General features: G+C 35.1%; 3 protein-coding genes across 4 annotated transcripts; 1 reads left to right on the top strand and 2 right to left on the bottom strand.

The window, feature by feature from the left end:
• Positions 1-44,605: 44,605 nt before the first annotated feature.
• LOC109793527 (disease resistance protein RML1B) lies at positions 44,606-50,588 on the bottom strand. The gene is made up of 6 exons (XM_020352989.3): positions 50,333-50,588; positions 49,572-50,250; positions 47,796-48,951; positions 47,384-47,677; positions 45,130-47,271; positions 44,606-44,847 (listed from the first exon to the last, which is right to left on the bottom strand). The coding sequence occupies exons 2-5, from the start codon at positions 50,150-50,152 to the stop codon at positions 45,166-45,168; spliced, it is 4,137 nt and encodes a 1,378-aa protein (XP_020208578.1). The 5' UTR covers positions 50,153-50,250; positions 50,333-50,588; the 3' UTR covers positions 44,606-44,847; positions 45,130-45,165.
• Positions 50,589-51,427: 839 nt separating this feature from the next.
• Positions 51,428-61,858, top strand: LOC145949381 (uncharacterized). Of its 2 annotated transcripts, none has more exons than XM_083059196.1 (2): positions 51,428-51,835; positions 57,352-61,858. In XM_083059196.1, the coding sequence occupies exon 2, from the start codon at positions 58,581-58,583 to the stop codon at positions 59,802-59,804; it is 1,224 nt and encodes a 407-aa protein (XP_082915322.1). In that variant the 5' UTR covers positions 51,428-51,835; positions 57,352-58,580; the 3' UTR covers positions 59,805-61,858. The 2 variants fall into 2 exon arrangements, with proteins under 2 accessions (XP_082915322.1, XP_082915323.1); XM_083059197.1 differs by lacking the exon at positions 51,428-51,835 and adding an exon at positions 51,843-52,852.
• A 2,472-nt stretch (positions 61,859-64,330) lies between these two features.
• On the bottom strand, positions 64,331-67,755 carry LOC145949379 (uncharacterized). The gene is made up of 8 exons (XM_083059191.1): positions 67,487-67,755; positions 67,099-67,360; positions 66,822-67,025; positions 65,443-66,737; positions 65,202-65,369; positions 65,030-65,134; positions 64,703-64,951; positions 64,331-64,616 (listed from the first exon to the last, which is right to left on the bottom strand). The coding sequence occupies exons 1-4, from the start codon at positions 67,738-67,740 to the stop codon at positions 66,447-66,449; spliced, it is 1,011 nt and encodes a 336-aa protein (XP_082915317.1). The 5' UTR covers positions 67,741-67,755; the 3' UTR covers positions 64,331-64,616; positions 64,703-64,951; positions 65,030-65,134; positions 65,202-65,369; positions 65,443-66,446.
• Positions 67,756-72,089: the final 4,334 nt, after the last annotated feature.

Here is a 72,089-nt window from a genome sequence, read left to right as displayed (position 1 = left end):
TTTCACCAATCATAAATTCTTAATACACTTTAAAATAAATCAATGTCTTACCCAAATCTAAGGCCTCAATAGTTCCCACAATATTAACAACATATTTCGTCTACCACTACTCGCACATATGCTTGCAACACAAGCGATATTACTCAACCACCACTTCTTACGTAAGTATCAAACAATTAAGCAATCATAAGAATGAAGAAGAAAGGTCATAATGGTATTAGCTGACACTATCATGACTATCATTCCTCTAATTAAAAAAATAACTTAACAATATCAAACTTTACAATATCAACACAAGGAGAACATCATCATCATCATTATCAAAGCAAAACATCATCAAAGCAAAGCATCACCAAAGTATACAACAAACAAAACAATGTCAGAGTACACAACAGAATCTCGATAAGTCACGGCCGATTAGATCGACCTGCTCTGATACCACTAAATGTGACACCCTCTACCCCAACGTTAATACACAATAAATGTAAACAATAAGATATTACTTTTCTTCTTTTTGGGTAAATAAAATCTTTCATAGTTTAATAACATCTTTCATGTATAAAACAACTGCTTCAAATCTCATAAGGTAGAAGATTCACATTCGTAATTCATCAATCATAAAAAAAAAAGTCAAAGATGAGTATTAAACTCAAGAAATCATATAAAGGAGAATATATATTAATTCCAGTAAAGGTGGCAGTGCCTCCTAGTTAGGAATTAATATATCACTTTCAAATCATGTAATAAAATAGTATGACAAAGATATACATTTTGGTCTTTTCTCAAGAATGTTCAAAATTACAAAGGAAGAGAAAATTAATGCTTTTAAAATAATAACATCCCAAAAACAAGCCTAGCTATGCCCGCTGTCACATCCTATCAGAGCATGCCCAACTGAAGCCTTAAGCCTCATCACCAACATCCTCATGATGCTGATCATCTGCAACATAATTTAAAACATATACAAAAATAACAAGGGAGTGAGAAACATCTCACTCAGTTTCAGGTGCAGAAATAAAGGTTAAATAGCCCACACACACACACCATAAATATAAGTCACATGTAAATAACATACATAAATAATCAAATATCACATATATATTCATTTATCATGCTATGATGTCATGGACTCAACTCATAAATGCATGCATGTGGCGCCATACGGAAGATTCACAATTCATCGTTGGTGACCCTAAGGTACACCTGGTTACATCACTGGTGACCCTAAGGTACACCTTGTTAGCATGTTACATCGTGGGTGACCCTAAGGTACACCTTGTTAGTCGTGGGTGACCATAAGGTACACCTTGTTAGCATGTTACATCGTGGGTGACCATAAAGTACACCTTGTTAGTCGTGGGTATGCGACCTCAGCGGCACACCTGGAGTAATATATGCATATGATGCATGTCATACATTCATAATCTCATGGACTCAACATTTAACTTATTACATAATTTCATTTAGTACATCATATCATTATTTGTCATAGTATCATAATCATAGTTTGTCTCAATAGTCCATTCTTAGGTCTCATGTCATTTGTCCATATTTCACATGGTCATGTCATCAATACTCCTCATAAGGTCCGCATAGGTAATCACAGAGATCCAGAGAGCATTCTTGTTCATATTAAACCTCATTTATTATTAACATTAATTTCATATTCATTTATTACTTTCAACAAAGAACAAAGTAGAATAAATAGAAAATCGGACAGAACAACGGCACCTTCAACAAAAACAAAGTAGAGTAAATAGAAAATCAAACAGAACAACGGCACCTTCAACAAAGAACAAAGTAAAGTAAATAGAAAATCAAACAGAACAACGGCATCTTCAACAAAGAACAAAGTAGAGTAAATAGAAATTAAACAGAATAACGACAAAGGATTGGGGGCCAATCCGACAAACAACTATCCAACAATTATCCCCACACCCCTGAGCGAGGTTCTCACTCCCCCCCTTACCTGGATAAGCGGAGTTGAAACTTGGGCAGGGCCTCCTCTGGATTCTCTCTTTCTTCCCTCTCTTTCTCTCTTTCTTTCTCTCTCTCTCTCTCTCTCTCTCTCTCTCACTCTCTCCTCTTTCTCTCTCTAAGATTATCACTTCTTGCTCGGTATAAAATTTTCACCCCCCTGCCCCTATTTATAGGCCTCCTGGCGCAACCGGAACGGCCCGTACTGATTTCGGAACGGCCCGTTCCGGATCCTTCAAACGTGGGCAAATTTCTCAACTGGAACGGCCCGTTCCAAAATCGGAACGCCCGTTCCCAAAAAGCAGAACGGCCCGTTCTGAAACCAGAACGGCCCGTTCTCAATCTCAGCAGAACGCCCCGTACTGCTTCCAGAACGGCCCGTTCTCCATACCAGAACGGCTCGTTCCAGGCCCGTTCTGGGTCTTTAAAAACAAGCATATTCCTTCTTTTGGAACGGCCCGTTCTGCATTTGGAACGGCCCGTTCCGAAACCCAGAAATACCCTTGTCCCTTTATTAAAATTACGAAAATTCCATCAATAATTACGAAAATGCCATTACTAATAAAAATATCCTTTTAAGGAAATTGGGGTGTTACACAAGTTGTTTTATTGTTTGCAGCATTTTTTTTAATTGTGAAAATTATATTATTTCAATAATTTATTATATGAAAATTATATTATTTTATAGTTGATATAATTAAATAAAATTTTGTTTAGATACGTTGATAGAAAAGAGATTTTAAAATGTTTAATTTTCTTTATATGTGGTAAAAAAAAGTTATTTAGTAAATCAGTTTAAAAGAAGGGAAAAAAAACACCGATGAAAAATATTTATAAGCTTCAAATTTTCAACTTCACAAGAATAACTTATATTTTAGGAAAAGAAATCTGTTTATAAATTTAACCTATTGTTTCAAACATATTTTTTTTTGTGAACAATTTCTTTTCTGAACAAAATAGTTGAAATTAAGAGATTTAATCTCTCCCAATCACCATCTCAGTATAACAACAAAATAAATTAGAAAAAAAGAAGAAGGGAAATTCTATCGTCATATTTACATTCTCTTACTCTTTTTTCAACACACCTTTTAATTAGTTAAAATTTTATTTAAAAATATAAATTTTGGTAACTTCACAATTTAGTTATTGAATTTCTCATGATTTTTTAGTTTTTAATGTGTTAAGACCCAAGAAATAGTTGATTTTACTTTTTTGTCTTTTATAATATACTATAAAATTCTAATAAATTGTTGGCTCTTAATTTGTAAGACACACAAGTGATTCATTTGTTTGATGGTTGATGTGCTTGGTCAAAGGGACAGTGAAATAGAACTTGTGGGGCTCTACAACGTGCAACACACCAATATGATTATGAACACATACCATTCAGATTAATAATTTAAAAACATTCAGGGTCTATATCTTTCCTTTTAAAAACCTATCATTTAACTCAACTACTAACCCCAGCTACATGATTCTTTAAAAATATTTTCATCAGATTAATAATTTAAAATATGATAATTATAATAAGCTATATTAAAATATGATCTATAAAAATTAATGAAGATATATATTTTATAATTTGTATTGATATCATAATTTTAGTAACAATCTAATAAAAGTTAAACCCTTTATAATTTATTTACTTTAATTGCATGTTTTTCTAAAGAGAAATATATATATGATGTTCTTGTACATCCATCATAGATGATGTATAAAATTTTATTTTCACTCTAAAAGATGATTTGTAAAACATATTTAAATATGTAGTCTAAGGAATTTCAACGACCACCAACTGCATGGGAGATAGTGGAGAAAACAAAAAAGTTGAAGACTGGAGATTGGGTTAATGACAAGACCCAGGACCTTGCTGTAAGTTTTACCTTTCAACTTTTCTAAATATATTTTGAAGTTTATCTTTATATATTAATTGTAAAAATATGATGTTTTAATTTATTTTGCAGGAAATATATCAAAAACGTCGAGAGGAGGTCTTGCAGTGTACTGGGGAAGGAACATCTACACAAGAGTCTCTTGCCTCTATCAATGAAAATGAAATATATTTAGGTGTTGTAGGTGAGAATAACAAAGGACATGTCTATGGACTTGGTACTTTGAGCAAAAAGTTTAGTCGGTCAACACATGCTCAATCTACTTTAAGTCAACCTCCAATGGTAGAGGCAATAGAGGAAATGCGTCAAACAATTGACAAATTGAATGCTGAGCTTCTAGCAAAGGAATATAAGGAGAGGATGCTTGAGCAAAAGATGGAACAATTAATGAAAAATCATGAGTTGCAAAATGAGCACATGAGACAGCAAAGTGAGCGTATGCATAAACAAGATCAGCAGATGCAGTTAATCTTACGACACTTTCAAATTAACTCTCTTATGCCAGGGCCTAGTTTACCAAATACCACTATGGATGACCCCAGACACCATGTTGAGGACGAGCAACATGATCATGTTGATGATACACCAAAAGATTGTTGATTGTATGTGTATTTCTCTTTTATGATATCATATACTTGTTTTAGTTTTTATTATTAGTTAAATGTTATATACTCCTTTTGGATGCTTTTATTTAGTTGTGTATTTGATGACTTATTTTGGATGTTTTATATTAATTGTGGTTTAGAAAATTTTATTTCATTTTTACTATTAGTTATTAGTTAAATGTTATTTTTTTTATTCTTTTTATTAGTTGTGATTTTGTAGATTGTATCATATATTATATATTTTAATTACTTTTATTATGATATTAGGACTATATATGCATTATCAATTTTAATGTTATTGTTTCATTGTAAAACAGGTTCAAAATGAAAATGAAAATAAAATATATAGTGTTTAAGGTATAAAATTAACGATCATGTCTAAAAATAAAGTAAGCCTAGCGACCGAATTTAGCGACCGAAAAAATTTAGTTTTTTTTTTATTTTTTTCAAAAATAAAATTATGTTTAGCAACCGATTTAGCGACCGAAATGAAAATTAACTTTTTATTATAATAAAATTTAGTGACTGATTTAGCGACCGAAATAAAAGTTATTTTTTAAATAATAAAATTTAGCGACCGAATTAGAAATTATTTAAAAAAAAAAAACTAAAAAAACACATTTAGTGACCACTTTAGCGACCGAAATTAAAATCGTTTTTAATTAAAACATTTTTAGCGACCGATTTAGCGACCGAAATTAAAAATAATTTTTTATTTTAAAAAATGTTAGCGACCGAATTAGCGACGGAAAGGAAAATCATTTTTTAAAAATTTAAAAATTAATAACACAATTAGCGACCGATTTAGCGACGTTTTTTTCGTCGCTAATTTCCATCGCTAAACAACTTTGCGACCAGGGTTTTTGCAACTACTTCAAATCGGTTGCTAATTCGGTCGCTAAAGTAAATAGCGACCAATTTGAGCAATTTAGCGACCGATTTTTGTGGTCGCTAAAATCCTTTTTTTTTTTTAGTGCTAGTGGACACTCTGTGGGGGTGGTTCCTTTAGGCTTTTGTTGTGCTGAGCTCTATGTTGTGTTGCTTTGCTGTGTTGTTTTGTTGTGCTAGTTTCTTCATTGATTGTTGTGTTATTGATGGTTGTTTGGTTTAGTTATTGTATACTGAAGATGTTGTTACTTCTGTAGACAGTGACTAGAACCAATGAGCAGATAGCCGTGCCATGGAGATGATGGCTATGGCTATGCAGCAGCAAAATGCTTATTTTGCTAGCATGGATGCTGATAGAGCTGCAACTGGTGCAGCAAGCCCCGTGGGGTCGCAAGAGAGGGGGATCTAGTTGAGTTCCAGAAATGCCATCCTCCGCAGTTCAAGGGAGATGCAGACCTAGAGGTAGCTGACCACTGGATCTGTGAGCTGGAGAAGATATTTACATTGCTGGGATGTTCGCAGGAGATGAGGCTGACATATGTTGTATACATGCTGGTTGGGGAGGCTGAGCATTGGTGGAGGGATACTCACCAAATGCTGACTACTAGAGGAGTGGTTGTTGACTTGGAGTGCTTTAGGAGGCTGTTTCTGGAGAAGTACTTCCCTGAGAGCGTGAGACACGCCAAGGAGGCTGAGTTTATGCGATTGCACCAAGGTGGGATGACAGTTTCTGAGTATACGATGAGATTCGAGCACGTGGCTCGTTTCTATTCGCAAGCTATTTCTGAGGCCTGGAAATGCAGAAAATTTGCTAAGGGTTTGAGACAAGAGCTGAAGAGGGTGGTGGTGCCTATGGCCATCACTGAGTTTCCGGCCTTGGTGGAAAAGGCGAAAGTTGTTGAGCGGTTAGAAAGTGGCAACCGTGTGATGAAGACTGCTGAGGGACCAGCTGGGTCCAAGAGAGGAGGAAATCAGAGGAAGCCATATGATAGGCCCCAACCACAGCAAGGGGGACCTGTTATTAGGCAATCTTCTGAGGCTGTCAGAGGTGGGAGACAAGGTGGAGGTGTCACTCTTAGATGTTACAGGTGTGTTGGGCCCCATTTTGTCAGGGATTGTCCGTATGCAAAGAGCCGGTGTGTGATTTGGGGTTGAGACTGCTAGTTTCGACGCCCGCTCCTACTTCGGTAGTTGCTTCTGAGTTGTGTGTTGGCTGTCCTATTGTTGTGAATGAGAAGAGGTAAAAGGTGAACTTGATTTGTTTGCCTTTGGTAGACATCGACATAATCTTAGGGATAGATTGGTTGTCTGCCAATCGCATCCTTATAGATTGTACTAATAGGAGGCTGATCTTTCCTCAGGTGGAGGAGGAGTTGTTGATTTCAGCTGGCCAAGCTGAATCATTGTTGAGAGATGAAGTAGAGTGTTGTCTTCTGCTTGCTGCTATGAGTGTGGAGACCAAGAGGGTCATAACTGAAATTGATGTGGTGAGGAATTTTGCTGAGGTGTTCCCTGATGAGGTGCCTGGGTTGCCTCCTATTAGGGAAATGGAGTTTAGCATTGACTTGGTTCCAGGTACGGGGCCAGTGTCGGTGGCTCCCTATAGGATGGCTCCTACTGAGCTGGTTGAGCTGAAAGGTCAGTTGGGGGACCTGTTGGAAAACAACTGGTGCAACCGAGTGTATCGCCGTGGGGTACTCCCGTGTTGTTGGTGAAGAAGAAGGATGGAGGTAGTCGACTGTGTGTTGATTACTGGCAGTTGAACAAGTTGACCATTAAGAACAAATATCCACTTTTTCGGATAGATGACTTAATGGATCAATTGAGGGGAGTATCGGTTTTCTCGAAGATTGACTTGAGGTCAGGTTATCATCAGATTAGGGTGAAGGAGGGTGATATACCGAAGACTGCTTTCAGGACTAGGTATGGTCACTATGAATATGTTGTGATGTCGATTGGTGTGACCAACGCCCCGGCTGTGTTCTGGATTACATGAACAGGATCTTCTGGCCGTTTTTGGATAAATTTGTGGTGGTGTTTATTGATGACATCCTGATTTATTCAAGGACCCCGGAGGAGCATGGAGAGCACTTGAGGTTGGTGCTGGAGATTTTGAAGGCGAAGCAGCTGTACGTTAAGCTTTCAAAATGTGAGCTCTGGTTGGAGGAAGTGAAGTTTTTGGGCCATGTGATTTCAGTTGAGGGGATTGCTCTTGATTTGGCTAAGGTGGAGTCGGTGTTGTAGTGGGAGCGTCCAAGAACTGTCACTGATATTCGGAATTGGTGGGTCTAGCGGGTTACTATCGAAGGTTCGTTGAGGGATTCTCCAAGATAGTAGCATCTCTAACCCAGCTGACAAGGAAGGAGCAGCCGTTCATTTGGACTGATGCGTGTGAGCGGAGTTTTGATAAGCTGAAGAGGAGGTTGACTACTTCTCCTATGCTAGTGTTGCCTGACTCTGGTGAACCTTTTGATGTGTATTGTGATGCTTCTCACCAGGGTTTGGAGTGTGTGCTGATGCAGAACAGGAAAGTGGTGGCATATGCTTCAAGGCAACTAAAGAACCATGAGAGGAATTATCCTACTCATGACTTGGAGTTAGCAGCAGTTGTGTTTGCCTTGAAGATATGGAGACATTACCTTTATGGTGCTCGGTTCAGCGTCTTCAGTGATCACAAGAGTCTAAAGTACTTGTTTGATCAGAAGGAGCTGAATATGAGGTAGAGGCGGTGGATGGAGTTTCTAAAGGATTATGATTTCTAGTTGATGTATCATCCTGGTAAGGCCAATGTTGTGGCGGATGCGCTGAGTAGGAAATCCATCCACATGTCTAGTATGGTGGTGAAAGAGTTGGAGCTGGTTGAGGAGTTCAGAGATCTGAACCTCTGTGTGGAGTTAGCTTAGGATCACATTAGTCGTGGGATGATTACCATAACTAGTGAGTTATTGAGGCAGGTTAGACAGAAGCAGTTGCAAGATGTTGAGTTGGTGAAACTTCTTGGGAAGCTAGGAGGAGGTCCTACCGCTGGTGGAGTTTACTTACAATAATAGCTTTCACCTAGTATTTGGATGGCACCGTGTAAAGCCTTGTATGGCAGGGGAGGTAGGACTCCTCTATGCTGGTATCAAGATGGTGAGTTAGTGGTTGTGGGACTGGAGTTAATCCTACAGACTACTGAGAAGGTGAAGCTGATTCAGGAGAGGATGAAGACTGCTCAGAGTAGGCAGAAATCATATGCTGATAAAAGGCATAAGCCTTTGGAGTTTGCTGAAGGGGAGCATGTGTTTCTGAAGGTGACCCCGACCTCTGGTGTGGGTAGAGCGCTGAGGGAAAGGAAGTTGACACCTAGGTTTGGTTGTCCCTATCAGATTATACAGCGTGTGGGTCCGGTTGCTTATCGGTTGGCCTAGCCACCGTCTCTTTCAAACCTACACGATGTATTTCATGTATCATAGCTGATGAAGTATGTTCATGACCCTAGTTATGTGGTGGAGCTGGGTGATGTATGGGTGAAGGAGAATCTGACGTTTGAGAAGTTGCCAGTAGCTGTGGTTGATCATAAGCTGAAGGAGTTGAGGGGCAAGTCCATTGCTCTGGTGAAGGTGTTGTGGGATGCAGCTCCTGGTGCGGCTACTTGGGAGGTTGAGCAGCAGTACAGGAGGCGGTATCCGTTTCTATTCCCAAGTAAGCCTATTTTCGGGGACGAAAATTCTAATTTGTTGGGGGGTATTGTGACGTAGCAAGTTGGTGTTTTAGTAGCCCAGAACGGGCCGTTCCCAATTTGGAACGGGCCGTTCCAAGCTATTAAAATGACCAGTAAATTGTAGCTGAGAACGGGCCGTTCTGGAGGGAGAACGGGCCGTTCCAGAGGGAGAACGAGCCATTCTGGAGGGGAGTACGGGCCGTTCTGGATGGAGAATGGGCCGTTCTGGATGAGTTCCAGAACGGGCCGTTCTGATTTCAAAACGGGTCGTTCTGCATGTAATTTTTGTACGTGTTGAGGGGGTGCAGAACGGCCCGTTCCGGATTCGGTACAGGCCGTTCTGGCCACTCTGGAATGTCTATAAATAGGGGCTGTGGGCAGTTGAGGAGATGAGGTTTTAGAGAGAAGTTCTAGAGAGAAGGGCTCTGGACTAGAAAGCTTACTTTTGAAGGATTGAAGTTCCGGGTTGAGCTTCGGAAAGGGAGTTTTTCTTAATTGTCGTTCTATGTAGGAAAAGCTGGGATTTCTGGGTCGTTTGATGAAAATGTGATGTTTTGAACTGATTGCATGCGTCTGGAAAGATTAGTTGGTGCAGGTTTTAAATAATTTTCGAAGTTTGAGGGTTGCTGCTAGGTATCACATTGGGCGCAATTCTTCGCGCCGGGCGCGTGACCATCAGAGAGCTCCATTGGGCAAGCCCGACAGGCACAGTGGTGTATGCGCTGGGCGAGCTTGAGGGTGTGAGCCTCTGGATGGCCGCCGCCGGGCGTGGTTGGACCGTGCTGGGCGCGATATCAGTAAGTGACATTGCTTGGGGATTTCTGGTGTGGCGACGGGCGTGACCTTGTCTCGCCAAGCGTGGAGACTCCTTGGAAGTCTCTGCCAGAGGTGGCGCCAGGCGCAATAGATATTGTGCCGGGCGTGAGACTGTGGGGAAGTCTCTACTTACCCTGCACCGAGCGGGGCTTCGTACGCCGGGCTTGGGAGACCTTCTGAGGTCTCTGCCTCCTAGTATGCCGGGCGCAATGGGAATTGCGCCGGTTGTGCTTAGCCCTGATGCTCTGTGGTTGTGCCACGCCGGACATTGTTAGAAAAGAATGGCACAATCCAAGAGGGGGTGAATTAGATTCTATGACCCTTTAAAAATTTCAGAGTATTTAAGATCTTTATTTCAATTAAAATTTTCTAGAAAATGAATTTTCAATGAAGTTTCCTAAAGACTTGTTATAGAAGAATAAACTATATATGCTTTCTTGATTACAACATAATGAGGTTCAAAGTTAACACCAATATGTAATGCTTTAATTCAGTTTAAACCAACATCATTCATGCACACATGTTAATCAAGAATTATCTTCTTTAATGTACAATCAAGATATTACTCAAAGTAAAGATAAGAATAGAAGAAGATTGTACAAGTCTTTTATCCTAGTTCAGCCACTCCACATGTGACCTACATCCAGTCCTCAATCAGAACCTGATCAAGATTTGTTTCATTATCTTAATGAAGAAGGTTTACAAGCATACCACACATGCATATACTCCTACAATCAAGATAACCACTTTCTTGACCCCAAGAAAGCACCCCTTGTAGAAACCCACTACAAGAATCCTTTACCACTTGAGAAACCCTCTCAAGATTTACAAGTATTCACAAAGAATTAAGGAACGAATTCACCTGGAATTCAGAAGCAAATCTTAATCTTTTCCCTTTCAAGAATGTGATGATGATGATAATCCTTTTTCAAAGTTTTTCACAAACGTTTTTCTTCTTGGATTCACAAAGAAAACTCTCCAAGATTGTCACAAAGACTTCACAAAAACGCTTTTCTAAATTTGATTCTCAGTTCTAACTCTGTTCTGAAGTTTCAAAAAGTTCAAACTATTTATAAAAGTTTCAGAACCAGATAATCGATTATTTTAAAGAATAATCGATTATTTTGTTCTTCAGGTTTTCTGGAAACCAACCAAGAATAATATAATCGATTATTTTGCTGGATAATCGATTATTCCAGAGAGTCATTTCTGGGATAATCAATTATTTCACAAATAATCGATTATTACAGCAAGGCATCCCATTTTGCCTATTGCTGGAATAATCAATTATATTTAATGATAATCGATTATTTTAAGTTAGTTTTCAAAACTTCGTTTTATGTCTCAAAATAACATTTTAGTCCCTTTAACTCATCATCATACACTCTCTAATTAGTCTAGATATAGATTTAGCTTATGCACACAACACACACAACAAAAATCTCATTCAAAACAATTTATACACTAATTCCTATTACATAACACTTTCTTCTAACTTTTCTTTGACTTTGTTTTTGTCTTCTAAGTTGTTGTTGTTCGTTGTTGTCCTTGACACTGTTAAGTCTCAATTTTACCTCTTTTTGGATGAGACTTATTGAACAAATTCCACTCATCCTTTGAACCATTGCAATATAATTGTTCTCTTTTTGGTTCATTTTGTGTGCAGATATAACTAACCCAAATTTAGCTAACAATACCTTAATACACCTCATTTTTGTGCAGGTATTGAGCTAGAGAAGTGAGGATTGAAGATTCTTAGGATTGGGAATCCAAGAGGCGAAGGAGCAGAGAAGAAATTGCGCCGGGCGCAAGATGACTCGCGCCGGGCTCGAGAAGAACAGAGTCTGGAAGCCGTGGCGCCGGGCGAGAGAATACATGCGCCGGGCGTGGTCGAGACAGAGAGTGCTTGAAACTCTCTGGAAGACATCGCGCCGGGCGTAAAAGGAAATTGCGCCGGGCTTACACTGAGGCAGAAAGTGCTCAGAAGAGTACGCGCCGGGCGCGAAGACTTACACGTCGGGCACGAAACCCTAATCTGATCTCCCTGGCTCATATTTGAAGCCATTTTCGGGGGAGAAACCCCCATTCTCACATTGGGCGCCTCCAGGAGCTGCGGAAGGGATTCCCAGGGCTTGGGATCGTCCGTGTGCGGATCTTTCCTTCGGTTTCTTCATTTCTCCCTTCATCTCTATTTTGTTTTGCCCTCATTTTTTAGTGGTTCTACCCATTTTTTGTGGGGTTAGATGTAACCAACGAATTCTAGTGTAATCCTCACGTTTTCAATGATATATATATATATGTTGTTCATTCATTGTTGTGTTGTTTCTATTCTTAATGCTTGCCTTGGATTGATTCTCCTTGCATGATATAGGTTCCATGGGTATTAGAAAATAACCTTTGAAACTAGCTCTGAAACAAATGCCTAGTGGGAAATGTATCTAGGAATGGAGCTTGGCCCATTAGTAGTCTTAAACCCTAGCCCGTAATGCGGGTGTAGATATTGGATACTCAAGGGATTGATATTCAATATCCACACCTAGGCTCTTGCTCTAAGGGATTAGGTTTGAGTAAACTATTGGGTTGACTAAGCAATGAATTTAACAAGAGATTAAGGATTCATTAGTTTAACGGGTGAAATCTGACCCCACAACCTCACAATACCACAATATCATTTCTAACATTTTCCACTCACAACCAAATATTTTTATAATTTTCATTCCAGTAGTCATGATCTTTAATTCACATTCACATGACAAACTACAAATTGGAATCATTCTTTAGTCACGAATAGTCAATAAATGCTTATTTTACCTTCTAATCCCTGTGGATACGATATTTTTACTACTTGAACGGCCGGTATACTTGCCGTGTTTGAGACTGTTGATGGAATTAAACTGATTTACAATTATAACAAAAGTACTTCAACGGAAATCTCAACAAGTTTTTGGCGCCGTTGCCGGGGATTAGAATGGCAATTTAGTATTTGTAGCTATTTGTGACTTATTCTTTGTTTTTATTGTTATTTTTATTTGTGTGCTGGCAATGAATTGTTGAAGCTAACCTGTGCGCTCTAGTCCTCTGCTTTCTCTTGTATGCAAGGTACTGTGAACTAGATGGACCAATTCCTCTGAGCAGTTGCTGAGCAATCCTCAGATTGAGCACAAAGCAAGGAGGAACAAGAGCAACAGGAGGAGAAGGAGAGTAGAGCACTTCAAGTTGGTCACCGTCAGGCTCGGGACAATAAACAAGCGCTTCCTGGGAGGCAACCCAGAGATCTGAACTCTAGTGCATATGTTTTTCAGTTGCTTTAGTGTTTTAACTTTTATTGTGATTGTGTTATAATTGTATGCTATACTTGTTTTGGGACTTGTTTTGTGAATATTTTATGTTTTGTGACATGTATGTTATATTGTGTTAGATATGTTTGGTGTTACGGGTAGATTGTATGAAACTTGCTTGAGTGGGTAGATATAGGATAAATATGTTAGGAGTGTGAAGAGTGAAAAATCCATGTGAAGCCTGCATAACCTAGATCACGCCGGGCGCGGAATACCCACGCCCAGCGCAACCAGAGGCAATTGGTCTCTGCCAACACCCATGCGGGGCGCAATTTCTAATTGCGCCCGGCCCTAACTTCATTATGGCAACTGGAACGACCAAGCCCGACACATTTATTGGCGTGCCGGGCGCATTAATAGTTAGGTGCTCCAGGGGGTTAGCAAGCCCGGCGCGCACAGCGCATTTACCACTGGAAGGTCTGAGCATTAATTACGCCGGGCGCACCATCTGCCAAGCTGGGTGCATTCAATGCTTGCACGTTTGGAACCCTATCAACGCCCGGCGTGAAATGGCAGCGCCCGGCTTCATATCAGATAAGGGTAACCTTTGGTATTCTACTGATACCGCGCCCGGCGCGGAAGAATTGCACGCCCGGCGTGACCCTTCAGATGCCCCCTAACCTCTCACGCCCACTCTCCCACTCTTCACTTTCAACTTCTCTTCCCTCTCTTCCCTCTCTTCCCTCTCAACTCCCACGCCCCTCTACCTCCAACCCCTCATTCTCTCACTCGCTCAACTCATTCTATTCCCTTTCTCATTGCCATCTTCTGCTCACGTTTTCTATCTCAAGGGCAAGCCTTCGTTTTTCTTTTTCCTTCGCCTCCAAGCACTCCGAACTCAAGTAGGTATTATACATGTTTTTATTTTCCTGTACACCTTTTTTTTTTCGTTTTTTGTTCTGGTTTTTGGGGTTTCATTGGAGTTCTGTTAACAGGGGTGAAATCGTGCCAGGTGCGGTGCATCGAAACAACCCGTTCAAATTCCAGAACGGCCCGTTTTGGACTTTGGAACAGACTGTTCCATGTCCAGAACGGCCCGTTTCGGAATTTGGAACGGACTGTTCCAACTCCAGAACGGCCCGTTTCGAACTGAAGAACGACCCGTTCTGATCTTGGAACAGCCCGTTCTGGGCTACTTTTCAAAAAAGCGTTCACTTGCACACGGCGCAATTCATTTTTACGCCCGGCGCTGTCTGTTTCAGAGAGTCCCCTCTACTCTGCGCCCGGCACAATTCTGTTTTGAGCCCAGCGCACTTGCTTCCAGAGAGTTTTCTACACTCTCTGCGCCAGGCGCATGAGTCATAAGCCTGGCGCAGTTCACCTCTGAACCCCTGTTTTCACTGTTTTTAATTTCTTTTTAGGTTCTAGTTTCAGTCTAAGGCTAGTTTCCTTTTCAGTAATTTGCACTGGTCATCATTGTATGTTTTGTGCTTATGTCTGTCTGCTTGGGATTTCTGTGTTAAAATTTTTTTTTTGCAGATGGCCTCCTCAAGCAAGCGACCCCGTGTAGGCAAATCGGGTCAGCCCCCGCGCAAACCGAGTCGGCCTTATTTGGACCTCTTCCTGACTGAGAGGAATAAGAAGCATTTCGAGTCCACCAGTGCTCGGAAATTTATACTGGAGAGGCAGGTTGAGCTGGAGCCAAATGAGGCTCCCGAGTTTCAAGTTGAACTGCGCAGGCGCCGATGGGACAAGCTCGGTTCCTATCCACTTCCGGCAAACATAGTTGTGGTCAAAGAGTTCTACACTAATGCTCTGAGATAGGAGGGCCTTGCCCCATTCACTAGCTATGTTAGGGGTGTGCATGTCCCCTATGACGCTTGGACGATCAATGAATTTCTGGGGACTACACTGAGGGACGATGAGCAGAATGAGTACGGCGACTTCAGTCACACTACTATGGATCCTGATGTGGTTGAGGCTGCCATATGTATGCCGGGACGTGGGTTCCACAGGAGTCGAGCTCAGCAACCTCTGCACGTGAAGCGCAGGGATCTTCTACCGGTGGTTAGAATTTGGTCAGCCTTGGTGCATGCTAACATTCTCCTGTGCTCCCACGTTTTTGACCTGCACTGGACCCGGTCCATGCTTATCTACTGTATCATGACTCAGAGGACCGTGGATCTGGGGGGCATTATTTGCATGGAGATTTCTGGCTGTGCCAACTCTGCGCCTGGCTCCGCCCTTGGACATCCATCTCTCATCACGCAGTTATGCCAGTTGGCAGGTGTGGATGTCCACTCGCCGCCATTTGAGGGTCCTGGCAGGGCCATTGACAGCAGATACATCTCTGCCTATTGCCAGGACCGCGCTCCACCAGAAGTCCCTGCCCCCGAGCCTATTCATGTTGCTGGGCCCCAGGAGGACGTGCCCATGGATGATGCTGCTGTCCCAGACCCTCCACTCACTATCCATCAGCATTTTGACGCCTTGGAGGGTCGCATGGCCACATTCATGCAGCGACAGGAAGACCGCCTGGATACTTTTATGCAGAGGCACGGGGGCCAGATGGAGTCTCTCCGCCGTGGACAGACCTTCACGTTTGATGCCTTCAGGAGTTTAACGCTGCACTCTGCCCCTGATTACCAGTTCCCCACCACCACTGATTATCATGCTTACACGGGGTGGCCTGGGGACCAGGCTCCTTTCTTTGAGGGGGGTGGAGCTGCCGAGGATGCTGGAGTTGCTGCTGAGGAGGGTGGAGCTGACCCCGGACATGATGATGACCAGGCTCTGTGATGGATGCAGATGGAGCTGGCCTTGGACCATTTTACTTTTATTATTTTTTGTCATTCAATTTTTCTGTTTCTCAGTTGTAGTTGTTTAACTGTTCTAGTCCCAGAACTCTATTTTATATATCTATTTCTTTTTGGTGATTACATTGTTGGTTCTTTTTGTGAATACTCTACTTTAGCACGGTTCTTAATTTTGTTGATACTTGTTTTGCTTGTGGTTGAGTCTGGATTGTGGTTTTCTTGATGTTTGTGGTGCGTGTACCTTAGACATTTTCAAGTCACGTTAGATCTTTAGTTCATGACTAGTTGCATGCGGGTTTCAATGTTGATCATAGAACTGAGCTGAGTTTGATAATTTGTGGATGCATATCCGGGTGAGGTTTAAGCCTAAATACTTATGAGTGAACTACGCTTAAGTTGCATGATAGACTTTGCTTGAGTTTCCCTGGTGGTTTGCTTATGTTGTGCACTTATATGATCAAGGCATTCACATTTCCATATTTTGTTAACCATCTAAGCCAAAAAGCCGTATCCACTTTCCACTTGACCCATACCTTCCTAAGCCTAAACACCACACCTTCCACTTGTCCCAAACAATGAAAAATTAACCATAACCTTTGCCTTGGTTAAGAGAGCAAATTGAAGACATCAAATAAGTTTGGGGGAGTTGAAGAATGGAGAATTTTGGGAAGAAGAAAGTATGTGGTCAGCCATTCAAAAAAAAAAAAGCAAAACAAGAACAAAAAGGCTAATGGCTTGGATCCGGTAAAGGGCATGTGCCAAAATGTGTAATGGGGTATAGAGAGGGACATCATTGTAAAATCTTATTTGCTCTCTTAAGCTATAGCACCTTCAATCCTTGAAAAACCATAAAACTGCTAATGACCCTGCTTGACCCAGAATTGCCCTAATAAAGACCTTGTGATAAGTGCCTGCATTTGTTTTACCACTGGTTTCATTTGGAAACGAAGAGCAAAGTTGAATTATGTGGCGTGAGTAGTAGACTAGAGAGAAACACTCACCCTGATACACTAGTGTGCATAGAGAGAAACACTTTCCTAGTGAGGATGTATACACAGATAGTCATTACTCTTCTCAGCTCTTTGATCTCTTTTGAAACCTTTGTTTGCACCTTGTCATGTTCTATTGCAATAATTGTGACTGAAGATTCATCTTAGGTTCATGCTTGTGAAAAGAAAATACAAGCGAACTAGGATGTAGAATTTGACTCACATATGCATTGCTTGTTATCTGCTAGATTAATTACCTTTTGCTTGAGGACAAGCAAGGTTCTAAGTTTGGGGGAGTTGTTAAGTCTCAATTTTACCTCTTTTTGGATGAGACTTATTGAAAAAATTCCACTCATCCTTTGAACCATTGCAATATAATTGTTCTCTTTTTGGTTCATTTTGTGTGCAGATATAACTAACCCAAATTTAGCTAACAATACCTTAATACACCTCATTTTTGTGCAGGTATTGAGCTAGAGAAGTGAGGATTGAAGATTCTTAGGATTGGGAATCCAAGAGGCGAAGGAGTAGAGAAGAAATTGCGTCGGGCGCAAGATGACTCGCGCCGGGCTCGAGAAGAACAGAGTCTGGAAGCCGTGGCGCCGGGCGAGAGAATACATGCGCCGGGCGTGGTCGAGACAGAGAGTGCTTGAAACTCTCTGGAAGACATCGTGCCGGGCGTAAAAGGAAATTGCGCCGGGCTTACACTGAGGCAGAAAGTGCTCAGAAGAGTACGCGCCGGGCGCGAAGACTTACACGTCGGGCACGAAACCCTAATCTGATCTCCCTGGCTCATATTTGAAGCCATTTTCGGGGGAGAAACCCCCATTCTCACATTGGGCGCCTCCAGGAGCTGCGGAAGGGATTCCCAGGGCTTGGAATCGTCCGTGTGCGGATCTTTCCTTCGGTTTCTTCATTTCTCCCTTCATCTCTATTTTGTTTTGCCCTCATTTTTTAGTGGTTCTACCCATTTTTTGTGGGGTTAGATGTAACCAACGAATTCTAGTGTAATCCTCACGTTTTCAATGATATATATATATATATGTTGTTCATTCATTGTTGTGTTGTTTCTATTCTTAATGCTTGCCTTGGATTGATTCTCCTTGCATGATATAGGTTCCATGGGTATTGGAAAATAACCTTTGAAACTAGCTCTGAAACAAATGCCTAGTGGGAAATGTATCTAGGAATAGAGCTTGGCCCATTAGTAGTCTTAAACCCTAGCCCGTAATGCGGGTGTAGATATTGGATACTCAAGGGATTGATATTCAATATCCACACCTAGGCTCTTGCTCTAAGGGATTAGGTTTGAGTAAACTATTGGGTTGACTAAGCAATGAATTTAACAAGAGATTAAGGATTCATTAGTTTAACGTTTGGTGAAATCTGACCCCACAACCTCACAATACCACAATATCATTTCTAACCTTTTCCACTCACAACCAAATATTTTTATAATTTTCATTCCAGTAGTCATGATCTTTAATTCACATTCACATGACAAACTACAAATTGGAATCATTCTTTAGTCACGAATAGTCAATAAATGCTTATGTTTCCTTCTAATCCCTGTGGATACGATATTTTTACTACTTGAACGGCCGGTATACTTGCCGTGTTTGAGACCGTTAATAGAATCTAACTGATTTATAGATTAAAACAAAAGTGTTTAAATGGAAATCTCAACAGACACACATTTGTGATCATCAAAACTCTTCAAGTTCAGACTTCCCTAGTCTCAACAAGCATGACCATGAGCGCGCCAGGCACAGAGATGATATTTGATGTTAAGCTGATATGTGTAGAAATTTGCTGATAAATATGCTGAGCTGAGCTGTGGATGTTAAATATTGTTGTGTTGACTAGTTGATAATAGTTGAGCTGTAGATGTTAAATATTGATGTGCTGACTAGTTGATAATAACTGAGCTTTAGATGTTAAATATTGTTGTGCTGACTAGTTGATAATATCTGAGCTTTAGATGTTAAATATTGATGTGCTAACTAGTTGATAATGCTAGATTATGATGTTGAGCTGTAATTGATGAATATTGTTGTGTTGTGAGCTGTTAAGCTGTGTTGAATATTACTAGCTAGGATGTAAGCTGTTATTGTTGTAAGTTGTTAATGCCGTATGTTGTTATTGCTGAAAAGCTGTATTGTATAATGTTGAGCTGTGCTGTTTAGCTATGCTGGATGCAGATATTGTTGTGCTGTAAGTTGTTGAGTTGAGTTGTATGTTGTTATAGCCACTAATGTGATGCTGTTATAACCGCTAAGTCGATGCTGTTATAGACACTAATGTGGTGCTGTTATAGCCGCTAAGTCGGTGCTGTTATAGCCACTAATGTGGTGTTGTTATAGCCGCAAAGTCGGTGCTGTTATAGCCACTAATGTGGTGCTGTTATAGCCGCTAAGTCGGTGTTGTTATAGCTGCTAAGTCGGTACTGTTATTGCGGAATGTGATATATTATTGGCGGATATTATTAAGCTGATTGATGTGCTGATAGCTGTAGCTGTTTACTATTCATATATTTATATATGTATGTTGTTTCTTTTCACTAGCTTACCCTTTGTGGTTTCCATGTGATTTGGACTGCGATGATCATACTATGTATGGGAGCAGAGTAGGGTTAGGTTGGTGTTTGCTGAGGAGGGTCTGCAGCTGGCAGATGGAGTCTTATTCTTTTGATGTATTTAACTACTTAGTTTAGCATTTGCTGGATGTATTTTTGTACACTCTGACCCTAAACCCTAAACCCTAAACCCTAGCCAGATTTGGACCTTGTATATATATATATATTCTAGACCCTATATGTATATACTTGTTCTTCTCTGTGTGGTGTTCTGGTGTGTTGTGCTGTGTGTAGTGATCAGTCGGGTCGTTACAGGTACCATAGCAGTTCCCTTAAAAATATACCAAGTTGATAAAGAAATTAAAAAATAAAATATAATGTTTTGCTTGGATAATTAATATATTTATTTCAAACTTTATTTGATGATTTTAAAAGGAATTAAACTAGATTTATTCATTTAAAATTTGTTAAGGGTTATTTTATTGGTTATTTATGAGTATTATTTTTTATAAGGTTATTACACAAATATACTCTACAATGATGAAATTTAAAAATATACCAAGTTGATAAAGAAATTAAAAAATAAAATATAATGTTTTGCTTGGATAATTAATATATTTATTTCAAACTTTATTAGATGATTTTAAAAGGAATTAAACTAGATTTATTCATTTAAAATTTGTTAAGGGTCATTTTATTGGTTATTTATGAGTATTATTTTTTATAAGGTTATTACACAAATATACTCTACAATGATGAAATATTGTCCGCTTTGGGCTTAAGCCCTCACGGTTTTGCTTTTTGATCATTACCCAAAAGGCCTCTTGATCATTGAAGTATTTTTGTGTTATATAAATTGTTATTTCTTATATTATTTTATCGATGTGAGACTTGTTTTAATCCTAACAAAATTTGCATGCAATTTTAAAATGAGAAAACCACAACTTAAGCTAATACATATTAACTAATAAAAAGCATGGTTGGGAGGTGATTTTTTTTAAAGGTGTCCAGTCAGGTTTTTTTTTTGGTAGTAATTAGTCACAGACAAAGTAATTGGATATTTCGTGTCAACAATTTAATTATAAAAAAAATCAAAAATCATAATATTTTTGTTTAATATGATAATATATTTATATATTTAAATATAGTAGTTATTTGTGTTTTAATTCGCTACAAGCTATTAATCTGTTGATGGGAGATTCTAATCCTTATCAAAAGTATGTAATAAAAAGACAACTATGTTTATTAACATAGACAGTAATATTCATTGTTTAATATGATAATTAATATGTTTATAAATTTAAATACAGTAGAATGTTGGGTTATTTTAATAGATAGTCAGTGAATGACGTTGCGCCATGTCTTTGATGAAACAACAAATAATAATTTTAAAAATATCCGATTTATAAAACTAAATTGAAATTAAAATATATTAGTTTACTTGGATGAGGAGTAAAATATAATTCTTTGCTATATTTATTCCAAACTTTATTAGCCAATTTCAAAAGAATGTGAACCAGATTCTCACTTTGGGGTGGTAAAGGTAAAGAAGCAATTGCTTTATCCATCACTATTGTAAATTTGTCAATGAAATTGCTTCTTAAATTGAAAGTCATACGTACATATTCGAGGTTAATGTTAATCTCATGTTGTCACTATTTTCTTTTTATACCTGCTAGCTTCTTTTTCTTTAGGTTAGGGTTTTTGATTTTTTTTTTCTTTTTAATTTTTATTTTAAAATTCTGATGCATAATGAAATTAAATGGTTAATTAATGGTTTTTTTTTTATTTCATGTATAATTGATATAAATTATGATGTAATGTAGGAGAAAAAGATTGTTGCAAGAATGTCATTAAACTCAATTCCTCTCTTCTTTTTTTTTTCTTTTTCTTTCTTTTCAATCAAACAAAAAGAAATATTTTTAATATTTTTTTAAAAAATATTACATATTTAAATAATTTAATTAATATAATAATATATTTTATTTTAATTTATATTTTCATATTTTAAAATATATTTATTATATTAAAAATATATTTTATAAATTAAAAAAATAATAATTAAAAAATTACCTGACAACTCAATGCATTAAAAATAGGGACACTTTGTCCAATATTTTGAAAACAAGGACTTTCACACTATTAAATGTTAGAATGGAGGTAATGGTAAAAAAAATTCTTTAAAAGAAAGAAAATAAATGCTTTTGTTGATTATAAGCTTCAGAAGGGAGAAGAAATATGGCCATCACTTGTTGCAGCAATTGAAGGATCATTCATTTCATTGATCATATTTTCACATCACTATGCTTCTTCGCGTTGATGTTTAGAAGTTGTGAAAATACTTGAATGCAAAGACAAATATAGACAGATTGTAATCCCTATTTTCTACAAAGTGGAACCCACACATGTAAGACATCAATCTTAGACAGTTACAAAATTGCATTTGCTCACATAACACAAAATCTAAGAGAATAATGTAAATATAGAGAGATGCTCTGCTAAAATATCAAGAATTATCAAAATCACTATAAGCTCTATTTTTCCCATAATTCTTTATATATATATATATAGAGAGAGAGGTTATAATTATATTAAATGTGAATTTTGTAAATTCAACCGTTAGATTGAAAGTTCATATCATTTTATATGTGTATATCAAATTTTGTTAAAATTGAACAAAAACTTGAAGGTAATAAAAATGTTCATATTTTAGTATATTTTGAAATGAATATATTACGTCAATTTTGTTTTATAAGAATGAAATATCAAATCATCTTGGATTAAGATAAAATTTTGTATATATGATCTAAGAATAAAGAACTTTCAATCTAAATGTTAGATTTACAAAATTCACATTTAATATAGAGTTATTGAACGGTGTAATACTTAGTAAAAGTTATACTGGTGTTATTATAACTCTCCTCATATATATATATATATATATATATATGAGAAGAGATCTGTTTACTCTAAAATTAAATCTACCTAGACTTACTCCTTCAATAACTTATGTTCTACATTAAATTTCAACGATCCAACCGTTGAATTTAAAATTCTTAATACATAGATCAAGTCTGCAAATTTTTTGAAAATTTGAAAACCATTTGATACTTCATTTCATTGATTCAAATTGACGGATAATCATAAAATTATTTTATACATTGATTTGAATTAAACAAACGAAGTATCAAATGATTTTCAAATTTTCTAAAACTCTGCAGATTTGATCTATGCATTAAAAACTTTAAATTCAACAGTTGAATCGTTGAAATTTGATGTAGAATATAAGTTATTAAATAGAGTAAGTTTAGATAGCCTTACTGCTGGAGTAAACGGATCTATATATATATATATCATAACGTGGTTGGTTTATTTGCAAAATGATGCAACATTTATTTATTCTTCTGGTTGATATTATAGCTAACGTGTTTTAATGTCTTGTTTATCATATTGAATAACATGTCAACACATGTATTTATTTTTTATATATGAAGAGAGATTATTTTACTTTAATAGTAAGTTTATATAAACTTATCTTATTTAATAACTTATGTTTTACATTAAATTTCAACGATCTAACCATTGAATTTAAAGTTCTTAATGCATAGATCAAATTTACAAATTTTAAAAAAATTGAAAACTATTTGATACTTTGTTTCATTAATTCAAATCAACATATAAAATGCTTTTATGATTATCCATCAATTTGAATTAATGAAACGAAATATCAAATAGTTTTCAAATTTTTTAAAAATTTGCAAACTTGATCTATGCATTAAGAACTTTAAATTCAATAAGTGGATCGATGAAATTTGAAATAGAACTTAAGTTATTGATTAAAGTAAGTTTAAGTAATGTGAAGAAAAGATAAACACTAAAAAGGAGTTCGAATAGTATATATCAAAAATTCGCATGTTTTCAAGTACGTGGAGTAGTATTTGTAATAGACAAAGAGTTAGTAAGAGTAATCAATGAACACAAAAGTTTTTATACTGGTTTACCTCAACCACCGAGGCTACGTTCAATTCTCAATTATCCAACCAGATTGAGTTCCATTAACTTTCAGCAAAGTTACAAATATTCTTTTACCAAGTCACTTCTGGCTCAAATAAATATTTTTTGACTGAAATCTTCACTACAAAAAATATGCAATTTAGCGACCACCAAAATCAGTCGCTAAATTGCAAAAACTGGTCGCTATTTACCTTAGCAACCGAATTTAATCAGTCACTAAAACTCTGGTCGCTAAGCTATTTAGCGACTGAAAAATTTTCGGTCGCTAAATGGTTGAAATGATTTTGGTTGCTGAAGTGTATGGGACCAAATTAATGACTGAATAAATCGGTCGCTAAATATTTATTTTTTATTTTATTAAATTTTATAGACGTCGCAAATTTGGTCGCTACGAATCACTCATATTTGGCCTCTTAAGGATTTTATTTCACAATACTTAAATTTTTAGCATGTTTTGTCCTTAATTACACAATTTTTGGAAACTTCCCAGAATGTCACCTATCCCTATATTACTCCAAGTCAAGCACGCTTAACTATGAAGTTCTTATGAGATAAGCTACCAAAAAGCAAATTCATGTTATTAGTATAAGTAGTACAAATTAATTCATTTAAGTCATCGTCAACTATCCAATCTCATACTTATATTATTTTTGAATCCTTATCATTTTGGTATATCTGGACCGTTATAAATATATAATAATATATATAATAATTATATTACTAATAATAATTATTATATTATATTTAATTAATCTTTATTTATATATATACTTACTTTTATAATTAATAATTTACTTATTTCTATTTAAAATTAATTTTATGATACAATTTAAATTATTTATTATAAATTTAAAAGTTTAAGTAATAATTTATATATTTTAAAATGAGAAGGGTTATAATAATACTGGTATAACTTTTACTAAGTATTACACCGCTCAATAAATTTATATTAAATGTGAATTTTGTAAATCCAACCGATAGATTGAAAGTTCATATCATTTTATATATTTATATCAATTTTTGTTAAAATTAAACAACAACTTAAAAGTAATCAAAGTGCTCATATTTTATTTGAAATGTATATATTACATCAATTTTGTTTTACAATAATGAAGTAATAAATCATCTTGAATTCATATAGGATTTTGTATATATGATCTAAGAGTAAAAAACTTTCAATCTAACGGTTGAATTTATAAAATTCACATTTAATATAAAGTTATTGAGCGATGTAATACTTATTAAAAGTTACACCGATGTTATTATAACTCTTCTCTTTTAAAATATTATTTTTATAAATTAAATTTTAACATTCTAAAAAAATTATTATCCTTGTTATATTTTCTAATTATCAACCATTAATAAAATACTAATTTAAAATTTAAATATAAAAATTTATTTAAAAATAAAGTTATCATAAGTTAGAAATATATATTATAAATATGGATCAAAATAAATAAAAAAATTTAGAATTCATATACTCTAATTAAAAGATGGCCTAAAAATCCAATCGTAAAAAAAAATCTCTAAATATTTTTTCACATAAATAACTATTGGTATTAATTATGTAGGAGTGCAAATAAATATTTTTTTTATTATAAATTAATGTCTTGCTCTTACGAAAAAAGGAAAATGGGATTGATACTCAACAACAATATTATCATCACTCTTAAGCAATTTATAAAATTTTTTAAGTTTTCCTTAGTGACCGAATAGAATTTTGTCACTAATTTTAACTAATATTTAGCGACCGAATAGAATTTCGTCGCTAATTTTAACTTAGCGACCGAATAGAATTCCGTTGCTAATTTTAACTAATATTTAGCGATCGAATAGAATTATATCACTAATTGTAACTAATATTTAGCGATCAAATTTAATTCTGTCGCTAAAAAAATCAAAATTTCTAATTTAGAGACCGAATTCAATTTCGTCACTAATTTTAACTAATATTTAGTGACCAAATTTAATTCCGTCGCTAAATCAAAATTTCTGATTTAGCGACCGAATTAAATTCTGTCGCTAAATATTAGTTATATTTAGCGACCGAATTAAATTCGGTCGCTAAATTTAACTAATATTTAGCGACTGAATTCGATTCCATTGTTAAATTTAACTACTATTTAGCGACCGAATTCAATTCCGTTGCTAAAAAAATCAAAATTTTTAATTTAGCGACTGAATTCAATTCTGTCGCTAATTTTAACTAATACTTAGCGACCGAATTCAATTTCGTCGCTAAAATTAACTATTATTTAGAGACCGAATTCAATTTCGTCGCTAATTTTAACTAATATTTAGCGACCGAATTAAATTCCGTTGCTAAAAAAAATCAAAATTTATAATTTAGCGACCGAAATAGCGACCGAATTCAATTCCGTCACTAAATTTTACTACTATGTAGCGACCGAATTCAATTCTGTCGCTAATTTTAACTACTTTTTAGCGACCGAATTAAAATCTTTCGCTAAAAAAAATCAAAATTTATAATTTAGCGACCGAAATAGCGACCGAATAAAATTCTGTCGCTAAATTTAACTACTATTTAGCGACCGAATTTAATTTTGTCGCTAATTTAAACTAATATTTAGCGACTAAATTAAATTTCGTCGCTAAGAAAAACAAAATTTATAATTTAGCGACGGAAATAGCAACCGAATTTAATTCCATCGCTAAAAAAATCAAAATTTATACTTTAGCGACCGAATTTAATTTCGTCGCTAAAAAATCAAAATTTCTTATGTAGCGACCGAAATAACGACCGATTTTCTAGCAACGACTTATTTTGGTCGCTAAATCGGTCGCTATTTTGATTATTCATAATCAGTCGCTAAATAGCGATTGATAAATTTCGGTCGCTATTTTGCAATTTTCTAGTAGTGCTTCAAGCCACTACCCAAGTATTCTTTTACAAAAAAACCTCTCCAAGCTTAACCTTAAGTATTCTTTTACACTCAAGCCTCTTTTAGCTTTACCCTATAACAATGGTTATGATAGTATTACAAGGTTGCAATTGTTTATACATGAATACAACTAATCATTTAAATACAAAAAAACTCTTGTGGAAGATTTTCTAAGAGATGTAAATTGTATCTCAAAATTTTTCTGTTTTTGCTTACTTTTCTTGAGTTCCAAAGCTTCTTATATAGTAGCTTTGAAAGGGATGATAGTTGTAACTTCTTGAGTCTAATTCATAGAACTACTTTCTTTTACTCCTTTGGCTGAAAATCACACAACATGTAACATGTAAAGAAAAAAAATCTTTAAATGAATTTATCCATTCTATTTATAATATATAAAAGTTTCTTTAAATCTCATTAAAATCTTTCCATATCATTCTCTCAATCATATTTCTCTCCTCCTCCACCTTCCCAAACAGGCTAGGATGGCTTATTTTATATTTTTGTTTGGATCATAGTTTTAGGGTGTGGCATGCTTTTTACACGTTAGTGTAACACCCCAAGTTTTCTAAAATTATTAAAATGATATTTTGATTAATCAAATGAGTTTTATAAAATATTTCAGAGGCTTATAATAAATTATGAATGTTTTAATAAATGTTTACAAAATTGTTTTGTGTAATATTTACTAGAGAAGTATGTATTTTAATGATATTTTATGATAGAAAGTATTTAGAGAAAATATATGTTTTAACTATTTATGTAATTAAATGTATTTCAAAAAATATGTATTTTATGTTATTATAATATATATATTTTTAATTATTAATTATTATATTTTTTTAATAATTATTTGGGTTGGTTTTAATAATTTTTTAAAATTATTATATATATATATATATATTTAAATATGTTATAATTAAGGTTTTATAATTAAATGATTTATTTAATTTAAATTATTTTGAAGGAAGGAATTTGTAACTTGGGTTAAATATTTTAATTGTTGAGTTAAGAGGGGTTAAGTTTTTAAAAAGGGAATTATTTGTTTTCATTTTACACTCTATTCCTTTCCTCTACATGTTTATGCTCTAAAGGCTTGGGAGAACCAAAGCTCATAGGAGAACAATCCAGAGATCCACGTCCATCTTCTAGCGCTCGTCAAGGTAAGGGAGAGTGAAAAATCTTGCTCTAAGAGGTAATTGATGGGCAATGAAGTTGGCTCCCAACCTTTGTTTGATGTATGCGTTGTATGAAGGGGTTTTTTCAAATGTTTTATGTTCTTCAATTTAGTCTTATGATTCTTCTACTTGTTGAAATTATGATTATTCATTTTTAATTTCATGTACTGATATTTGCTTGATGTATGCATTGTTTGAAGGGTGTTTCCCCAAATGTTTTTTGTTATTGAATTTTAGTCTTCCTTATGATTCTTCTACTCTTATAATTGATGTAATTGTCATTATTTCTAGTTAATTTTGTGTATTGATGCTTGTCTATTGTATGCGTTGCATAAGGGGGAAATCCCAATTGTTTTTTGTTCCCACTTATTGTTTTCCTTATAATTCTTCTACCCTTATAATTGATGTAATTATGATTATTTATGGCTAATTTCATGTATTACTACTAGTTGATATGATTTCAGTTGCTCGTGAGTTCCTGTAAGAACATTAAGGAAATGCATTTGGGTAATTGTATGAGAAGATGTTATGAGTATGCAATTATGTGAAATTAATATTGAATTTGAGTAATCGATGATATAATAGAGTAATATCAGGATTTAATCTATGTTTTTATTGATTGGATTAGGAAGAGAAAGTTTGGATGTGAGTTGTGCCTGGTTTTGAAAACTTTGGTATGAATATACCTTAGTATTTATAGGGTTTCTCTATGTGTGACTAATCAAATTGAGTTCCAATTATTAGGTTAGAAAGTAGACATTTGGAGCTATAATTTAGACTCAAGAATCACATGAAAATGTTAAGGAATGATCGAGTTATGTGATGCAAACATTGTAATCCTTTTGGGTAGACTTAAATATCATAAATAAGTTTTGTAATCTTTGTAAAAGTTGTAACTTTAAATCTTAGCTTTCAAATGTCATTAGAATCACCTAAAAATGAGGCCTAGAACTAAATTTATGATCAAATTAGTGAGCAAAGGTTAGGCTATCAGACTTAGGCTAAAATTAGTGAGCAAATACGTATTTTTAAAAAATAGTAAATGGAAGAGTTAACTCTTTAGGCGAACATAAAAGTTGTAGATAATTGTCTTAACCTTCTAATAAAATTAATATTAATGTGATAACATATATATAGCTCTAGATAAAGTGTTTGGACCCTACAATGTCTTAGAAGATTAAGTTATGGAAATGTAGTTTGGACTGGTGATAATGAATAGCTTTAGCCCTTAAAGGTTTGATCTTACAAATGGTTCGAGGTACCTATATCAATGTTTGCGAAGGAGAAATCATGATAAAAATAATGTTTAATAAGTTATGATGTAAGTTGATTGTTAATGACTTGAGATATTTGGGTGATAGCGATGTCTAAGGACTTGATGTGTGATATTGAGAAGGTTGCTAGACTAGTTAAGCTATTGATTTAAATACTTAGTGACATTGATCTCTTAATGACTATGATTGATATATTAACATATGATTAGATGACTTCATAATAATTCTATCTTCAGGTATATTAGATGATGTTGTATAATTGTTATGCTTGAACTTTGGACATGTGACTCTTGTACTAATCAATGCAAATAACTGAGTATGATATGTTGAGTAAATATTTATGTTAATGTGAGAGATGTTGATGTAAAGTTTGTGAATTGGTATTCGTGTTCCCAAGACATGATCACAATGCAAATGGAATGTGATTGGCAAATTGTTGTGCATGGAAAATCGTATATACGACAAATCATTAAGTATGCACATTGAATTATAAGATGACATTAAGTTTGTGTGATATGCATCATAGGCACGCAAATTGACAAATCAACAAATCGTTATATATGCACTATTCATATTTGTGATTGGTACCACATGCATGCAAATTGAAGCCTGTGTTTATTGCATCTCGTATTTGCTTGAGACTATATTTGTTTCTTAAGATTAATGATATGATGTATCATGAATAAGTTATTGTGGTTTGATAATGTTAATTATGTGTTTAATATTGACACTATTACTATGAAGGATATGTTGTGTGTGTGGTTATCCATCTTTTATTTCATGCTATGAACTAGAGTAAGATGTTTCTCACTCCTCTTATTTCTATGTTGTCGTTGTTGTGTATGTTGTTGCAGGTGAAGCTCATCAAGATATTGATGGTGCTGATGATAAGGCTTAGACCTTATTCTATAAGTGCGCTAATAGGACATGTGACATTGGGGTTTATACTAGGATTGTTTTTGTTATTCTTATGATAAAACTTGTGTTCATATATGTATTTTCTCTTTATTATGGAGTTGTTTCTTTAGAGATTGTTATGTGAAACTCTTTACCTCATTTTGAAGACTATATTTTTATTATTTATGCATGGATTTGGTACTTTTTATATCCTTTGTTCGAGATTATTATTTATATACGTATGTGAGACAGAAGGTGTCATAGTTAGGGTGTGGCTAAGTGTTAGTGTTAGGGTGTGGCTAAGTGTTAGTGTGGCATGCTTTCTATGTTGGGTAAAGCTACCCTCATAGATAGTTTTCTCATATTTACGACTTTGTCACTTCCCCACATTTTATGTTGTGTGGATTACACTTGATATAGAATCCCTGTCCTAAAAACTTGATTTTCCATTAGTGAATTTTAGGCAATTAGTGACATCTCAACCAAAAGGAATTCATGTATTTGATGGGAAAAAAATATCATGATTTCATGATAATTAAATTATGGCCTTCATTTTTACCTTCAATTTGGTATGATGGTGAATTATGCAAGTGTCTATGGTTTTAGAGAAACTTCTAGTGTTTTCATTCGTTCCTTTTAGATATTGTTCATGGTGATTTTTTTTATCTTTGATTAAATATTGTGTCTGAATTAAGGAAGGTTTTATAAAGATAGAGGGAGAACTAAGAAAAAAGATATGAATGGTTAAATTTTTGTTCACATCATAATTTGTTTGAACCTAGTCTATTCACTCCTTTTGAATGTTAATCAATTTTGATTTTTACATGAATGCTTGCTTACTGGTTGAAAATGGTATCTATGTAGGTCTTAGAGAATGTTACTCTGAATTAAGGATAAAAATTGTGTTATTTGTTGTTTATTTTGGTTGAAAAAGGTACCTATGTTTTCAATAAGTGGTTTATTTTAGTTCTTTTGAAATGTTGTTGATTGCTTGATTTATTTTAGCTTTTTTTTCTTGTCTTACTTTTGTTTATTTATTTTACAATTCAACTGTATTACAACAAAGAACCTTATATTGAGAAGATCTAGCTTTGGTTATAGAATGAAAATTATCAAATGTTATTTTTATTACAAACTATATGGTACTTAGCCTTTTGCTTGCTAATGAAATGTATGATACTATGCTAAATATCGGGTTTAAAAATAATACTTGATTGCAATTTTTTTACAAAATAGAAGAGGAATTTGGTTTTTTTAATCCTTGTTTGTTTTCATTCTCAAAGAGATAGGAATTTGGTTGTGTGAAAATACAAGCACTTGTTTCTAAGTAAAGGAATCTTTAGTTGCCATGTTTCATCATTGGAGCAACTCTTTTGAACAAGACCAAGAAATTAGTGAGTAATTCTTAAGTTGCCATGTTTTTTTTTTTTACTTGGAGATGTTATGCTTTGTTTGGAAAAGTTTGGGTGAGTTATTTCTAGACTCGCAAAGAGTGCTTACAGTTTGGTTATTTTATGATAAATTTTTAAGTAAGCATGTTAGTGCTAAATGTTTGTGCTAAAAATTCTACAAATGGATTAAAGAGCTAAAAGGTGCAATTGGACTCTTATGAGGATGCAATTTGATGTATTACATTGATGCTTTCTTAAAAATGTATTCAAAAACTCAAAATTGGAATGTAAATAAGGCCAAGAAGATCTTGGAGGATACTCAAGTGGGGATCAAATTATAAGCCATAGGAAATTTGTTGGGTAGGTTATCATTTTAGATGTTTTGGTGCATAGATATAGTCTACAATGTTATAAGCTAATGTCATTAATCATAGATTGTAATTTAAACTTACATAATCTCATGATATTCTAATTATTTTTGTACCTATGTGAATAGCCAAGGCCATTGGAGTGAAACAGATTTTGTTGGTAAGGTTTAAGGGATATAAGATCATATTTTGACCAAACAATAATTATTTCACAAATTCTATTTGATCACATAAGTTATGGGGTCACTAAATTATAGTGATCCATTTCATTAAATTTAATTTGATTGAATGTTATTCAAATTGTTTATCTTTACATCCAAATTGTGTCCTCAACTTGTCATTGTTTGAGTATCATTTGTTTATATATATGTGAATTATTTTTTTTCTACTTTAGATATAACATAATTGTTATAACATATGTGCATTAATCAAAAATTACAATTGCACTTGTAGACACCTAATTTCGTCTGGAGCATGCAAACAACAAGATAGGACATCAGAGGGCCCAAAAGCCCAAATCAACTATTTTTAGTGGCCCGGAACGTGCCATTCCCAAGTCCGGAACGGGCCGTTCTTGAATTGGAACGGGCCGTTCCGAGACTCATAAAAGGCCTAAAAATTGTAGGTTGGAACGGGCCGTTCCAGACCAGAACGGGTCGTTCCAAACCAATCAAAGGGCCTAAATTTTGTACCCTAGAACGAGCCGTTCTGATTTCAGAACGGGCCGTTCTAGGGTGCAAAAATAACACATAATGTTCGGATCCAGAACGGGCCGTTCCGAATCCAGAATGGGCCGTTCCGGCCCACATCTGATGCCTATAAATAGAAATTTTGGCCACAGTTCTCTGGACCCCCAAAAAATTTCGTCCAAGACTTTTTAGAGCTCGAAATTTCTCTCACTCTCTCCTATTGTATTTCTTGAGTATTGTGAGGCAATTGTAGTGTGAAAGGTTGCCACAAAGCACCTAAATTTTCCATATCTGAAGATCTAACAAAGCTTGCCATGAGGTATTTCATTTAATCTTCTTTTCTCTCTTTTATTTTCTTATTTTTAATATACATTGTTATAACAAACGCAATCATGTGATATTTTAGGGTTAGTCGTATAATTTAAATTTCTAATATGTAAATAAATATTAATAAAAGGGATTCAATATTTAATGTATTAATTCTTATCATATTAACTTCGTCATAGGGTACCGATTAAGGGTGCTGTAGGGGTGCTTAATACCTTCCCTACACGTAACCGACCCCCGAACCCAATTCTAGTTATCAAGGCCATTATTGGATCTTTAAAAACCTTTTCTTTTTCCAATGTTTTGAGTAAAATATTGGTGGCGGCTCCATGAACCTATTTTCAAAACCATTAATTAAGGATTAGTCTGGTGTCTGGGCATTCCTTAATTAATAAGACTTTTAAAAGGATGTCTAAACCATAAGTCGCAAGATCAGAAATTTTCATGTTGTGACAGATGGCGTCTCCACTAGAGACGTTTAAAGAGGGTCAGGCCCATTTAATTGATGAAGTTAATAAAATAAAAATAATAATTTAAATATTTTTCCCCTTTACTTTATTTGTTTTATTTGTTTGGCTTTAATATCTGTTTGTTTGTTTATTTAAATTCTGCACCTGTTTGAATAAAACTGTACACAATCCTTTGCACACAATAGTTCTCCCTACACCCGGGGGCATGAGGGTAATAAACATAGGGAGTGGTTGACGTACGACCGGCCCAAGTTTGGCCTTGGAGCTTGCGAGCCTTGTCGGAAATCACACTCAAGGTGATAACCGGTTACTCTAGCCCGAAATACTGCGACAGACCTTAAAGCTTGTCAGGTGACGGCGACAGAGATACTGGGTCCCTATAATGGGGGCACCTTGGGGGCTTTAAACCAGTGAGATTAGAACTATCTTATACAATGCACTTTTCTTGTAGGGACCACAAACCAATGATTTGAATGTGACTATTCGCAGGTGTACATTTGTTTGAGCATATGTGTGTTGCATTTGTTTGTATTTATTTATTTTAAATGGATAAGAATTACAAACAAATAGATATTAATAAAAAATATGATAAAATTTTTAACTCCCTTCTGTATACCCTAACTCTAAAGCATCATATAGGGTAGTTTATTTTAAAAAAAAACAAAAAATATAGCAAAAAAAATCATGCATCATAACCCTTAGTCAAAAACATGATAAAATTTAGGTAGAAAACAAATATCATGCATCTTTTAGTTTAGCATATATATTCACTAGAAACTGAAAGGCACATATAGTATGTAAAGATTTTTGAGAAAGGAGAACATTCTAAAGTACAAGAATCGTGTGCCCTTATACTAGGGAGGCTGTTGAGTGTCCTTTTTTGTATGTTTCGCACTCAACTTTTGGAAATATTTTTGTATAATTGTAGATATATATATGTTATTTCACCCCTTTAATCTATAGAATTAAGTTATACTATAAGAGCAGAGGAGTAGTAGCAATCTTAAGGAATTTTCTCAATTTTTGCAGGATTTTTGGCTAGGCAGAGATCCACAGCCATAGCTATGGATCTGGAGCTCGAGCTGTGGAAGTCTGGGAAGAATATAGAGGTCCAGAAAGTTGGAGCTATAGCTGTGGATCTGCAGCTATAGCTGTGGAAATCTGAAATGTACTTTGAAGCTCCAGAGAGTTGAAGCTAAAGCTGTGGACTCACAGCTAAAGCCGTGGATGTAACACCATGGAAAATACTAAGTTATTTAGTATATATGTATGTATGTATATGTTATTTATGTGGATTTGGAATGTACTTACTTCTATGCATGTTGTATGTTAATGTGATTTTGATTAGTTATTTAAGCATGATAGTGATTTTATAGTATGAGATGAGAGGTTGATGTTTTGATAGTTTGTATAGGCATGTGTGTGCATGAATTTGGTGAATGATGCATTGTACACCATTATACTGAACTTGTACTAAGAGGGAAGAAGACTGATCACCTTCCTTCTCATCTTGGTTAAGTGAAGTATTATGGCATGCAACTCATTATTCCAAGCATCTATATCTGAAAGTGATATTTGTTTGTGTGTTGACACATGTTGCATTTCATATGGTGGTGAGTTGTGAGTATTGCATGGAAAGGAATAAGATGGGTAGGAGATCGAAGGATAGGAACATAAGATAAATCTGGTCTTTCTGAGTGAATTTGAGGTTGTTTCAGAGCTTAGGGAGTTGAAATACTTCAAGGAATAGGATATTTGAGGTGAATAGGTGCTAAGGGTGAAATTTGGAAATTTTAAAAAATGGCTATATATAGGGACTTAGGACCGGAGGATTTCATTTGTCAGACAGAGACAGTTTTTAGAGAGAGAAAGTAGAGAGAGAAAGGCTCTGGTCCGGAGGGAAGCTGAGGACATATTTGGGAAGCTTATCAAGCCAGGATCAATCTTCACAACTGGAGTTTCAGGAGATTTGGCCTCTAAAGCCTTGAAAATTGAGATTGAAGTTTGAATTGGGAATTTGGGGGTTTGTCCAAATCTTGCATTTCTGAAGTTTCTGAGGTAAGGGTAGTATTTATAAGACTTAATCTAGTATGTATGGGTTTGAAATATCATATTAATTCCATGATTTAAGCTTGATTAAGGATGGATTGAGGAAAAAGGGGTTTGATAGGGTTTTCATGATTTCTTCATGATTTGCATGAATTAATGGTTAAAACTTGATTTTATTGCTTAAAATGTTGTTTCTGGATATTGTTTATGCTTTATAATGGTTCAATTTCGTGTAATTTGGATTGGATTCATGAATTGGAAGGAATTTTGATGATTTTCAAGTTTTCTGTCGTGAAAGTTACTATTCACATGAATAGTACTATTCATATGAATTCCGTCTGATTGCATAATTTACTATTCATTCAATTTACTATTCATTCAATTTGAATTTACTATTCATTCAATTTGAGTTTACTATTCAGTCACGAATTGATTTCAGAAATTACTGTTCATGTGCATAGTACTATTACTATTCACATGAATAGTACTTTTCATGAGTATTTTGATTTTGTCATGAAAGTTGTAGCCTTAGATGTTAGCTTTCTAATGGCATTGGAATCACCCAAAAAGGAGGTCTAGAACTCTAGATATGATTGTTCTAGTGAATGATTTGGCATGGTTATGGAAAAGTTGTATGTAATTATGAAATATGCTATGTGCATGTGGTTTGGAAAAGCTAATAGAACTCAGAGGAGTAAGGTTATGGTATGGAAGATCTCTTGGTGAGATCAGGATATAATCTTTGGAAAACTATAAAATTTGTGAATCCCATGGTGAGGATTCCAATAAGGAACTTTTCCAAGGATTATATAATAAACCACTTCAGATGTTAGGTGAATTCTGAAGTACTCCTCTAAGTATTCTATTTGCTACCGGTATGGGTCTGGGCCGAGTCATACCGATGGATGAGGTGGCTCCACCAGGGTTACGTGACGACGTAAATCCAACTGTATATTTTCCATGAGAGGTTAGGCGTGGGACATGGGTTGCTGACATGTTTCACCGTATCAACACTTGGTTTGGATGGTGTTGAGGCCAACATTTGGTTTGGATGTGTTGGTTACATCATGGATTATACAGTGGTGTGACTTTGTTTTTGGATGTGGAATATGTATACATATGGTATGGATTGTATACATTGGTTATGGATTTCTTTATTAAATATGTATACATTGGTATGGATGTGTATACCTTAGATTCTGGATTGGTTTATATTTGGCATGGAAATAACTATTTTAATGTTCATTTCCTTGGTATGGATATGTATTGTTGATGAATATCTAGTTTAATGATATTTCATTTTATTGTACTATGGTTGGTTTTTATACGTGCTAACCCTTATGTTTCCATGTGGTTTGGACTGTGATGATCTCACTTTGTGGGAGAGCAGATCAGGTGTGAGGCTTTGGGATAGCAAGAAGTCTTTGGTAGCTGCTTTGAGAAGTAGCTAGGTTTAGAGCTTGACCAGCACCTAGGGTGTCTTATATGATGTTATTATGGGATTACTGTATAAATTTTACTAAGACTGGCTCTGATATAATTATGTTTGATATTATGAAGACAAATTTTTACACTCTAGCGTAGCTGGCTTTTGCTCTATTTTCTATATTATATATCATTTTATTTTAGTTGGTTTTGATGTGACGGCCTAGGGTGGGTCGTTACAGTGGAAGCACCCAGGACCCAATAAAAACTCCAGAGACTCACAACCATAGTTGTGGCTTCACCGCTTGAGCGTTGGAAGTTCCTTAAGATTGAAGGAGTTGTCACAGCTATAGCTGTGAACCCACAGCTGCAGCCTTGGAGGTTTCTTCACCCTGAAGGACTCTCCACAGCTATAGCCGTGGATCTGCAGCTGCAGCCGTGGAAATAAAAGTTACTTTTTGGTCTTGTTTTGAAGCCAATATAAAAGGGAAAAACAGAGAATAGAGAGCACGAATTTAACAGAGAAAAACAGGGGAAAAGCTTGTGAAGAAGGAAGAACGAAGGAAGAACAGAGACTTGGAAGCTGGATCCTTTGGGAACGAAGATCAACTCCATTTCTTCATCCTTTGCTTTGTAATTTCTTCTTTTCACTCTTTGATTCTGTAATGGCCATGGGTGGCTAAACTTCTTAAGGATTGGTTAGATGTAACTACTAACTCCTCTTCTTCTTAAATATATGCATTTTAATCTCATTATTTGTGTAATGATTCTTCGCTTAACGCTTATATCGGCTTGATCAACCGTTGTATGATTTTTGGCTTTTGAATCCAGTTGGAAAATGCTTTCGAAAACCCGAACTGAATCTTGCACCTAATCACCTCTTGTTCTAGGAATAGACTTGATTTGGTTAGTCACATTGTTCAAGTTATTGTTCTTAATGCGAAGTGTTAGACTCAAAACATTGAGGAATCATGTTTTGAGCTTAATGACTTTAGGATTCAACCTTGAGGAATCTTGTTGGATTATTTAATGAACGTGGAAATAATGAAATTAGAATTGCATTTATGTTAAGAAGATCTATGAGTTAGCAAGTGCATCTGAGCCAATCCTTGTTTCTTAATCATTGTCTTTACTACATTTGCTTTATTGTGTTGTTTGAATCTGTTTTCACTCAATTGAATTTTTAAACTCATTCTCTTTTAAATCATTTGAGCGAGAATTACTAAACACGCAAATCCCTGAGGACGATCTTTAAATACTACTTCGAAACTTGGTTCACTTGCCAAGTGATAGGTTTGCGAAAATCTTCATCAGAGGCCTACTAGACTTTGGACTCTCGTCATCCTTTCAACAGAAGGCAAAGTCTACATCTTCTCAGACTTCTTCCAATTTAGAAAGATTTCATTCCTCAACCCAAATAGGAGATTATTTGAAATTTTAAAAAGGAGGCACGCAAAAAAGGAAATTGAAGCAAAAATAAAAAATAAATAAATAAGAATTTGCTTCAAAAGAACGTAGTTTGGGAAGCTAAAAAAAACTCCACTGATGAACGAGAAATCATGAACCTAGGGAGTTTTAAAAAAAAATCAATGATAAGCTCCCTTACACCTCCAATTCGTTATCAAATTACTCCAAACTGCATCTTTCTTCTCTGACTCATGAACCTCGTCAATAAAGATGAAAATTTTGGCAATCACCAAAATAGTGGTGAACCCGAAGATCCTATTGACGGTTACTTCTAATGGGAATAGCAAGAAGAGAATCTGAGAAGAAACAAGAACTAATTGCAAATCAATGAACGAGCAAGCATGTCTATAGGGACATCACTCAAGCATTAGCTTCTGCAGCTTGTTACAACATTGTCAAAGTGCACCGAAAGATTTGTACAAAGAATGTTCTCTAAACAAACAAATCAATGAGAATGATATTTGTTGAATTTCTCAATCACCTTTGCATCTTATTTTGCACTTCATATAGATAATATGCCTTCCTTGTAAATAATAAATAAGAATAAAAAGGGAAACCTGTCCTGTGCGTGTTAACCAAATAATGAGATCACTGGTAATCAAGTGCAAACTCGATACATCAAATTGGAAGCACTTAAAAACCAGTAATTGTGCAAGAAGACTAGGAGGCATAACACACCCAAATTGACGATTCAAACACCAAGAGTTCCCCATGCGGAAACAAAAATTGTCGGGATAGGAGGAATGATCAAGAATAGATGAATCCTTGCTTCTAGGGAATTACAAGACAAAACCCAATTAAAGAATAAAGGCATAGCATGATGAGGACCCGCTAGGACGAAAACCCGCATGGGGCGTTCTAGGAAAAAATTAGGGCAAAGAAAAAAAGAATCAAAATCCCGATAGGATACATCCTATATAAAAATAAAAAAAGCAAAGCCTGCTCGAGTTGAAAAAAATGAAAGGCAGCTTGAGTATTCCCTTTGAGAAGCAAGAATCTATAAAGGTCTCACTTCAAATTCAAAACACCAACATTCAAATAAGTGGGAATGTGTTCCTAAAGTAGTCCGACCAATCATCAACCATGACTCTCTAAGGGGCAACCTCCGTCTATCTCTCCGTGTACGAATCACGAACTCGAGGCATGTCAGGGCCACCGAGCTTTGCTAAAGGGGAATGTGTAAATTGGAAGTATTGTTTTAAAAGCCATAACATTCCTTCATTTCTTTTCTCCCTTTTAATATTCACTCTAGGCCTCATCCATCAACCCTTAACAAACAAAATGTATTTGCGACAAAGATGTTACTCGATAATAGCACGGAAAGGATAACAAAGGAACAATCAAGAATCCAAACATGACTAGGGTTCAATAAAAATAAGGGCGTCCCACACAACCGCTGCAAAAATGAAAGCCTGGCAGAAACCCACTAAAGGGGCTGCACAAAATTAGGGCAAGATCTGTTAGGGGATCCACAATCAAAAAGGGTAACCTAGGCAAAAGTAAGGATCAAAAGAAAAATGTCTGCTAGGAAACACATCCCAAGTGACCTAGGCAAAAGTTAGGACGTTAAAGCAAAAACCTGAGTTGAAAATTGAAAGGCAGCTCCGAAAAATTATTCAATCAGATTACAACCCCAAGTCATCACGCCACTTTCCAAAAAGGCTAAAACACAATGATAGCTTCCTTGTAGCAAATACGTTTTGTTTGACAACCCTAAACACCGAAGCCTACCTTGGCTAGCCATTCTTCTAAAAACCCCTTTTGAGAAAATCCCTTATAACAACCCTTTTGAAAAAAAAAAATACAAACATTCCTCCAATCTTTTTTCTTAACCCTTATGGCATTAAAACAATACTGAAAAGATACATAGAAAATGCACAGTGAATATTAACAGAGGGAAGACAGAGATGTCCCTGAACAGAGTCTGGAGACGTTTGACCAGATAATTAAGGAGCCACTAAGATCTTGGGTTCAAAAGAACATACCCCGACAATGATCACAAACGGCATGGATAAAAAGGAATCGTCAACATTAACCTTAACGCACACAGGTTAATTTCCCGACATTAAAATACTACGGCCTGGAGAGGCTATGAAAATACTACGACCTGGAGAGGCTATGAAAATACTACGGCCTGGAGAGGCTACGAAAATACTACGGCCTGGAGAGGCTATGAAAATACTAAGGCCTGGAGAGGCTATGAAAATACTACGGCTTGGAGAGGCTATGAAAATACTACAACAACAAAGAGGGTTACCTGACCTTAAAGAAGGCCGGCTGAAGCCTTAAAATATCAGTCCAGCTTGGAGACGCTGAGCTACGAAACTACTTCAACAACAAAGAGGGTTACCTGACCTTAGAAGAGGCTGGCTGAAGCCTTAAAATATCAGTCTAGCTTGGAGAGGCTGAGCTACGAAACTACTTCAACAACAAAGAGGGTTACCTGACCTTAGAGGAGGCCGACTAAAGCCTTAAAATATCAATCCAGCTTGAACTACTTCAACAACAAAGAGGATTATCTGACCTTAGAGGGGGTCGGCTGAAGCCCTAAATATCAGTCTAGCCTGGAGAGGCTAAGCTCAGAATATACTCCCTCTTCAACAAGCTACAAATAAAGGAACACATTATCACAAGAAAGACAATGGAGCTTCTACTCGAAGAGTGAAGATCAAGTGTACAGTTTGTCAGCCTTGTTACCCAATAGAGTACGCAACTACTCTAAAGGGTGAGGATACGAACAAATAAACCTATCTAAGGGAAACAATGCAGAAGGGCCAACACTAAAGAGACGAAGAGAAGACTCGAACGAAATGTTTACGTCTTTACTTGCCTTTGAAAAAACAACACATTACTATTCCAAAGGACAAGTAAAGAGGGACAGCTGTAGACACCCAATTTCGTACGGGGCATACAAACAACAAGATAGGACATCAGAAGGCCCAAAAGCCCAAATCAACTATTTTTAGTGGCCCGGAACTGGCCGTTCCAAAATTGGAACGGGTCGTTCCCAAGTCTGGAACGGGTCATTCTTGAATTGGAACGGGCCGTTCCGAGGCTCCTAAAAGGCCTAAAAATTGTAGGTTAGAACGGGCCTTTCCAAACTAATCAAAGGGCCTAAAATTTGTAACCAGGAACGGGCCGTTCTCATTTCAAAACAGGTCGTTCTGGTTCTCGGAACGGGCCGTTCTGATTTCAAAACGGGCCGTTCTAGGGTGCAAAAATAATACATAACGTTTGGATCCGGAACGACCCGTTCCAAATCCAGAACGGGCCATTCTGGCCCACATCTAATGCCTATAAATAGAAATTTCGGCCACAGTTCTCTGGATCCCCAAAAAATTTCGTCCAAGACTCTTTAGAGCTTGAAATTTCTCTCTCTCTCTCTCCTATTGTATTTCTTGAGTATTGTGAGGAAATTGTAGTGTGAAAGGTTGCCACAAAGCACCTAAATTTTCCATATTTGAAGATCTAACAAAGCTTGCCACGAGGTATTTCATTTAATCTTCTTCTCTCTCTTTTATTTTCTTATTTTTAATATACATTGTTATAACAAACGCAATCATGTAGATATTTTAGGGTTAGTCGTATAATTTAAATTTTTAATATGTAAATAAATATTAATAAAGGGGATTCAATATTTAATTTATTAATTCTTATCATATTAACTTCATCATAGGGTACCGATTGAGGGCGCTGTAGAGGTGCTTAATACCTTCCCTACACGTAACCGACCCCCGAACCCAATTCTGGTTATCAAGGCCATTATTGGATCTTTAAAAACTTTTTCTTTTTCCAATGTTTTGAGTAAAATATTGGTGGTGACTCCATGAACCTATTTTCAAAACCATTAATTAAGGATTAGTCTGGTGTCTGGGAATTCCTTAATTAATAAGACTTTTAAAAGGATGTCTAAACCATAGGTCGCAAGATCGGAAATTTTCGGGTTGCGACAATCATTAGTGGAAAAGTACTTGTCCAAATTTTTTGTTCTTCGATTTTCAGTCCTTAGTCCTTGTTCTTCGGATTGGTAGTTGTACCTACAAAAAGGGCTTGTTAAGTCTCATTTCTACTTACTTTTTGATATAAATTATTAAGCAAATTCAACTCCTTCATTCAATCTTGCAAATATAATTGTTCTCTTTTGATTCAATTTTTGTGCATGTATAGCTAACCCAAAAATTATCTAACAATATCCTGATACGCCTCATTTTTTATGCATGTATTAAGTAGAAGAGTTAATGTTGAGGACCCATGGGATTGGAATATGAAAGAGCCAAAAAGGAAGAGTTAAGGAGTAGGAGAAAGCAACTCACGTTGGGCGCATAAGTACCTGCGTCGGCCATGCTCAAGGCAGAGAGCAACACTCTCTATATTCCATTATTGTGTTAGGTGAGTAAGCATTTGTGTCGGGCATGATTCAAGGCAGAGAGCAACTACTCTCGAGAAGACATTGCGCCAGGCACAAAAGTATAATGCGTCGGGCGTACGTGTAAACCCTATCCTGACTCATCCAGCTCGCATTTGAACACAATTTCGAGGGTTACTCTCTCATTCACACATAAGGCGACTTCTAAGAGTTGTGGAAGGGATTCCCGGTGCTTGTGACTGTGTTATGTGTGGATCTTTCCTTCGGTTCTTCCATCTTCTCTTCCATTTCTTATTTTCTTTTTGCCCTCATAGATTTGAGCAGCTAGAACCCTTTTTTTGTGGGGTTAGATGTAACCAACTGAACTCTTGCGTAATCTTTATCCTATTAATGATATATGTTTATTTCATTCATTGTTGTATTATGTTTTTATTCTTAATGCTTGCTTTGGATTGATCTCCCATTGCTTGACATAGGGTCCATTGGGTATTGGAAAATAGCCCTTGAAACTAGCTCTGAAACAAAATACCTATTGAAAAATGTATCTAGGAATGGAGCTTGACCCATTAGTAGTCTCAAACCCTAGTCATTAATGTGGGTTCATATGTTGGATACTCAAGGGATTGATATTCAACATATGCTCTTAGGCTCTTTCTCTAAGGGATTAGGTTTGAGTATACTTGTGGGCTGACTAAGCAATTAATGTATGCAATAGGAGAAGAATTAATTGCACAAGAGTGAGGTTCGGTGAAGTCTAAGCCTCACAAATCCACCATATCATTTCTTATCTTTTCCATACACAAACTAATTGACAAAATTATCCTTAGAGTAGCTTATGTTATTTACTTTCATACTTAACACAAATTACAAAAATGGAATCATTCTTCAGTCACTAATATATAGTATTAAATGCTTGTTTTACCTTTTCTTCCCTATCGATACGATCTTATATATTACTTGAACAACCGGTGTACTTGCCGTGTTTTTGAGTCCGTGGTTAGAAATGAAATTACATTTTACAAGAAAATAGACTAACCTCAAACGGAAGCTCAACAGGGCTCCATAGCCAAAGTAAATAGATGCTCAAAGTGAACAGTATAATCTCAAGATTGAGGGTACCTTGTGAAGATTGATGCATGTGTATTTATAGGAGAGGAAATGTTACCGTTAGTTAAAGAAGCATTAAAACACATTCAAGACCTTTTTATTGCCATGTAATAGTCAGATGTTACTATTTGCTAGACTTAATTGTGGAGAGTGTTTGGCATCTCGAATACAATATGGTCTTAATTAGGGGCAACATCCGTTTAGCTTGCCGAGTAGTGTTTGGATACTCACTGGGTAAACCATGGACTATCTCGAGTACAATATGGTCTTCGATAAGATGGTTTGTGACCTATCCAATACAACCACTATCATTACTTAAACTAGGTCATCATGTCCATTACTAATTAAAAAGAGTACATGCTTACTAGTATCTTCCTTGGTACTTTTGAGTAAGCTGTTGTTGAGCTTAAGAAAAAATTTTGGAACGGAAAAACTAATATAATTTTTTTATAATATATAAATTAAATGCAATAGTTTCAACAATATCATTTTTATGAGTTTAATGATATTAATTAAATAATTATTTTCTTAATCAATCATTTTTACGATATTAAAATATTTTTACTTTATAAGAAACACTCCTAGATTACTTTTTCCTATGACTTCTATACAATAATTTGCTATTTAAAAAAATAGAAAATTTATCTGGAAATTTATTTTTGTGAAATCAAACAATAAGTTTTGTTTATAGAAAACACAATTTGTATGAAAATATGTAAATAAATAAAATGAAGTTTGTAGAGAAAAAAATAATAAGAAAATCACAAAATTAATAAATAAAAAATCTGCATAAAATCCACAAAAGAAATTTGTAAATTCAAGACATATTTAATAATATTTCTTAAGTAGAACGAGGATGTAAAATCAATACAAAAATATTTTTTAAAAATGTAAACAGAAACATAGTTATATTATGAAAGACAAATAAATAATGAAATAAGTAGTTTATAAAAATTATTATTAAATTAGCCCCAAAGGATTGATGTTATTATTATAATGACTAGATAAAATAATACACTTAACACAACAACAAAACAATAGCAAAAAATCATATAACCAACTAACCTAGGGTTCTTATGCAAACAAATCATAGATATTTATGCAACAACATGTATATATATTTATATTAGTGTAAGAAAACATAAAACATAACTTGACCATATGTGAAAATTATAAAGCCCCTTATAAGGTTACAATTATCCTAAATACATATATATAAAGTGTACAAATATCTACAACAAAACAAAACTGAAAACAAAAGTCCAAGGTGTCAATCAATCACTTTACACAACTAGTTACATCAGAACAATTATAACCAAAAGGCCAGCTCCACATGGTTAGGCAATTGGAGGCTTGTCCACCATCTAATCTTGACATGCTCTCATACTAAGTATGATCATTATAGTCCAAAAAAGAAGAAAAAAAATAGGGTAAGTTTGTATAACAAGAAACAATATATGTAAAACAGAAAAAATAGCTACCTATTTCAATATTTACAACTTTCAAGACATAAACTTCTTAGAGATACAACACATCAACTCAAATATACAATTCACAACAACTTCATATAAGATAAGCCACTAAACAACAACTTAGTAATACAATTAGATATCTTCTAATATGATAAAATACATGCATTTTTTTCTCTAAAACCAAATAAGGATTTACCTGGAATGACATGAAGCACAACATAATTCCATTTGTTCAATGAAATTGAAACATTGAGTCACGTAGTTCCATTTCTTGAATGAAACTATTATATGTGGAGGTGTTTATTGTACTGACACCAAATTCTTCTAATAAAACTTGTGTCCCCATTGCAACTTGAATTTTGAACCTTGTTTGATTTTTGGCTCTGGTATGTAGGAAGGCAGAACATCTTTGGTCATACATCACATACACATGATCAGATTCAATTTGCCAACCAAACTTATCTATGTATATTTTGACACTACTCTTTTTACCTTCTCCATCCTCATCACTTACAATAAGCTTAACTTCCGGTCTTTCAAACATTTTTGTGAGTTGGTTCTCAGGGAGGACGAAGCAGAAAATGAAGCCTAGCTGGGGGCAAGGTGGAGTAGAAGAGAGGTCAATAATTATATAACCTGTCGTTGTCTTATATTGTAACCAATTTGGAACACTGCTTACTGGATACACATAGATAGCTTCATATGACTGGTGATTATACCCATAATCATAATCATTGTAATTTTCAACATGATCATGATTTGGTGTTGACAAGTAGAAGTTTGCAAATTTCATCACGTTGATCTGTACATTCAACTCAATAGCAACTAGAGAATGTTCATCCAATTTCAAGCAATTCCAAAACACAACTCGTTTCCTATTTTCTTTTAATTGTTCAACTGTAGTTGAAGGGAACAACAATACAGTCTCCAATGATCTACAATTTTTGGCATTTAGAGTTTTAAGGAACGGGGGAAGTTCTGGTAGAGTCTCAAGTGAAGTGCAATTTTCTACATCAAGAGTTTCAAGGGATAGGGGGAGCTCGGGTAAAGTTTGAAGCGAAATACATGAATGGGCCTTTAGAGTTTTAAGGGATGGAGGAAGCTCTGTTAGAGTTTGAAGTGATTCGCAACCTGTGACATCTAGAGTTTTAGTTTTAAGGGACAAGGGAAGTTGTGGTAGAGTTTGAAGCGAAGAGCAATATTTGGCATCTAGAGTCTCAAGGGATAGAGGAAGCTCTGGTAGTGTTTGAAGTGATTCACAACTTGTGACAAGTAAAACTTTGAGGGATTCAAAAAGCTTTGGTAAAGTCAAAAGTGAAGAGCATGATTGGGCATATATATTTTCAAGGGACATGGGAAGCTCTGGTAGAATTTGAAGTGATTTGCAGTCTGTGACAACTAGAGTTTTAAGGGATTGGGGAAATTTTGGTAGAGTTTTAAGTGAAGGGCAAAATTCAACATTTAGAGTATCAAGGGGAAGGAAAAGCTCTGGTAGTGTTTCAAGTGAATCACAATGATGGGTATTTAGAGTTTCAAGGGATGTGGGAAGCTTTGGTAGAGTTTGAAGTGAAGAGCAATATTCAACACTTAGATTTTTAAGGGATGGAGGGAGCTTTGGAAGAGTTTGAAGTGATTTGCAATCTGTGACTTCTAGAGTTTTAAGGGATTTAGGGAGCTTTGGTAGAGCCAAAAGTGAAGAACATGATTGGGCATATAGAGTTTCAAGGGACAAGGGAAGCTTTGGTAGAATTTCAAGTGATTCACAATCTGTTACATCCAAAAGTTTAAGGGAATGGGGAAGCTTTGGTAGATTTTGAAGTGAAGTACAAGATTGGGCATATAAAGTTTCAAGGAATGGGGGAAGCTCTACTTTTGTTTGAAGAAGTGAAGTCCCAATTATCTTTAGATGTAGCAATTGCGTATGACTTTTGAAGGATGAAGGTAAACTCTTAATGTTACTTCTTGATAGATCTAGTAATTTAAGCTTGCTTTGAAGTCCAAAAGAAGATGGAAGTTCTTTGATCTCTGTACCTTCTAAGCTCAATTGTACCATATTTTTTGATATCATTGAGAATTCTGTAAGATTCTTGCAGTAACTAAGGTTAAGATAACTAAGGTTGCATATATGAAAATTGCTTGCAAGTGTGGTAAGGGACTCGCAGTTGCAAAGGTCCAATATCTTAAGTTTGACCAATGAGAAAATAGATGGATGTACATAAGCCAGCATATAACAACCACTAAGATATAATACTTTAAGATTTGTAGCTCTTGATAAATCTGGAAGCTCTTTTAACTTCTTAGAGCCACTGAGGTCAACCTCTTCTAAATTCACCATATTCTGTAATACAATGAAACAAAATGAAGATATTACACCAACTAAATTATTTATTTAATTTGTATATCTTGAATTAATAAAAAAAAAATTATAACACTGGAACACATATATTTACCTTTACTCCATCCCAAAGTTTTACCAAGTTGTTGTGTGGCAATGACAAAATTACAAGTTTTTCAACAGAAAAATTTTCTGGCAAGGATTTTAGAGGGTAATTTTGCCAACCAAGAAATCTTAGTTCATTTGCTAAAAATCGAAGCCCTTCAGCAAGAATATAATGTTGACGGTCTTTAAATTTCCCAGAAATTTCCAGAAATTGTAGTCTGTTCATCTTAGCAAATATGTGAGGGCTTAACTCCTGCTTAATTGTTGACAACTTAATTTGCATGCTTCTAATGGCCTTAATACCCTGTCATCAATGTAGAGCAAATATTTTAAACATCGTCAAATGAAACATCTCTCTCAGACACACAAAAAAAAAATCAAACATTATTCACATGACCTTATTAATTTAGTTAGGGTTTCACCTTGTCAGTTTTCAATGCTTCAAAAATATCGTCGGAATCCCACAATCGACTATGACTTCCAAGTTCACAAGGCTCACGAACAATCTCCCAAGCCATTTCTTGTAAACCATCATGCATAAATACAACATTATTCTTGTCGGGCTCTCGACGAACAATCTTCCTAGTCATTTCTTGTAAGCTATTATCCTTAGAGAAAGTTATAAGAGCTCTATCTTCCAACTTTTTCAAATCAACAACCACTGAATTATCATTTTCATCATCTTTCAATAAGGATTTTAGATTATCCACATTTACCTCTTTATGCGATCTTAGAAAGAAACATGCTAGATCTAAAAAAATTTGTCGTTCTTTACGATCTAGATCATTGTAACTCCATTTCATCACATCATAAACTTCTTTTAAAGGCATCTTTTTAAGCTTGTCTAGCTTACTTTCCCATACTTCCTTTCCATTTCCACGAAGATGACTAGCCAAAACTTTGAGAACTAATGGAATGCCTTGGGCATAATTGACCACCCTGTGTGAAAGCTCATTATACTCCCTTTGAAGATCACTTTGATTAAAGACATTCAAATTGAAAAGTTCAAGTGCTTCATCGAAACTTAATATCTTAAGTTGGTATTCCTCATTGGCTTTGTTAGCCTTAAGCACTTGCTTATTTCTGGTTGTTACAATTATTCTACTACCCGATCCAAAAATATCAAGAGTTCCCAATAAATTTTCTATGTGTTCTGAATCATTGACATCATCAAGAACAATAAGAATCTTCCTACGGCCAATTCTCCTAACAATGTCATCAGGCAACAAATTTGGTGTATCAATTTTCACATCATATCCTAATAGCTTAGAGAAAATCATTTCCTTCAAAGGAATCATTCCATGTCTTTTTGATTGATCTCTTTCATTGGCTAAAAAATAAGAACCTTCAAATTCACATTGTAGTTTCTTAAAAACTTCTTCTGCAAGAGTTGTTTTCCCTATACCGCACATACCCCAAATACCAATAAGACGAGTGTTGTGTGGCTCTTTTCTTATCAATGACTCTACAATTGCGATTTTTTCATCAATTCCAACAAGTCTTTTTGAGTTAAACAGGGTTTTGGTCAACTTCTCCCGCACAAGATTGACAATTTTTTCGACCACCTCAGCATCATTTCTGTATCATGCACGGAAAGAAAGAGAAAGTGTATGTTAAAATCAACTTCCTTAATACCCAATTATTTGGAAGTTTGATCAGGGGAGTTACAACATGCACAATGAAAATTTTCATATTTCTTTACCTTTCTTCTTACGGAGGTTTCTTAACCGTATGTACTAAAAATAAATAAATAAATAGCTTTTGTTATATGTATATGGTGATGTTTTAAAAAATATATATCATTTAGAAATTGAATATATTTAAATGTATTTCTTAGTTGTAACTTAACTACTAAATTATAATAGATGCATGGTTGGTTCCGACAGAATTCTAGGAAAGTGACATTGGCTAAAATTATATCAGACAAAACTAACTATTAAACATATATTCTGCTGAAAATAATTTAAAAAACAAAGGTTACATCATGTTTCAATTTAACCAACCACGTTATCATAATAGATGCATGTAACTAAATGCTATAAAGTATATATAATACTAGTGGGTGAGGAAAAGGGATTGGAATTATTAGAAAAATGGAGACTTAAATTTGATTCTCAATTGTACCATCTTAATTTAATCTTTTTTATTAAAAAAAATGCTATAAAGTTTGGAACATTTATGGGAAAGAAAGAGATTACCTAAATTTGGATGACTCAAATCCAGATAAATTAGCAGATTCATTCATAGCATCTCTCCAGAGTTTCACCTCGGTCTTGTGTTTTCTTTCATGTTTATTAAATGCATCTGTGTAACTCCCCAATTGATATCGTACGAGTGTGGGCTCTATACGGTAGAAAACAGGTATTACAGTACGTTTGTATTTCTTTCTGCAATCATTTATTTTCACAAGTTCTTTCAAACACCAACGAGAAGAAGCATAATCTGGTGAGAATATGATCAACAAAATGGCTGATCCTTCAATTGCTGCAACAAGTGATGGCCATATTTCTTCTCCCTCCTTAAGATTTTTATCATCTATGAAGGCATCTATTTGGTTTCTTTTAAAAGCCTGAGTCAAATGGCCAAGAAACCCGCAACGGATATCCCCACCTCTTAAACTAACAAAAACATCATGCTTTATTTGAGAAGCATCGTTCTCTGACATAGGTTTTTCCTCTACACCCTCCAGCTTCAGCCTTTTCGGAGCACTGTTGTCTGATATGGATGTTTCCTCTACACCCTTCCTTTTTTGAATCAACCGAGTGACAAAGGTAAACATTATGTTCAATTTCCAAAACAACAAAGTAGGGTTTTGGATTGGAAAAAGTGTGCACGGTGGATCTTTCTTAACTTGTCTCTACACCGGAATATATATATCTGTGAGCCACAGAAAGAAAAGAAAAAGTTAGAATTAAAGTGAAAATATAATAATTTTTTTTGAAAGAAATTAGATACGTACGAGGCTACAAACAATTGAAATGATGAAGGAGGAGGATGTGATATCATATGAGAAATACAATAGCAGCTAGCTTTTTTCCTTTTCTTTGGCCAAAACTGAATAATTGATAGAGATCATAGTAAACCAGTCATTGGTCTTGAATAATACGTGCTACTATGGCCATCACATATTTGCAGCATTAAAGAGTGAGGAAAATAATTCAACGAGTGAACCGCGTGTTTGGACTATGACTGGTTGAGGCATTGAAAACAATTGCTTAATTGTATAGGTGGGTGAGAGTAAATGCTCGTATATGCACATGGGTGGTGGGACTGACTCAAACTGTGTTTTTATTTGCTTTGCACTCTATTTTTCAAGATCACATACTTTTCTCATCCTCCATGCATGTTACCTTGCTGTAAGTGAATAAGGTACGGTTAAGGCAAAAAAGCAATTGCTTTTTTTTTTTTTTATCATTATTGTAAACTAGATAGGATTCAATAAGATGCTTAGTTTAATAAGTGAAATATGTAAATGGGTGATGATTAAAAACTATGCTGAAATTAAACACTATTTTTACCGTTGATACTTAGTTTTATATCACTACAATAAAATTTATTATTATCAACAAATATTTAATGGTAATAAACTAATTATCTCTATTTTATAATTTAATAAAAATATTAATAATTAATATATAATAGTCACTAAAAATGTATTTACATCACACCAAAATTTACTATTAGCAACAATTATATATTGAGAAAAATTTAAGTCTCACACCAAATAAAAATAACATAATTAAAAAATATATAAGTGGAAGATAACTTTCACCTAACAAGTTTGTTTTAGTAAAATTGAATTAGACCTATAACTCAATATTCTAAGTTGGTATCAGATTACTCATCATTACCATAATGTTAAACTTAAGGAAATTTATTAAAAAAAATCATATTAAATGCTACTAAATGTTCATTTTGTTCATTTTGTTGTAGTGGATGTGACTTGTTTGAACTTATTTTCTATCCACATAAATCTAATCCAAAATCTTATTTAAATAATCAAGTGAAAACTATTAGGACCAACTATTTGGTGGTTTGTATTATTACTTTAAGAAAAATTCTATCAGAAAATATTTATTATTTTTCTATAATTGACATCAAAGAATAATCATTAATATTTAACTACCAATTAAATACAATTATAAATTAGGAAGTTACAGATTATAATTAATTTGTAGCAACAGTATTATATTTACATATTTAAGCCTTTCATGTATTCAATTCGAAACTGATTACCCTTTTAATTTTTCACTGAAAGGAAAAAGAATATAACAATCCTTCTTATTTCACGTGCCACCACCGGGCCAATGCCACGTTCACTTACATACCATGAACTAGAGTTGTTAGATGCCCCAGTATGGTTACGAGAAGCCCACTTGTGCCAATTGAAAGCAATTTAAGAGCCAGATGTAAGTTGCAAAAACATGGTTGAGAGAGGACTCCTTCACTGCAAGTTTCCAAGGTAAAGATGTTGAAGCACTGGTTCGGTTTGTCACTAGTTTTGTGCTGATGTCTGACCATCCTTTTCTCTCCCCCAAGTTGTCATGCCTTTTAATATTTGTTCTTTCAATATCCGTTTTCTTCGTTTCTTTTTGTCTTTTATTTCTTGAATTGATGGATTTTGTGGTTGTACTTACTAGGAATAAGGATTCTTCATTCTCCTAAGTCTTTGGAAGTAATCAATTTTCAAAGTGATAATTGTACTTGCAAAAAGAGACTGATGTTTAAGTTATCAAGTGTATAGAATTTATAAGTAATTTCTCACATTGATAGTATGTTCTAAGGGTGAAGTGCAAAAGTATAAATAGAAGAAAATTTATTACCGTTTGTGTGAAAGCAATAAAGAGCATTTAAAACCTTTAATTAATTAGTGTATAAAGACTGAATGTTACATTTAGTGTCGTCTTAGCTAGGGGAAGTGAACTCTATCATGTCGAAGACAACATGGTTTGACATTAGTGCCTTCCCAACACACCGAATAATGTCCGACATATTGCCACATTCTCGATCCCTACATATCGATGTTCACTCTCAATGCCGAGATATCTTCAACGTGATAGTTTGGGACCTACCCAGTACATAAGCCTCCCAAGTCTTCGACTTTAAGGAGAAGAATTTACTTCAATTAAAATGTCATGTTTCAAGGGAAAAGATTTTATCTCTTGGATTTTGAAAATGTTTGGTGTTTTTCTTGTGCTTCTCATTATGAAGGGAGAGTAATGATTACAAAAAAATTGGCTTGAACGGGAAGCTTCTAGAACCCAAACCTGAGAGGGGTCGCATCCTTCTAACCCATCGATCTTGTAGAGATCTGATTGTTCAAAGTGGTTGCGATGTTTCATTTCTCGAAGCTAGCTCTTGTGCCTATAAATAGTGTCACTTAACCTTCACATGGGATTAATGAGCATCTCCGTCTTCAAATCACTCTGAGTAGTCATCCTTGTTCTACTTTCTCCTTTTGTGACTAAGTACCTACTAGGTATGTTTCACTTCCTCTCCCTTATAAGTTCTAGTAATTCTGTAGAATCTCATTTATTAGGTGGGATGGATGTTAATGCTTTATCCTCAGATTCTTCATTCACATCCTATGTGTTGTCTTCCTCACCTACTCTTTTGACCCTTAATGCCTTAATATCCCCCATTAGGATGAACACCCTCGATTGATCCCTAAGAGAGAGACAACTCGCTCCTAAGGCTACTTAGGCCAAGGACATATCGGTTGATCCAAGTGGAAGGGTTCCTTCCGAAGATAATTTGGACCTAATGGTGGTACCCAACCCAAACTCCGAGTCTTAGATTGGGTTCAAGATAAGGTGTTTGAGTATTCCTCAAAGTATACTAATGAGAGCTTGTTTGTCTACTTCTTGGAGTCAAAGAATATAGTGAGTTTTGGTAAAAGGGATTATGTTGAGGTTCAAAGGCCCTTGGACTGGGAGAGGGTGTGTCGAGAGGCCAACGAAGAGATGTGTTTCTTTTATATGTATGATTATTTTTTTTTTACCCCTTAATGCTTGCCTTTCTTTCAATAGCTTCATGTGGGTGTCTTATCAGTTCTAAATGTGGTTCCAACCCAACTTCATCCAAATAGTTTGGCCCTTTTCAAGGAATTCTATTTTGTTTGCGGGAGTTTGAACATTGAGCCCACTCCTACCATATTTTTGGATTTTTACAAGACAAGATTGGGTGGTAAGTGTGGTTGGTTCTTTGATCATCCACGCTCATGGCGTCTTGTTTGAACCTTACACACCCTTGTTCAAAGGCTTTAAGGATGGATTCTTCAAGGTTAGGCTGACTGTGGCGGGAGCTTCTTGCTTAATGGACCCGGTTCTTGGGGACGAAGAGAACTCTACTCCCAAGTTCCCTTTCTACTAGACTCATTTGACTTGTAGGTATAATATATGGCATAAGGAGATCATGACCCCTGAAGAAGTCAAGAAACTAAAACTATTAAGTCTCTACCCTTCCCCTTAAAAACAAAAGAGATCCTTCGTATCTCTAAGATGTCAAACACTCAAGGAAAAATGGAGTGTAAGTGTTGTCATTTGAAGTTGTATGCATGTTTGGATTGATAGTTTTATTTATAACTCATTGCTTTTTGTTTCAATATTCATGACAAAGAGATTCAAGTTTGACTAGAAGAGTTTAAGGGCTACTGCTACCCAAGGTATCGGTCATCGTGGCTCTAGGCACTTGGCTATCAGGAAAACTTCGACCACCCCTTCCTAGAATCCTCTAGAAATCCAATTCGGTCCCATTACAAGGCTAAGTACTACAATGGCTGACAATGTGAATGAATCACCTCCTTCACCCTATAAGGAAAAGGACAAGGAAAAATGACCAAATGATTCTCGACATTCCAAAAGGCCAAGACAAAATAAAGGGGCCTTAAGGGTGAAGGCAAGCTCATTGACACCTAGAGAAACATTTTTTGACAAGAGATTTAACCTATCTCAATCATAGATCTCATCACTCTCTCCTCAGCCAGCCAAGAAGCCCTTAAAAAGATAAGTCATGAGGTGGTGTTGGCCACATTTATCGACTTTCGAGCTCAATCCTAAGTAATAGCTTAGTACCTTGGGACTAAGTTGTGGTGTCAATTCTAACAACATCAACAAATTTAAGCATGATTTGGAAGAGAACTCGGCAAGCCTCGGAGAAACATTGAAGACCAATAAGGATTTAACTTAGGACGTCACCAAGTTGTGAAGTCAGATTGGCAACTTGTATAATAGGGACATTCAATCTACAAAACAACTTCAGCGTGCTAAAGTGATCAACAAAAAACTTCTTGTCAAGAAAAAAAGTCTCAAGAACCATTTAATTGAAGTGGCTCGTTCTCGGGATGAGGATAGGGTGAGGAGGGAGACCACCGAGTCAGTAAAGACCCAAGCTAAAATGCATAGGATTTAGCGAAGTTATATGGCAAGTTGTTCATTTCTACAACCTGGAAAACACTTCTGTCTTTGATATAGACAAAAATGTTTATGAGGGGAAGATGGTGAATGTGGTATATTTTTTGAATGACTATGGGATGAAACTATCGAAGAAAATGTCGCCAACATGATGGAATCATGCTTTGGAGTGCAAGAGGTGACATACTCAAAGAACCAAGAGGAGTTGGCTAGACATGAAGGTTTGGGCCAGTTAGGGCCCAATGGGCCTGATGGGCCTGGGAAGGCCCAAGTTGAACTTTTCATGGGCCATATTTTGTTATAGCTATTTTCATATATTTTGTATACATCATGTTAGTATAGGTATCATATATTTTGGTCTTGTATTTTGGATCACATAGAATAGCATTTTAGGTTTTAGGCTAGTTGGGCCTAGTTTTGGGCTTCATGGGCCTTTGGGCTTTTGGTACCCAATATTGGGCTCATCTTCATTCTTGTAATTTTTCCTTTCCATTGTAATTGTTTGACCAATGTAATTAGGTCATTAGAATAGGAAAATACAAGGAATACTAAAGTATGCTAATTAGGTTAAATTAGGTTTAATTTGGAAGTCATTTAAGTTACATTTGAGTCACATGTTTAGCACCATGGGTGGCTGAACATGTGCCACTCAAATTAACCCTAAATGACTCTCAAATCACACCTAAATGCACCTTGGTACCTAAATTTTCGAACTTACACATGTGCACCAAAGTTTGAATTCAAAATTCAAATTTGAATTCAAACTTTAGGCGCCATTTTGTGAGGTTTTAGTTTAGGCACCTATGGGTCACAATTCCATGCATACTTAAGCCATTCTTTCACCTTTTGTATTCACTTTGAACCTTATATGAAATTTGAGAGCCAAGAGCCGAATTTCCTTTTCAAAGTCTTCTTGAGAATTCACCTCAAAAACCTAGGGAGTTCATCTTCTTCCTTCTCTTTGAAGTGAGTCTTCCATTGATCTTTGAGCTTGGATGCTTCCATCCAAGGCTTGAGCCTTCATCCATCCGTGTTCCTTCTTCATTCAAGCTCCATTTCATTCGGTGTTATCTCCTTAAAGAGGATCCGTGGCTAGGAGGAGCTAAGGAGAAGAACATTCATCACTTCTCCCTACTTCTTCCATCATTTTTGGTATCAAGAGCAAGGTTCTTCAAGGAGATAAGTGCTTCATCTTTTTGTGTCCGAATTTGTGTTCAATATGTTCTTCTTGTCTTGTTTAAGTTTCGTTGTGGATCTATATGTTTTGAATCCTCTTGTGTTCCATAGATCCATTGGTTGATTGTTTTTGAGTTTCTTTCACAATCAACATGAATTAGGACCTATTAGCTTGTGCTTGTTTTGATTTAATTTGAGTCTCTCCATTCTTGTATGTGTCCGTGATTGGACTTCATGCATTTGAATTAGATTTTTGGTTTTTAATCTTGTTTTGTCTTAGAGTTTGTGTGTAGTCCTTATATGTCATAAAATTCCTTGAATAGCATGTTGATCTAATTTTTTGTTTTGAGTTCATTGTTCATTAATTTTGCTCTCGGGCATTGTTCATATGTGCCTACCTATATGTGCTTTTTCTTTTACCTTATTGTGTTCATGATTTGCTATTAGTCCTAGCAAGTTTCCTTAGAGTTAGGTTTCCATTGTGTTCTTAAAGTTTTCAAATCACTTTCCATTGAAAAATCTTATAAAAACATTTATGATTCAAAATTTCAAGTACTTCTAGTGCATTATCTTTGGATTCAAATTTTAAAAAAAATATATATATATACATTAAGGCTGGAAAAACAGAGTTAAAACAGAGCCTAAAGTGTTCAAAAGATCAAAAGAAAAGAGTTCATAAGGAATCCAAATCAAAACCTAAAGACTAGTGCACTAGTTTCTCAAGTTTACTTGAATTTTGACCTAATTTTTGGCTAACTTGTAGTCTCGGTTTCTATAGCTTGGAATCTTAGAAAAATTTGAAACAAAAGGCAAATATACTCTCTGGACTCTTAACTTGAATATAGAAAAAGAAAGAATTAAAAAAAAATAGAGAAAGCATTTTAAAGTGAAAAAGTCGAGAGGTGTTCATTGATAAAAATTCATTTGATTCCTTGTTATTGTTTTGACTACTATTTGTTCTATACTTATCCAATTGCTTTCAAATTTTTTTTGTTTTGTTCATCTACTCTAGTACCTATCTAGGAACATTCCTAACTGAGTGCTAGCTTTATTTGGAGTCTTATTTTCCAGTTTTACTTGTTGAACCTCTTTGAGTCTTGTCATATATACATATTACTCTTAATTTTTGGTATAAGCTTTCCAAATTGTGCTTTATTGCTTGTCTAGTTTTCTTTCAATAATTTCCCTGTTCTGGAAGTGACCTCAAATCCTTGCTCAAGGATCAAGCATTGCTCAACAAAGAGTAGGAAAAGTTTGGACACTAAGACCTAAAAAAATTTGACCTAATTTAGTGACCAAAACTTCTCCTAAACTTCCTTCACTTGAGTGACCATTCCTTTCACCTTGTGAGGCAGCCACCATTAACCTCTTTGTTGTGTTTCTTTTGCAGGTCCAGTAGCATCATATTGAAGGATTAGTGGCGGATTAAACACTTGATTAAGTGTTGGAAAATTTGCACAACAATCCGTCACTAGTTGGTTGCTAAAGCCGCCACTTTATTGCTTTCCTAGACTAGTTTACATTTTTTCCAAATCTTTTGTATTTTAAACCAATTTGTAAAGCTTGGAGGGAGTATTAAGAAGCTGGTCAGGTATATCTAAATCCTTGAGTTGAAGTGGCTTGGAAATTTCATATGTTTCAAGCTTCTACTTAGGGAACCCGACTAGTTACTTATCTTGATTCCTTTAAGTTCTTTGTCTTTTAATTGCTTTATTTTGCTGCCTTGAAACGTCTAGACATGTGTAGATTTACTTGCTCACGTTTAGTTTAGTCTCAAAAACAAACAAATTGTGAAAAAGCATTCAAAATTTTTGTGAAAAGTTTTGGGGAATTGGAAGTACCACAAAGGAGTTTAGTGATTTCCACTTGAAAAGGCTTGGTTATTAAGTGGCTCTTTGTAGCTCACCTCCCTTGATAGTGCAACTTGTACACTTAGACTTCCAAGTGCTATTTTCATTCCTAGAAAATACCAAAAACATTTTATAACTTTTTGCATAGCATATAAAATCTTATTATTGCTTAATCATGAGTCAACATTCTCAAAGTAGTAGTGACTTTGAATCTCCTAAAAGTTTTAAAAGAATTGTCAAGGAGGTTGAGGCACTAAAACTTTGGAAGCATGATGAAATACTTCAAAAACAAAAAGAAAAACTTGAAAAGGAAGTACAAATCATGGCTTTAGAACAAGAGATTCAAAAGATTAAGCAACGAGAAGAAAAACTTTTGAAAAGATTGAATAAAAATAAAAGTCCAAAAGGTTCTTCTAGGAGCTCAACCAAGAGCTCCAATGATTCTCAAAGCCAAGAATATGATGGTAGTTTGAACATAGATGCATACTACCAACCTCATCCTAGGAGAGTCATTAAAGAACACAAAGTGAGGGAATCAAGGGTTGATCTCCCTTACTTTCATGGAAAAGAAGATGTGGATGCCTACTTGGATTGGGAAATGAAAGTGGAGCAAATCTTCACTTGTCACCAAGTAGGTGAAGAAAGAAAAGTTCCCTTGGCCACCTTAGCTTTCCAAGGACAAGCTATGTATTGGTGGACATCCTTAGAGAGAGAGAGAAGACTTCACAATGACCCTCCAATCACTTATTGAAATGAGTTGAGGAGTGCTATGAGAAGAAGGCACATACCTTCTTATTATAGTAGGGAGCTTATGGATAAGCTCCAAAGACTCCAACAAAAGAATATGAGTGTTGAGGAGTATAGACAAAAGATGGAGTTGTATCTCATGAGGGCTGGCATAAGGGAAGAGGAAAGATTGACCATTGCTAGGTTTTTGAGTGGTCTAAATTTTGACATAAGAGATAGAGTTGAGTTACTCCCTTATAGGGACCTTGATGATTTGGTCCAACTTTGTATAAGGGTGGAACAACAAAATTTAAGGAAAAATTCTTTAAAAGGAAAAACTCAAGCTAACTCTTATATCAAGAATGACTACAAGAGGGAGGGTCAATATGACTCTTCTAAAAGCTCTAGTAAAAGTCAAGAAAAAGAAAAAGAAAATGATAAAAATGTTGTCACTTCTAGTAGTAAGACTAGTGACATCAAATGCTTTAAATGTCTTGGGAGAGGCCATATAGCTTCTCAATGTCCAACTAAAAAGGTCATGATTTTGAGAGGACAAGACATTTATAGTAGTCTTGATGAATCTAGTTCTACCACTTCAAGTGGTAGTGAGACTAGTGAGGAAGATCCTAAAATTGAAAAGTTATATCCTGTGGATGGTGATCTTCTTATGATCAAAAGGCTTCTTGGAAGCCAACCTTGTCCCACTTCACTATCTCAAAGAGAGAACATCTTTCATACAAGATATTTGGTTTCTAAAAGAACTTGTTATCTCATTGTTGATAGTGGATCATGTTCTAATTGTTGCAGTACAAGGTTGGTTAACAAGTTAGCCCTTACCACCATTCCTCACCCTCACCCTTATAAACTTCATTGGCTCAATGAAGGTGAGGAATTGGAGGTGAATCAACAAGTGAAGGTCAAGTTTTCTATAGGGGGTTATAAAGACAAAGTTTTATGTGATGTGATCCCTATGGAAGCTTGTCATATTTTGCTTGGTAGGCCATGGCAATTTGATAAACAAACTATACATGATGGCCTCACTAACAAAATATCCTTCACTCATAAAAATAAGGAAATTGTTTTTAATCCTTTAACACCATCCCAAGTGTTTGAGGATCAAAAGCAAATGAAAAAGAAAAGAAACAAAGAAAAGAAAGAAGGAAAGAGTGTGGATAAAGGGGACTCCACTAAGACCTTTATGACAAAAGAGTTATTTTTTGACCAAACAAGACTTGAAAAGAACTCTCTTTATTCACAAAAGTCTTGACTCTTATCCTAATGCTGCCACTTATCTTAAAGTTGAGAATGAGGAACAAAATGAATTTCAAGTAAAGAATTCTTCTCAACTTCGAGATATAGTGAAGAAGGAGTGGACTATACCTAGTGTTACTCCTTATACTACTTCCTTGAAGGTGCACAAGGAAGGAAGTATTTCTTTAGATTTCATAAAGCACCCAATTTTCGGTTTACATTGTTTAGTAGATATAACTTGTAATAATCTATATTCTATGTTTGATCTTATGGGAAGTTCTTATTTTTTTGAACTTAATATGTTTCCTTCCCTACAAGACAAAAATAGATTATATGACTATGAGTATCTAATAAACAATCAAATCCAAAATTGTTTAGGACGTTTTTTAGTAGTATTTTCTTTATATTTTAGGAAAAGCCTAGGATACCATTTAGGGTACTTTAGGCAAGATATTGTAGTGTTTAAAAATTAGTCTTTTCATTGTCTTAGTCATAGTGTTCTTACATTTTTAGGTTTTACTTCTAGGTTATGCTTAGAAGAGGAGCCTATTTCTAGAGAGTCTAATATTTTATCTTTCTTTGTTAGGTTAGATACTAGGACTCCTCTTAGGATCCATGATCTTTTATCTTATCATGTTACTTCTTATTCCTTGCATGTTTTATATGAAGGTGTTAATTTTTCTTCTTCCATTCATCCTCGAGATTTGAGGACAAATCCTTTTCAAGAGGGAGGGGATGATGGAATCATGCTTTGGAGTGCAAGAGGTGACATACTCAAAGAACCAAGAGGAGTTGGCTAGACATGAAGGTTTGGGCCAGTTAGGGCCCAATGGGCCTGATGGGCCTGGGAAGGCCCAAGTTGAACTTTTCATGGGCCATATTTTGTTATAGCTATTTTCATATATTTTGTATACATCATGTTAGTATAGGTATCATATATTTTGGTCTTGTATTTTGGACCACATAGAATAGCATTTTAGGTTTTAGGCTAGTTGGGCCTAGTTTTGAGCTTCATGGGCCTTTGGGCTCTTGGTACCCAATATTGGGCTCATCTTCATTCTTATAATTTTTCCTTTCCATTGTAATTGTTTGACCAATGTAATTAGGTCATTAGAATAGGAAAATACAAGGAATACTAAAGTATGCTAATTAGGTTAAATTAGGTTTAATTTGGAAGTCATTTAAGTTACATTTGAGTCACATGTTTAGCACCATGGGTGGCTGAACATGTGCCACTCAAATTAACCCTAAATGACTCTCAAATCACACCTAAATGCACCTTGGTACCTAAATTTTCGGACTTACACATGTGCACCAAAGTTTGAATTCAAAATTCAAATTTGAATTCAAACTTTAGGCGCCATTTTGTGAGGTTTTAGTTTAGGCACCTATGGGTCACAATTCCGTGCATACTTAAGCCATTCTTTCACCTTTTGTATTCACTTTGAACCTTATATGAAATTTGAGAGCCAAGAGCCGAATTTCCTTTTCAAAGTCTTCTTGAGAATTCACCTCAAAAACCTAGGGAGTTCATCTTCTTCCTTCTCTTTGAAGTGAGTCTTCCATTGATCTTTGAGCTTGGATGCTTCCATCCAAGGCTTGAGCCTTCATCCATCAGTGTTCCTTCTTCATTCAAGCTCCATTTCATTCGGTGTTATCTCCTTAAAGAGGATCCGTGGATAGGAGGAGCTAAGGAGAAGAACATTCATCACTTCTCCCTACTTCTTCCATCACAACATTAGGGTGGTGAATGTCCCAATTGAAGAATCCATACAGGTTGTTGATGAAACTGAGAATTAGCTTGTATTAAGGGGTCGATAGTGCCCAATTTTCTTGGATCTCCTCGTTTATCAATGAAATTTCATTTTCCAACTTATATGATTCTACTTTTACACACATTTAGCTTGTATGATTTTCTTGTTCAGATGAACTTTCGAGTATTAAGATTTTACTTATTCGAAGCCTCCACGTACCAAGGTTTTATACTTGCATTTTTTTGAGAACTTTCTTCTCGATTAAAATATTCTTGTACCAAGATTTTACACTTGGGTTTTAAATTTAACTTAGCCAAAAGATTTTACTCGGTCATGGTCTTCGTGTACCAGATTTTATACTTAAGTTTTAAATTTAACTTGGCTAAGAACTTTTACTAGGTAGAGGTGTTCGAGCACCAAGATTTTATACTTAGATTTTAAATTAAAGTTTCCCAAGAGCTTTTAATTTATCATGTCTTTGCATACCAATAGGTTTATACTTGAATTTTAAATTTAACTTGGCTAAGAGTTTTTACTCGTCCAAGGTTTTCGAATACCAATATTTTATATTTTTAAGTTTTAAATTTAACTTGGCTAATAGTTTTTACTCGGCCAAGGTCTTCGGTACCAAGTTTTATACTTGGATTTTAACGCAATGGAATAGTATGGAAAGTCCGTTTTATTAAAACGATATTAGTGTTTCGTGTTAAAACCTTCTCAACCAAAATCCTTTTTTTATTGGAAAAAAGACCGATGGTAGGAAAGTGTACAACATCTCATTACAACATTAATTATAATAGTATTTCAAGTGTGAGGTATTTCAAGTTCTCGAAGTCTTTTGGCTGAATAGGTACTCTATCTATAAGTTCCAATGTTCAAACTTTGAGTAACTCTAATGGGTCATTCCCATTCACAAAGAATTTTCTCCACATTGGATCCTTCCTTACTTCATTTTGTACTCTTCATATCAAGCCTCTTTCTTAAAAATCTCTCTTTACTATACAAGAAGCATGTCTCCGGCTCGCCTTCCTATGGCTTGCTATTTGTTGTATTTGTGCTCAATCTCAAACAATATCTATCAGGTTATGCTCGAATTGGAGGGAGGATGTTAGATTTTTTAATCTAATGTTGACTCATATATTTTAGGAATGACTTTTAATGAAAAATGTCTAATGTGATGGTTGTTAGACTAAAAATATATTAAAAGTCATTAGGGATTATTTTAAGGTTATTAAAATAAATTCCATCCCTTCTCACTTCATTAAAGGGTAATTTTGGAATTAAAGAAAAATAATTTGAAAAATGGAAGTTAAAGGAAGTTATGAAAGTTACAGAAGTTAAGTTGGTTTTATAAACTAGCATGACTTCTTTCTTCCTAACTCTCTCAAGAATTCCTTTATGCTTATTCACAAAACTTATTTTTATGGAGAAATTATGAAAACATAGAATTGCCAAGAATCAAACAAAAGGAGATTTTTATACCATCATATATAGAGACCTATTAAAGGAAGTTAGAGAAAGGAGAACAAATTATTAGAAATTATGTATTACATTATGGGTCTTGGTATGTTTTCTAAACTTTCTTATAAAAAAATTATGGAGTACAAGAATAGTGAGAAATATGTTATCTAAGATCCTTTGAGTGTAATTCTCTTAAATGATGAATTCTATGAAATTACATGTGATCATAAAATTTACTAACATTTGGTATCAAAGCATAGGTTAAGGATAATATATTTCTCCATTAAAGATCTTCTTTACTCTGTGATTGAATTTGTCTCCCTATGTGTATGTGGCTTCTCTCTGGGTATGCAATTGAAATCATTTAAGATGAATAAGGATTTTAATTGTTTTTTTAATGTATGGATGAATTCATATATATGTTTTATATGTGCATAGATGATCAAATTGCATAAAATATTGTGTGCACAATAAATTTGAATGTGACTGTGAGCACAGCAAAAGAATGATATTGTCATTCACTATGTTGAAGCCTTTTAATATACAGAAGCCAATTGATTGTATTTTCATTTTACATATTATAAAAAAAAAATGTTTAAGCGCAAAATTATGGCCTTTGCATCTGTTTTTACAATAATTATGGTAAGTGCGCCATTTACATGGTTATTAACAATAATTGATATTTTCTTTGTGTGTATATGAATTTCAATATAGTATAGTATTTGAAAAGCAATTGTAAAACTTTTTTTTATAATATAAAAATGAATATTTTTGGAATTATATATTAAAGTAAGGCTTGTTAATAACTAAAGAGATTTAATTTATGAGTTTATATATAATTCCAAGTTACATAGTTGATTAGAATAATGATGTTATGTAATTAATATGTTTGAGTTGTTTAAAATTATTAATTATAAGACATGCATAGATTAAAAGTGAATCGTTGCTACACTAGTACAGAAAGGGTCTTTTACGTCGTGTATTTTGACCCTTTTACGTCGGAAAAGGGTCCGACGTTAATACGGGAGTCTTAAATTTATGTCGCCTCTAAAAGGCGACGTAAATTTACGTCGGGGTTTTCTCCAAACCGACGTAAAATGGGGCAAAATCATGCCACAATTTTACGTCGGAGATGGTTTTGTCCGACGTAAATTTACGTCGGTCATTGCGTGGACCGACGTAAATTTACGTCGGACAAAGCCATGTCCGACGTAAATTGTGGGAGTTTTTTTTTTAAAAACGTTTGTAAATTGATATACCCAACACCTGCATATAAATATAATCCAGAATACCAACTCTAAACCAGGCAGTCCAGAATAGAAATTCAAATTGTATTTCAAAATTGAATGACAAAAAGAAAATAATATATAAATCTTAAAAAACATAAATTATGACAATGTAAATCCTATTATCCTAAAAAAGCTATAAAACATGTTTGTCAATGCTATCTAACTAACTAAACTAACTAACTATCAAACTATAAACATAATATCTAACTAACTATCAAACTATAAACATAATATCTAACTAACTAAACTTAGAAAAAAATTTGTCCATTGTTCTCTTATCTTGAGCAACTCATCTTCGGGCAATGGAGATGGATCTTGAAAGACCTAAAAGGGTAATTTAAGTGTCATTAATATGCAATGTTAATTATTCTAAAGGTAAATATAGTTAAATAAATTTTGATATGAATTACCTGCGCCCAAGAATCAATAATACCCGCAGAAACTATGGCTTTCATCCAATACATGATGTAATAGCCACATTCAAACGAGTCTTGTTGCTTATTACACTAAAATGAGAAACAAATAACTATTAATTCCAAAGTCAATAAATTTAAATATTATTGATTGTATGAATTTATTTGCTAACCTTATGGTATATGAAATGCAATGACTTTGATGATCTGGCTCTTCCACTTAATATATTAGCTCCAGACACGATTCTAATTAATTGAAATAAAAACAAATGTTAGCCAATATATATAATTAGTTTTAAAACATAATGAAAAAATTTTAGTTACCCATGTAATTGGCTTTTAATTTCATGGCTTGGTTTTCGATGAAGTGAACAAAACCACACCACGGTATATTCCTTAGGAATGATTACCATTAACTGCCAATGGGACCTACATTGTATGACAAACAAATCAGTTAAAAAATTACCATGATTAAAAAACCAATTAAAAAACTAACCCGTCAATGTATGGAGCCATGTATATATGTCTTCTTGAGTCACTCATCCATGTTTGCATATATTGTTGGATCTGGACCTGAGTGTTTCCTGATTTTTGGATGGATTGAGGCTCAATAAATCCATATACTTCTGCTTGTGCTTGCTCCACACTCAATTTGTCCATGTACCTAACACAAATAATTATTATAAGTTAAATGTAATTATTGTAAATTTAGACTCATAAAAGAAAATATGACTTACATGGCCCACAACTGTATGACAGATATATTTAACATGCAGTTTCCCCCAACAATCTCTAATGCATCAGGCAGAGATATGTATAGTGGAACATCAGAGCTATCAACTCCAAAAACTCTATGTCCCACTGCAATTGAATTGGATGCTTCTTTATTCGTGGTAATTTGATTAGAAGCTTAGATATGGGATCATCCTCAGCTTCTGCGATATTGGCATCATGAACATGAGGTTCTCTCATGACCTCCTTACCATGATTGATAAAATCCTAAAGAAATAATCAAAATTAGTTAAACAATAATAAAATTATAAGAATCTAAAAGAGCAATAATATAATTACCTTTGCCCGTGCTGAAAGCGGCATGACCAAACGTTTTGGCCAAGCTAAGAATGTGCCGGTTGCCTGCCCCACTAGTTGAACCTCTGTATTGGGCAAACGCACTGGAGCAGCAACATCTTGAACTTGGTCAACCACAACCCGTGTCCAGTCTGGCTGTAGAGGGACACCATGGATGGTTGAGCCACCCTCAAATACTCGGCCAATAGCCACTAACCGTGGGGGGTCATCCTCAACATATAACTCACACTGGTTTGGTACATCAGTGTGAGTCTGATCCGGTGAGGGATCTGGAGCAGCACAACTCCCTTTAGTGCTGACTCGAACACCATCATGAGCAACTGCAGTCTGTTGCTGAGAACGAGCCAAAAGTTCAAACTTCTGTTGAAACTGTTTTCCAATATTCTTCAGTTTCTCTTCAAACTCCATCTTCAATCTCTGCTCCAATTCCTGTATAACCTCTTGACTGCAAGAGTTGACAGTGCTCCTCGATGATCGGCCACCAAAGAAATCTCGGTGGCTCCAAGAACCACCAACACCACGCACACGACCTCCGTGCTCTGGCTTTCCTATGGCCGTTGTGAGGATATCATTTCGACCATCAGAAACAAATGAGCCCTGGGTGCTCTGCTCAACTAAACCCTCCTGCAACAATAAGGAAGATTAAAAATTCTTATGAATTAAATGAGTTGAAATGAAGAGTCTTAGTTTGTATATTTTTACTTACTATTTTACTAGCAACGACTCTTGTAGACTCAGAAGTCATTTGCCCATCTGGTTTTGTCCGGGTTGCTATCCACATCTCATGGCGGGGAGGTGACTCTACACGGTCAGCATCCTCAACCCCTGCTGCCTGTGCCTTAGCCTTCTTCATTTGCTTTTTTTTTCTTTCATATCCCCCTCTTGACAATAGATGGGGTGCATCATTCTTGGCCTGTCGTTCTTGGGCAGCTATTCTTTTAGCCTGCAATAATACAAAAAAGAAAATGAGATAAATTAAAATGTACCTTAAGTATTTGTGTCAATGTAAAAGTTATCAATAACTAACCTGCCACGAAGGGTCCAATCGAGTGGCACAAAATTGCATCCACTCCTCATCAGTGATCTGGTACTTTAGACAGGGAGTCTCATTTTGGCGCTCTTCAAATACATACTCCCGTGTCAAGAAAGTCTTGAAGTCTCTGCACCTGGTGGCAAGGGCAGATAACATCTTCCTCCTCATGCCCTCAGTGTTGGGAATGTCAAAATTTTGCTATGAAAATAACAACAAATAATAAATAATGTATTTTAGTTATATAATATTGAAAGGATGTGAAAGTATATACCTGAATATCCTGCCACATGAGGTTCTTGTCAACCTCCTGAACATCATCCCATGATGGAATGATAATAGAAACATGTCGTCGAGCTAGGACTCCCAAATAGCTCTTAAACTTGGCAGCATTTGGGCCTGATGCCTTTCCAGAACGAGGATCCACCTCAACCGGTGTCCTCTCCTTGGCAATGCGCCCAGCTGTCAACCCAGACAATCGGGTGACAGATCTACCTTCCCTCCTTCCACTGCCAGACCCAGAATCCTCCATAATCCTGAAAAAATTAAACTGTCATTATTAAAACAATGAATTAACTGAATAGACAAATAAAGTAAAAAAGATAATAATAATATAGCAACAAAATAACTAATAAAAAAATAAATAATACATAAACAGAAACCTATTAGGTTGGAATGTTTTCCCATATTCCTTCATCATGATCACTTCGAATAGCATGTATTTCGTCCACTTCATTGTCCGCAATAGGACCAAATGATCTGCTTGAAAAAGACGGTGTCTCATGCATATGTAGAGACTCATCTTCGTGAGTTCCATGCATGGTTCTTCCTTCGAGGACCACTGACCATTTCTCATTACATGGATCCCTGACATAAAAAACCTGTCTTGCTTGATACGCCATAATAAAAGGTTCATCCTTATAGCCGACCTTATTCAAATCAACCAAAGTAAACCCTAAACCATCTGTCCGCACACCCGTATTGCCATCAACCCATTTACACTTGAACAAAGGCACTCTAAACGTAACATAATCAATTTCCCATATGTCTTCTATGACTCCGAAATAACTCATGTGCTCTTTCAAAATTTTCTTCACCAACATCACGTATCATCTCTTCTAAGTTATCGCCCATCCCTTCAAAATTTTCAGTTGTTGACACTGTTGGAATGTCTAATATTTCTCCGTGCCATGTCCATACTGTATAACTCTTCACAATACCATATATAAATAGGTGATCACGTATTTCTCCAACTTCTTGACGTATCTGATTCAAACATCGAATACATGGACAATAATATGCCCCTTTGATGGGTTTTCCATTTTCTCTTGCAAATTGTAAGAACTCTTCAACTCCATTTCTGTACTCTTGACTAATGCGACTTGCATTCATCCAACTTCGATTCATTATCTATATATTAACACAAATTAACTATTGACTCAGTTATTCATAAATTTTCTAACCTAAACTACAACCCTAAAAAATCGATGGTAAACTAAAGGTCAATGCCTAAAAAAGTCTCTTCTTTAATGCATCTGGAACGGCCCGTACTGAAACTAGAACGGGCCGTTCCAGATCAAAAAATTACAACAACAAATTTCCAGCAGAACGGGCCGTTCTCTTTGCAGAACGGCCCGTACTGCTTGCAGAACAACCCGTTCTGCAAGGAGAACGGGCCGTTCCAGCGGAACAAATAGCAAAAATAAAACAAAATAATTACGGGGACAACAAACTAACCTCAAACGACCAACGTGCAAACACTTAGAGACTTGGATACGTTGAATGTAGCAATAAACGCAGTGGGAGACTCAGAAATTCAGAGAAAATGAGAGGGGTTGTTTGTAAATTGTGAGCGCGGGAATGGAAAAGACGAAGGTGGGGAATATAGGGCCATTTTTTACGTCGGGTTTCGTTGTTCCGACGTAAATTTACGTCGGACTATAGGGGTTCCGACGTAAATTTACGTCGGACCACCTCTAGTCCGACGTAAATTTACGTCGCACTACGAGACTGCGACGTTAATTCCCACATTTACGTCGGACTAGGGGGGGTCCGACGTAAATTAGTCTCCACTTAATTACGAAACTGCCACCGCTTTTTTACAATGTCGGTGTTTATTGTTTCTGACGTAAATTGGGTGACGTAAATACCCTTTTTTGCACTAGTGCTATTATAATTAATGATATTAAAGATTTTTTTTCATACTTGTTGAGTGTGTGTATATCCATGTGGATATGTATTTATTTATCACCTAAAGGTGAACTTAGATGCATGATTAAAGTTGATGTAGTTTTCATCTATTAGTTTTACTTAAAGCATTAATGTGTGAGTTTGTTTAAATGTATGAAGTTATGTTATTATATTTGTTTAGCACCATTATTCATGTGGATATGTATTTATTTATCACCTAAAGGTGAACTTAGATGCATGATTAAAGTTGATGTAGTTTTCATCTATTAGTTTTACTTAAAGCATTAATGTGTGAGTTTGTTTAAATGTATGAAGTTATGTCTAATATACTCGTTTTGGGTAACTTAATGATCAAGTTCAATGGAATGAATTACGCCAATTGGTTTGAAATGATCCAGTTTTAACTGGGTGTAGTGGAGTTAGACTTAACATTAGTAATGGATGAAAACCCTTCAATCAATACAGAGACCAGTACTGATGTTGACAAGTCTCTCTATGAGGCTTGGGATCAATTAAATAGATTGGCACTGAATCTTATGAGATTAATTATGGCTACATTAAGCTTTGCAATGGAAGTTACACCCAAACCACATTTACAATAAGGCCTACAAACTTTTTTCCATGCAACCGTAACAATCTTAGAAGAATTCAAATCCCCAAACCAAATGAAGTTTCTAACTAGCCTTTCTACTTGTTTCACCGCCATATCTTAGGCCATGAATAAATATGAAATTCGTACAATAGCATTCTTGAAATGACAACGTTAACTAGCTAATAAACATGACCCATCATTGATAAAAGTGCATCCTTCTAAGAAGCTAGTTTAGCCTTAATCCTAGCAACAATATCATGCAATATCTAACACGAGGCTTACCTTTAAATATAGAAACTCCAAGATAGATGAACGGGGCTCTGTCAGACACAAAACCCAGAAGTTCACAAATCCTAGCTACCCAAGATGATATAACATAGACCCATAATAAAATATGCATTTTTCGGGGCTTGTGAGTTGACCCAAAGCTTCACCATACAACAAGAGAAGAGACTTGGAATGTTTTATGTTAGAAGAACTCCCCAACAAAACTCTATTATATCATCCACATAAAAGCACGAGATGGTCTTTGGAATCCACGTGGTCCAGCCATAGGCAACAACAATCTTTGGTTGAACTCCCACGACTAAGTATATATATCCTCAACAATGCAAAATAATACAGGAGAGAGAGGTTCTGCTTGATACATCCCACTTTTGCAAGCAATGTAACCCACTAAATAGCTGTTAACACCAAAAGAAAGTTGTGCAGAACATAATATGGCTTAAATCCATATGCAAAATATATCATTAAAACCAAAATCCTTCAATGTCAAAAGTAAAAAAATTCCAATCTAAGTGTATCATATGCATTTTTTAATGTCCAATTTAATTGCCAAATTTCCTCTAAAGACCTTGTGATTCAACATATTAATAGCTTCAGAAATAAGGCAAATATTATCAGCAATGTGCCGACGTTTTACAAACTCCAACTGTTGGTAGGATAGAATTTTTGGAACCAAAACCACAAGCCTATTTGCAATGACTTGAGTGACAATTTAAAATTGAAAGTTAGCCAACATAAAACATTGAATTAAGGATATTACCACCCCTTTTTCATTTGTTCCAAGAACAACATTGAAGTCACCCAGGAAATAAAATGTTTTATATAAATAACAATGAAATGATTGTGATAAATAAATAAATATAAGTAGAAATAAAATATATTTAATTCTCAATATTTAAAATGTTTTATATAAATAATAATGTGTTGTCTTTTAATTTTATATTCCTATTATAATAATAATACAATTCAAGGATAATATAGTTATATAATTTATAAAAAGTAATAATAAATTTATTTGTGGAGAATTTTGAATATTTTGAATAGGGTTCTAGATTTAAATTCCAATTATATTATTATAAAAAAAATTAAAAGTAGCAAACTACATTTTAAATATTTAATAGTAAATAGTGGTAGTCCTAGTACCAATTGAATATATTATATATTTTTCTGACAATTTTTTTTAATACTAAATAGATCTTAATTTTTAAAAGCTTAGCAAAATGCTAAAAAGAGTGAAAAATTGAACAAAAATATGAAAGAAAAGGAGAAGAGTTTTGGTTGAAGAATGACATTTATGAAGAACACCCACATTCAATTATGTTTGTTTGAAAATACAATAGTATTACATTTTTTCTATAAAAAAAATATGTGTTTTAGTTTTTATGTCTGCAAATATAATTTTAGCTAGTCCATGTGGTGTACTAGAATTTTGACTAGATCGACCATTTTTTTGTTGTGGCATTTAATCATTTAATTACAACCAAGTAATATATATATATATATATATATATATATATATATATATATATAAATGATCATTCATTTAAAATATGATAAATGCTAGCAACATACTCTCTAATCGGTTGCAATTTATTACAAAACATAAAAATTGGTAGGTCCCATACCTTCTTGATGACCCTCTCTTATGATTTTGTAGTTTTTAATAAATTTTAATCAATAAAAGTTAATGTGTTGCTAACACTCCTCTTCAAAATATTTCTAAAGATATCTAGCAAAAAACCTTTTATTTATTTTTAAATACTTTACTGGCTAGTAATTCCCACTTAAAAGAAATGATAAGTTTAAAGGAATTTTCCATGTCACACTACAAGAAAATTCGTTATTACAGACGGACAGAATCCGTGGGAAATGCCAAAAATCCGTGGGTAATAGTGCATTTCTGACGGATTACCGACGGACACTAATCCGTCGGTAAATTGCTCGTCTGAAATATTTACCGACGGATTTTCCCACGGATTTATCCGTGGGTAATTACCCAGGGATATCTCCGTGGGAAATTATCCTGAAGGAATTTTCCGTCGAAAATTATAATTTTTTTAAATTTTAATAAATTTATTAATGTAACAACCCTCATATTTGGCCTCTCAAGATTCTATTTCACAATATTTCATTGTTTAGCGTGTTTTATCCTTACTTGTGCAATTTCTGGGAAACTTCCCAGAAGGTCACCCATCCCT

This window comes from Cajanus cajan, chromosome 1 (assembly GCF_000230855.2).
Source record: "Cajanus cajan strain Asha chromosome 1, NIPB_CcT2T_4, whole genome shotgun sequence".
NCBI lineage: Eukaryota > Viridiplantae > Streptophyta > Magnoliopsida > Fabales > Fabaceae > Cajanus > Cajanus cajan.
The sequence above is the reverse complement of the archived record's forward strand: the minus strand, read 5'-3'. Positions and strand labels throughout refer to the sequence as shown.

Bases quoted from the DNA above. Each gene is read 5' to 3' on its own strand.
- LOC145949379 (XM_083059191.1), bottom strand. From the start codon at position 67,740: ATGAACCTTTTATTATGGCGTATCAAGCAAGACAGGTTTTTTATGTCA. The intron at 67,361-67,486 runs GTTTCTGTTTAT...TAATTTTTTCAG, and splicing joins AAAACATTCCAACCTAATAG to GATTATGGAGGATTCTGGGT. The intron at 67,026-67,098 runs GTATATACTTTC...TTATTTTCATAG, and splicing joins TCATGTGGCAGGATATTCAG to CAAAATTTTGACATTCCCAA.
- LOC109793527 (XM_020352989.3), bottom strand. From the start codon at position 50,152: ATGTTTACCTTTGTCACTCGGTTGATTCAAAAAAGGAAGGGTGTAGAG. The intron at 48,952-49,571 runs GTAATCTCTTTC...TGCATGATACAG, and splicing joins TTTGAGTCATCCAAATTTAG to AAATGATGCTGAGGTGGTCG. The intron at 47,272-47,383 runs GTAAATATATGT...ATTGTATTACAG, and splicing joins AACTTTGGGATGGAGTAAAG to AATATGGTGAATTTAGAAGA.
- LOC145949381 (XM_083059196.1), top strand. From the start codon at position 58,581: ATGAGAAGAAGGCACATACCTTCTTATTATAGTAGGGAGCTTATGGAT.